The 72089-nt window shown below is 34.8% G+C and overlaps 1 protein-coding gene across 1 annotated transcript; it reads left to right on the plus strand.

Annotated features, from left to right (window-relative positions):
• Positions 1-22911: 22911 nt before the first annotated feature.
• LOC123653626 (protein tiptop-like) lies at positions 22912-34337 on the plus strand. The gene is made up of 3 exons (XM_045589621.1): positions 22912-22984; positions 25973-26162; positions 31313-34337. The coding sequence occupies exons 1-3, from the start codon at positions 22912-22914 to the stop codon at positions 34335-34337; spliced, it is 3288 nt and encodes a 1095-aa protein (XP_045445577.1).
• Positions 34338-72089: the final 37752 nt, after the last annotated feature.

Below are 72089 nucleotides of genomic sequence, written 5' to 3' on the forward strand. Positions count from 1 at the left end.
AAATTTTATAATATAATACCATGTTATTTTACTTTATCGCTATAAATAAACAGACGCCGGTACATTTTACACAACATTATCGAATCGGTATGAACATCCAAGAAGCGTACATAAAGATATCGGTTTGTACAAAAACATTATCGTTGAAATATCGATACAATTTCCTTGATTTGTAAAATAAAATCTCGCGGCTTGACGTTTCGTGTGATATTTACGGCACGCGATCGCATCGAGAGGCTGTCGTAAAGTTGAGGACGTTATGGTCGCTGATAACGATGTCGGTACCGGAATGTCCGCGTGACATGTTTATTGTGGACACCCTACCGGACTATTTAAACTTTGCAGTTTTTTATTAGGCTTCACGTGTAAAATGGGGCTTAGATTAAACTTTATAACAGGCTATGAATACATACATACAGATACAAACGTTCTGCGATTTAAAATACGAGTAATCATGAATTTCAAAATGTATGTAAATATTGTTTTAAAACACATTTTATTATTTAAAAAGAGTTACTGCGGAGTGTTTTGCCTATTCTTCTTTGCAGAACCCTTATTCCGATTCGGTGGTAGCTTCAATTTTAACGATAATTTTAATTTGTAAGGTGACGATTCGAAGGTGCTTATGGAGCCAATTTAAATAAAGCTATTTTGATTATGATTTTGATTTTTTTAAATATAAACAACAAACACACACACGTTCATACAAATTCAGTTAATTCTAATTTTATAAATTTAACATTTCAACCCTCAAAAAATATATTTTTACATATTTCTTTTTCGACATCGTGAACCAATTCATTAAAAAAAATAGTAATTATTACCCGACTGCCAAGGAAGGGTTATGTTTTTCGCGCGTATCTTGTATGTATGTATATTTGTATGTAATATTCTTTACTACCTCATATTTCCAGAACCACTGAACGGATTTACATAATTGAGGTATCGTTAGGTTCGTCTTAGCTGCCCGAGTGTTCTTAGATAGGTGACATTAAAAAAAATCAAACATGGCGGCTGCGCGAAGCCATTGTAGTTAATGAAAAAAAATTTTTTCTCGAATACTACAATATGGGTATCAAATTGAAGGGCACAATACAAGGATTTTAAAAAGGTATATCATGATTATTATTACCGTAATACTAATAAAGAAATACAATATTAAAGTTTAAAAAATGTGGACTTTGCTCTTTCCCACGCCTATGCCATGCCAAACTCGCCTCCTAGGCGACGATTAACTTCGGGGTGTAGCCTTTCTAATAAAATACAATGGTTAAAAAAAAAAACATACAATTAAAATTACAAATAAAAATTAATAAATTTCCTACCAATTTACAATTACATTAATAAAATCAATAACAAATACATAATACCAAATACAAACAAATAATTTTAATAATAATTTCATTATATTAAAACTAATAGTTCTTGACTTAAGCAGTCACCTATTTGCTAAAGGTCAGGCTTACGTTGCTTTGAGCAGAGTGAGATCTTTCTCCGGGCTTGCTATCAGTTCTCTTGACCCTAAAAAAATACTTAATCAACCACATGATGTAAACTGTTTTAACGAATTGAACCGAATACGTAATTTGTCTGACCAAAAAGACAAAAATAAAATAATAATTAAAAAAAAAAAAAAAAAACGCGCCTGCGTGAAGAACAACTAATAGAAAATCAACTGAAAAAGCTGGAACAAGATAAAAATTCAATATGCACACAAAGTCAGCGAAATAAATAGAAACAATATCAAACATTTTGTGCTGTACATTTAAAATATATTAATACGGTAGTCCTTCGAAACTTTATGCAACGTCGTAGATAATATGCAGTCGGAGGCATGAAATTGAAGGATAAGTCAAATCATTCTCTCTTTGTGCATGTCTCCGACTGCATGTGATGTACGACGTTGCATAAAGTTTCGAAAGACTACCGTATTAATATATTTTAAATGTACAGCACAAAATGTTTGATATTGTTTCTATTTATTTTATAATTCTTGGATCGACACACAATATTATTTTTATACACATAAAACTGCCGTTGATAGAGCATCAATCATAAACAACCTTACCCTTTACAGACACAGGAACTTCTACCGTATATAACTGACTATGAGAGCTAATTCCTTATCTAATAATAAATATTTACTTAAACGACACGTGTCGTTAAAAAATTGGACGTTAGGTATCAGTGGTTCTCAAATTTTTAAATTTAATACTCTAAACCAGCCTTGGGTAAAATGTAATCAGAGTAATGAAAAAGAATTACGATTACAATGTGTAACGTGTAATCATGAGTAGAGGGTACAAAAAGTAATCATATTGGTGCGTAATCATTAATACTCTGTAATCTTGATTACAATTAATCATGATTACTTGAGGATTGCGGAAGACCGGGATGTCTGGCGCGAACTTGGGGAGGCCTATGTCCAGCAGTGGACTGCGATAGGCTGAAGTGATGATGATGATGATGTGATGAAGTGATGATTACTTTGGTCTGAGTAAAAGTAATTATGACTACTGTTACTCAGATTATTACTCTGAGAACAACAGTAGTAGATTACGGCCATCTCTGCCCTAAACTGTCAAAATTGGTTATGGTTTCCGATCTTAATAAATATTTATGTAGGTCATACAGATGGTTTGGTTGATTGTATGTTACTGGATCATCAACACAAGTTTCTTAATGTAATTTAATTTTTTCTTATATAGTGATGAAAATGAGAAATTAGATTATGAAAGTGTACGTAAGTAACATTTTATATCATCTGTTATCACCACAAAAAAAACTGTAAATCTTTTTAAAACTCTACAAATTAAATTACAAAAAAAATATATAATTACATTATAGTAAAAAGAACTGTAATATATTAATGATGAAGTATCATTCACCTGTTTTCTTTGTAAACTTAAAAAGAGTGAAAAAATACCTTGGGGGTACTTCCCATAAAAGTTTGAGAGCCGCTGCCTCAAAGCCCGGTGTCATTGTTTACCTGGTTAATGTGCGAGACCGATCAATCACGAAGATATAAGGACTTGATAAAATAGTGATAATGATTTGAGTGAATACTTCGGCCGCTGTTGATTTCGATTCGTCACCGATTATAATTTATTATTCGCGATTATGAAACGTCAAATTGTCCGTTATAATGAGTTATTATTAAAGCGTAGTGGACGCATCCTTTTGATTATTTAAAATGTAATATTATTATATAAATAGGAAAAAATTGTATGTGTAATTCAAACTCGATAGAAGTGAAACTTCTGGAAAGTCGTTGCGATTTGTTCTATCAACGATGATCACGGTTCCGTAAATAAGGTCGTTAGCGCCATACAAAACGCGTCGCTTACGCGTTTTGAGTAGTAATGTATTGCCTCATTCTCTCCTATACGTTTATGTGTTTGTTTCTTTATAGTGATCTATTCTAAAACGTTTCACTTCAAAAAAAACTGTTAGCTCAGTTGTTAGTGACTCTATTTTTTGCACCAGACTTGTTAGTTCGATTACCGCTGCATGTACATGTATTAGATACAAAGATTTTCATATGACCTACCTATTTTTAGCAAAAAAACTTGCTTGCAATGCATAAGTAAGATAAAGTCTCGGGCAACATGTAATCAATAATTAATATAATTTTCAAGATTTTATCCATACATATAATAAAAATGTAACGGATCGTCTATACATGGAAGATATATGAGAAAATACCTTTGTTAACGAAAATAGCTCCGAAAACAATGATTGTTAGAATTTTTGACTGTTTGTCTGTGCGTTTGTGCACGTTAATCTCAGAAACGGATTATTCGATTTAGATATGGTTTTCACTAATATATTGGTAAGCTTCACTTAACATTTAGTCTTTGTTTCATGTTGATCGGTTCATAAATTAAAAAGTTATGTCAATTTAAAGAATCACGTTAAACATGTAATACGCAGGCCCAGATTATAAATATAAATAATAATACCTCTAACAACTACCTAAGCTTGCTGAACTAACAAAAATACATTTAGATATGTCGTAATTTAAATAATGATAATATTTACGTTTTACGATATCATAAAAAAATTCCACTGTCATATCATTCAAAAAAATACAATTCTTGATTTTATCTCGGAAAGTTCGTAGTGTCTCAAATATGTGTATGTATGTGTGTTTATATGTTTATGTATGTAAATATCGTCATTAGACGTTGTAAGGGCGTCTCGTTTTAATCGAGACAAAGGCATAAAATTCATTTATTTTCCCACTCGCCCAGACAAGTGTAGACTTCAATTGTTCCTACTCACGCGACTCGGCTAAGGGAGCTTTTTATTCGCTGATTGAAAACGAAATGGTTGGAATAGGCGTTAAGGTTTTAGTGATCACATAGTCATTTAGCGTCATAAAGTTTTTAGGGTTCATATTGGACATAGAACACGTTAACTTCCGCGGGCTCGAATACTTACCATTCATGGCAAAAATTACCCGATCTGTCTCTTTTCTTACCATCAACAAGTTATTATATTTTTTTTTTATTCGGATAGCTTACAGCTTAGTAGCACCTTATTACAAATGCACATTTTGTAAGTTATTTATGCTTTGGAAGCCGTTGATTGTGAAGCGTTTTTATGTTGTTAACTGCTTGCAAATTTTACTTATAAATGATACAAATTAGTACAGAGAGAATGCCTACCCTTCCCAATCTAAAACTAGTGAATCCATACATACCTACGAGTGGGTCTTTATAGTGCTTTTAACGATGCAAAAGTGACTTTGAAGCCAACTGAAGTAAAGTGAATTATGTATTTGATTTTGATTTTTAATATTACAATTTTAAAATAAATAAAAATACACAAAGATGAAAGTTGGAAAAAATTTGTGAATAGAAAGTGCTAGAAAAAAACTACGCCATCGTAGTTATAACGTTTATAAAATAACGATCACCCGAACGATTGATGGATTGATTGTCACGAAGCTGATCCATCATCAGAGGCGACGCACAGACGCCGTCCAGAAAAGGAACCCTTTTAGGCAGGAAATTGGAGTTCTGTTTGCTTTAACTTTAAAATTATTAAACGCCTGTCTTTGTCTTTTAGATTTTAATTTTAAAGTTTGGCTTTAAAAGTAAATAAAATAATGATACTTAAATACGGTAATAGCTTGATATTCAAACGATTATGTCAATATTTTTAAAGTCAAGAATATGAATATTGGTAATGTTGTAGATGTGGTTTTCTTTTAAAGTAATCCAAATAGAACAAAAAATGTCTTTTTTAACGACTTCCTCTGATATTGAATAAGGTAATTTAAAGAAAATCGCCAAATCTTTTTTCATACCTTTCCTAAAATAATTTACAACTCCCAACATCAATATTGATAATATCAAACAATCGCGTGTAACATTCCGAGTATAATTACGGAACACGCTGTAAAATTTGTCCGGGACTCGAACCACGTAACCTCGTGTTTCCGAGAAATTAGCTTATTAGCAAAAGAAACGTTTATAGGATCGTCGCATGCAACCAATTATTCTAGCTCGGTTCTGCGGGATTATACCTTGGGCCAACGTTAGGGCCAATGGTATGACTCACTTAGACCAAACGTTCATAAAATTAAAATCCTAAATGTTATATTGCACATCTTGTTTAAGTTAGACCCAATTACTGAATTGGTAATTTCTAATAGGGGGTGAATTTATCAGTCTTTGAAAAAAGTCCGTAAATTAATATAGAAAATTGAATCTTCTATAACTGAATATTATTATGAAAATGTGATTTCTGGGAACATTCTGCTCAAATTTTTTGCTTGATAAAGTTTAGGAAATGTCAACAATTGACTGTAGTTGATCATTAAATTGCTTTAAACGTTGGACCATATCAGTGGGTACAGCATAACGAGTCGATTTGTCAATTACTCGTCGCAATATCGCATCGGCCGGCCATCTTGGTCGCGTGTAAATGTCAACTGGCGCTCGACCAATTACAAGCCGGCGCGGGCGCAGTTGACGGCAACAACGCACCACTCGATACCATAAACCCTCTTGCCATTTATAGAAGGCGTAATCTTGGATCGCCAACCGTTCCAATTAATGCTAATCCCATATTGAAACAGCAACAGTATAAATCGTCGACGAAGATTCATTGCCTGTCGCCCAAGATATACCTTTCAAATCCTTCTTGAACTAAATGTCTTGAATATTTGAAATAAATTGTAACACTAGTGCTTAATTTTAGTAGAATACCATTAAACGTGGCTCTTCTAAATATTAGTACAGAAATAATGTCTAGCTAATACCGGTTAACGACGCGCAAACACCTATTACCAGGTAATGTTAAGAATCATTTTGTAACAAAGGATTTGATACTAGATGTTTGTATATTGAAACTAGTTTTAGTATAACATTGACGTTACAATGTAGCGATCAATGTTAGATCTTGGTATATCTATCTTACTAATACAATAAACAATAATTTTAAGTCGTGATATTGTTTATTACGGCAAAACTAAACATAATACTAGAGGTGGACGTTTGAGTGTTGGATAATTTAATGGCACAGCTTACCACCCGCGTTTTAATGTAACACCAGGCCCAAGGGCTTTAATAATTTCATTCTGGCGCGCCCATTGTGCTCTTACTACCGGAGGGACACTCACGATCGCGCGGACGTCATCGGTGCCTATCTCGTAATTCCTCTCCGGTATCCGATCTCATCCCATGTAGAGAAGGCCTAACTTAATATGTGCATCACGACAAGAGCGTATATGGTCTGCGCACCACGCCTCGTACCACCGGCCAATCCTATCGCGCATTTTAATGCTGGCGAGCATTGTATGTATATTGCGAAGATGCCACCGCGAATAAATTGAGTTTTCCACGACGCATTGACGCTTCGAGACGCCTTCGATCAGGATCCGGTAATCCACCCGGAGCGGATTTAAAAGCACTTATCCCGACTCCTTTACGGGCCCTCGCTGAACCTACAAATCAATCGTCCACCCGCACTCCATAAATTAAGTGGCGAAACAATGACCCTAAATTATTGGACCGTCTCCTTTATCGGTATTGTTCTTTTTTCCGATCGACTTCTTACACAAATGAGACCGGGCGACTTATTAGGTTTCGGAATTTCGCCTGCGGCAGATCGACAGCGTCGATAGCGCGAGTGGGAATGCGTCGGTCCCGCGACGAGACCTCGTTAATTACTCCACTTCCTCGTGTGACGTGTCCCAGAATACGACATGGCACCCGAGTTTCCTTTCGATTCGTTAATCCAACGAGCCACCCCTATAATTACTCGATATCTGGTATTTCATCAGGGCTGACGACGCTCGCGATATTTTTCGCTATTCGTTTAAGGTTGCATTAACATAAAACAAGAAGGCATGCGCACGGGCGCGTCCATATTTCTGCTACCGTCGTCGTGACGGCCGGCCGCGGTATTGTGCGCGCGATACAGATCTCCCGACGCATGCGCACGCCGCCATTGGATATTTAGAAGCTGTCTCTTAAATTCGCGTCCGAAGCGACTTAACGAGTCGCATTCTGCGTACGGCGACATGCGATCGGCTATTGTCCTTTTCCTTTATTTAGAACCTTTCCATAACTGGACACTCATTCTGTGGAGCACGATGAGCGGCCCACGGTAGCGCACCTGAGGGCCCTTCATCATAATGCGACAAAGAGCGATCGCAAAATAATAAAAATAAAGTACAGATAAATATGTTTTACGGTAATGAGTTTTAACATTAAATAGGACACCGCCGAAGGCGAAATGCATGCAGGTTAGTGTCTAAATATATTTGTAATCCACGCCGCAAACGCTTTCTCTAATTTCCTCGGACGAAAATACGGGGTGACCTTTCGACCGCCGAGTTGACACGTTCTATTACAGAAGGACGCTCTCATAAATACCTTATTGCTGGCGCGAGCTCCCCACCTTCCTCATTACGACCGCTGGAGATCATTAGTCGGAGATAAAATGCGGTCGCATCGCGCTCGCCCGGAATCGCTGCATCCGTAACACCTCACCCCTTCCTTTGAATCTTCACTTTTTACTTTTAACATTAATTACCTCACTAAATCATGATCGGTATGATTCATCGATACCTAAATATATCAATATAAGAACTTAGACATCGGTATTAATTTCGAAATTGGAAAAACCACTAGATGACAATGATAATGACACAGTTCCCGTGCAATTATCTCTTGATTGGTTTGTTAAGTCCGGTCCGCGTCAGGGCGAAAAGACCTAAACTATTTCAGACGTAGAACCTTGCAGCTATTGAATATGATAATATGTGCATTATCTATTCTAGTGTTAGGTCTAATCCAGCGACGTATCGCTCGTGTAAGGCTCGCAGGGTATCTGTAGTCGAGTGCCCTCGAAAAGTGGTATGGTAATGAAATTCGATCTGTACATTCCCGAGTTAAAGATGATTCTTAATGCGCATCTGAATAGTGTATTATAAAATAGTCGGGTGTTGAAGTCGACGCGCGGTTACGGGTGGATTTTTGAACGAGCATGTTTATTATACGATTTCCTTTAAGGTTAAACTAAATCTTATATATAAAATTGTCGTGTGACAGTGTTAGTTAATTGATCGATTTTTATAAAATTTTGTATTCATTTCGGGTAGGTCAAAGAATCGTCAAACATCTATTTTTCATACCTCAAAGTTAGATGGGGGGGGGATTAAGGTTAATAACATATATGGCAAAACAACGTTTGCGGGAGCAGCTAGTAATTTATATAATTGTAAGCAGTCATCTTATACGATATTTTCATATTCAAAATTGATTAAAACAATTTTTAAGGACGTCTTTATTATTAATACTATTTTAAAAATGATTTTCGTAGAGTCGGTAATTCGTTTGTGATATAGAAATAGATTATGGATTAAGTGGACTACTAGTATTATAATAAAAGATGTTGTATATGTCGGACCGTTGGACCGACGATCTACGTAAGATTGCCGGTGTAGGCTGGATGGGGATTGCGGAAGACCGGGATGTGTGGCGCGAACTTGGGGAGGCCTATGTCCAGCAGTGGACTGCGATAGGCTGAAGTGTGTCTGTGTGTGTTGTATATGAAGGAGATGTTTATGATGCTTCTGGCGTTGCAATGCAATATGCATATATGTTGCTGCAACATTGATGTTCTTCTTGACGTATCCGTCAGTGGTGAACCTATCATAGGTAATATAGCAAATATTTTAGAATGCAAGCGCTAGTGACTCGAGAACGATTTTGTTTTAAGATTTTATAACAGAGCTGGCAGTATGATACCCCGAAGCTGTTGTAGTTGTATTTATACGTGACATTGGGGCAATTCTTCTTCGATTCTTCTCTTTTGCTTCGAGAGCTGTTACGCGATCCGCTTCAAAGGTGTTGAAGTATAATTACATTAGATACATAAGGTAGACAGGTAGCAGTTAGTTCTCGTACTCTCTGTTAACGTTATACTTATGCTATACTAAAAAAAAATGTCCAGCTACTTAAATCGAAGTCTAAGTAAAAAGTATTTATTTATTTAATTTTTTTTGTTGGTAGTGTAATTAAACGTAATTTAGCCTTTATAAAATTTAAGAATAATAATTGTCAATGTTGAAACGTAACTTAAAAAAAAATGTTTATTAAATTAAAAGAATAATTTACTTTTATACAAATTTTTTTAAAAGAAAATCTTTAACTTTATATAATTAAAAACTTTAATAACGCACGGGATACTATACACCCGTGTGTCGCCAGATCGGACAGTGCAGCGTCGAGCGCACTCGCGTTATGGTAATGAGATCGAATCCGAAATTGGACGCAGTGTGACCGCCACTCGGATACTCCGCGGCATCGTGATTTATTTAACCGTTGAAGTACTCACGGGATTAGGATCTTTAGCTTTGTTATTGTTTAAAAAATACTTAAATAATGTAATATATTTTTGTATACATTACGCTTTATAGATTAAATAAATTTGTAGCAAAAACGTTTTACGATGCCGTTATTTCAAAGTATATTTTTATTGGTGATATAATCGGTCTGATGACAGAGAGATGCGCTTAGCCTATAGATAACCCATAGATTCCATACAGCAAATATACACATACTCGACTGTTATTAAGGTAGGTTTAATAAACTTATTATGGTATAAATATTTTTTTTCTAACAATATACATATAAAATTAAAATAATAATACAATTTGTATTTTGTACGTATAAAAAGTTAGTTAATTTAAGTAGTAATTAACGCATAGTTTATGTGAAAGCTAAATACGTATGGTGAAATAGATTTTGAAGGATATTACTGATAAAGAAATACAAGTAATATGTAACACGGTCACGGTAAGTCTGTTTACTCGATAAAGATGAAATCTCTCAGTTTTACCATAAACGTATATAAAGTTTTGTACTTGTGTTAAACCGTTAGACAAATATTATCACATACAATCATATGGCTTTACCATATTAACTAATGTGACAAAAATCAAATCGGCGTATAAAGTGAGATTACAATGGATACACATACAGCAAGATACTTATTCAGCTTAAAATTTGTTTACTGTAAGACTAAGACAAAGAAAGTCCTTATCTTAACTGCAATGTAAATATGAAATGTTATCTATACTAAGTCACGCCTCAGCAACTTAAAATGTATCTATTGTTTACACTCGCATTTATGGCCTTCTGATGATCGCCGTTTATTCACTTTCTTATCTTTATAGTCTATTCTTATATTGTTCTCATTATTTTATGAATTAATTGAATCACTTAATTACTTTTTAATTTATTCCCATTTGTCATGTGAACGTATTTGATTTGTGCTAAGGAAGCGATCCTTCAAATGTATTTCATTGAAATTAAAATAAAACGATTGAGATCGGGACGCAGTGATGTGATTCCTATTTCAGTATTGATTCGTAACACGATCGCAGGAAACAGTTGATCTTGACGGTGACAAACGTGCGATGGTCGGACCATTATAAATCTACACTTTCTATTAATAACGAAACCCTTTGTTGTTCTCTATTCATTTCGACTGTCTTTCAAAACGTTTTTATTTTTATCTAGATGAGTTTTTGATACAAACATTTTCGCTTTTTATTGTAGTTATTGTAGAAATCAAATATTATTGTAAATAAATTTTTGCTTTTAAATTACAATTGTAGCAGATTTTGTTAACTTGCCTTTGTATTTTCGTTATATAACATACGGTCACTTCGACCCACATTTCACATAAAACCATATTTCACAATTGTTAATAAACAATCAATCTTTCGTCGGAAACCACTCAACCTCGCCCCGATCTTCGGATTTACCTATTATTGCTGTTTACTCGACTCGAGCCGCTGCTAACCTATATCCATTATCGCCCGCGCAACACGCGATCGCATGGATATGAATGTATTCACGAAATTTCGAAACTGCAGATTTGACAGGCGATAGTATCTTTGACTAATTGGGTTTACGTTTCGTTACTTGCAGAGTCACTTACGATACTAATACAATTTTTATCTTTGAACATGACACAGTAAAAAAGTTAATGTAATCGAACGCGAAAGATAAGTTAAATTCGAGGCAAACCTTTATCTGGTAAACTACTCGGATTAAGAAACCTTCAAATAAATTCAATGCAAAAACGCTAAACTTGTCCCATAAATCTCAGAACGGCGACTGAGGAATAAATATCTCAACTCGAGTTACAGCCTTCGGATTCCAACTGCAGAAAATATCGCACCCGAATTCCCCTGTTCGATGACAGGCAAAGGGAAAAAAAGCGCGAAAGTCGAATTCACTGGCTCCGCCCACGTGCGAGCGACAGGTGAATGCGCGGGCGCAGGACGATTTGCTGCTCTGTTTTCAACGTGGAATACATTCAGCGATATATTGATTATACAATGCCGGTTGGCGTTATCTTGGACGGGTCTTTTTTCTTTTTATTCTAGATATATCACTAATATAATAAGCCTATATGCATTGTTAAATTATACTAGTCCATTCGCTTCCACGTCAGACTTTTGAGTAATTAGAATATAATTTTGAAGTTAAGTGTAAATATTTTATGGTATGGTTGACTTGGAACGCGGAATACGTTAGTTCGAGGACTATTATGTATAGGAATTATCGCCTCTCGCTCAGTACTTTGTGATGTCGGAAAAACAAAAGTTGATAGGCGATGCATCACAATGCATATGCATGAAAACGTATAACCAGAGAAAGACATACAACAATGAACAATGGGAGCATAAATCAGTATAATTAGTTTTGCCTGAACGGAGCGAAATCATTGGTCAAAACGCAACAAAGTCTCCGCCCTCTGCAGCGAGGATGGCGTTAGAACAGGTACTTGGCAACTTGGATTGGATCAAATGTAACGTCAGCAATGAGAGTGTCAGCTCCAGGGTATTAAGTGACTGATCGTAAATCTTACTTCACATATATTTGGCATATATCTTACACAAAAAAAAATTGTCATACTGTTAGATACGTGAACATTTTCATATAATTACGACAATCAAAGTAATTATGTGGTTACAAAAATAATACACAAATCTCGCGACTAACATAAGTCAAAATTATATTGGTTTAGAGGTAAAAGTTATATTTTTTATTCATCTGATAGTAATGACTTGGTTAAGTGGGTTTGCTGTCGGTACGAGGCCGGTGTAGGCCGCGTGAATAGCACATAGATCACTGCACCTCTTTACAACTGTACGTCACGTGTTCTGCATCGTTTACCGACTTGAAACATATAATATATGTAAGTAATGTTCCCTCGCTGTCACTATTCGCTGCATGTTCGCGCTATTTAACAGATAAATTAGTTTTTATTATTCATTTTAATAAACTCTGTTAGTTTATTTGATGGAAAGTGTTTTGTATGGAAAATCTTTTTCTTATGTTCTGTTCAATGGGATAATGTTGAATGGAATTAATTGTTCGTGTTCTTAGGAGATAATTATGAAACCATGTTACTTGTAACTTTTTTTTTTACTTTATTAACACCGAGTAATTCTTAGTTATAAATTAAAAATAAATAAATAAAAAAGCCTTTATTTGATAATGCTTCATTTCCTCTTAGTTACTAAATTGTATATATATATGTATTAATTGCTAGGTATATATATTCATGTTATTATTATTATTACTTTGTGATTTATTTCTAGTTATATTATAAATATGTCTTAAGCGAGCCCACTTCTCCCTATCCTGTGCTACATTCCACTAGCTTGTGCCAAGGACTTTTTTAATCTCATCATCCCAAAAAGTAGAGGGTCTTCCTCTCCTTCTTTTGCTGTGCGTATGATGATAGGATTCTAACATTGTATGTTGCCATATGTATTTTTTGTATACATATTATGTGAATAAAATAAATAACATTTTGAATTAAATCACCTGTTATAATAATCAACATTCACATTTCAAGAAAGTGTCAAATACAAGTGGTACCGTTACATATTTACTATGTACATAATTAAGGTCAAAGCTGTCGATCTTAGTTCAAAAAGGTTAATTATTTGAATACAAATCGAATATATTTGGAATGATTTATAAGAAATACAATAATGTGTATAATATTTTTTTATGAGGATTATAGACTTATTGTACGTTTTATAACTTATACGTAATTGGTTTTTAGGAGTTCTATTCCGATAGCATGTCGTGATGTTTAGCTGTCTGTTGTTTTCTAATAAACAGACTTCTTTACGCTTACGTATTGTTAAATGGTCTCATCGAATAAAAGATAAAGGTGTTTTAAACCATTTAAAATAAACAAATTAAATCGTAATTAGTTAACTATAAAAGTCAGTATATATTCGATACTTTTTAGACACATGTACTCGTCATAGTAAAAATATAATTAATCACTACCCTCATACACAACATAACGATGTCAAATTTTGAAACAAAATATATAATATACTTACAGTAAGATAAAAAAAAAGTTAAAGAAAATATATATAACCCTAAAAAGTCGATAACATGACATATCGTCCCCATCACATTCGTTTTAACAAGAGATACGTGAAATACGCAGGATTTAAGCGACCCTATCCAATCTCACCTCAGCATTAGTACAAATGGAGCCAAGAGGCGCTTTAATGAAAATGATGTCCAGGCGTCTCGCTGTCGACACGGACTGATGGAAATGTTACCGGATTTCTTCAGTTTATCCGGTCGATGGGACCCTTGATGTGTGGGCTATACCAGCGATGCTATTTTCGGGTTATCGTGAGATGTATTTGTGTTTATAGTCTTTTATATATTTAGTTGTAGTTACCTGGTTATTTTTCTGTTGAGATTTTTTTTAAATCATTTACAAATTTCATAAAATAACGTATTAAATTTTATTTTAATATAAGTCAGAATTTTTGATATCTTTTTTTTGTTATGGATATGTATGATTTAATTTCGATCTTTGCTTTATGTGATGACGTCCAATAGAACTGATTGATTTTGATAAACTTAACCATTGTTTTTCTAATAAATTTTATATAATTTGGAAAAACTGTAAAATGAGATATTTATTCCTTTCTTTTTGGCATACTAAGCTCTTCCGCTAATTTAGTAACGACAAAAACAAAGCTATAACTTACACAGTAGACTTTTGTAAAAAAAATAGCGAATAAAATGTAGGCACGTATAAAGAAAGACATACACCAAAGTATGCCAAACCTTCGAACTACAATCATGAAATTAATTATTAATCACTAACCACATCTCAAATGAATGTAAATCTCGCTTCAACTGTAAATAACTTGATAAAATATAATCTCATTAAAATCCAAAACTAATTACATCATACTTCACCGTAGATGATATTCATAGCGGATTTTGTTTCGCATTACTGTCACACATCAATCAAGCGTCTGATTGATGTGACGACACCCGCTTCATAAAGGTATTAATTTAACTTCGATGCCTGACATTGATTGATTTTATCGACATTATAACGTTGTACTTGAATAATTATGCGGTACGAATATCGATTCTCTCTGTTAAACACAACCTGGTATCACGTGATTTAAAACTGCATCCTCACTTGATAATGTAATATTTTGTAAATGAAAATGTATTAAAATATTTCTGTTGTACAATAATTAGAATTTTTAGCTTTTACGGTCACTATTTACACTTTTATTTAGATAGGATTTACGTCAATTGTCGCACGGGACCATAGCGTCTGCAATGTCGCCAAAGTGTTAGAAAACTCAAAATCATAATCGCGACAAGATCAAGTCAAGAAAAAGGTTTAAAAACATATATTTATATGTATTATTTTATTAAATATCCCGCGCAAAATCAGGAGAAGCCCGACTGGGGAAGTACCGACTGCCGTACTCGACCTTACAGAATTTCACAGCTAAATAATACTGCTTTCAAGCAGTTTTGTTATTCTGTGATAAGAAAGGTGACCAGCTTCTGGGGGGTTTGGGGTCAGCAAAGTGCTTGTGATGCTTCTAGTATTGCAGGAATCTATAAGTTATGGTAATCGATTATCATCACGTGAGCCGTAAGATTGTTTGACCCAATAAAAACGTTATACACAATTAAAAGACAATTAAGTAAAAAAAATAGCGGACAATATTTATCATCGTTTCAGAGTGGTGAAATAATATGAGGTAAATATACAGTCATCCGTGAGGTTTAGTCGAAATACACTCTAATTCGTATCTCGCGAGGGTCTGAGCTGACAGCTACAAATGGTTACTTGTTGCGCCTCCTGTACCCGCTAGTCATTCGCGTTAGACAGTAGCATTTGTTACCGTTTTGTTTAAGTGAATTTCACACTACGAAATCTGTACTGAGTTTCTTGTCGCTTGTTGTATGACGTAACTATATTGGGATAATACTTGATTAAAAAAGACAGGGGCGGATTTAGCTGAAGTTTTTTGTATTTATTATAGGATTAATATAATATTTCTAAGTGGACGGAATTAGATAAATATAAAAAAGCAATAAGAATGCTAAAATGTGTTTTAGGACAAAGTGAAAAAGAATAAAACAGATTTATTTGCACAATATGAGTAAATATTAGACATCTTCGAAATAAAAAAAAAATAGACAAGTGAAGGATACGTCGACAGCACCACTTTTTAGACGATTACATTTAAAATTCTTGTTAAACTCCTCAGTAAAGACAATGTGGTAAGGAATGATTTCTAAGGAGAAATTCTGAGACATCAGCTAATCCACTGTGACGTGATTGGTTGATGACGTTTGAAAGTTTTCGTCTTTATTGGAGTAAAGCTTCTTTACGCACGCTTGATTTGGAAATTAAGCTGGTGAATGCGTGACGAGAGCGTTACGAAAAGTGTGATTGGATGAGGCGAACGGAGAGAAAGAGAGAGATTTGCGAGCACACATTTTCATTCTCTCTTTCTCGCATAGCCAGTTACATTTCGTATATTTAAGACAGTGCAGGCTTATTGTGTAGGCCGAGGCTAAAGAAGTCTTACTTCAGTCGTGTAGTCTAAAGAACACTCGTTTTTTACTTTTCTGAATTTCTAAAATAATAATACTCTTCTGTTAATTGAATACTAAACATGTATGTTTATTAATCTTTAATCTAGTTCATTAGTGCTTCTACTTCGATGTTGGGGCGGTGCAAAGTATTCTATCGGACCCCTTATCAGAATCTGCTAGAATGATTTTTGATTTTTAGAAATTATCCCTTGTTGATTTATGTAACTAAATTTTAGAAATTGAGGTATTTTTGTTTAAATTTTTTGTGCGTGTTGCGATTATTTTGTAAAAATTGCAATGGGACTGGCGTGTCCTCGTAGGACAAAAGACCCTAAAGTTAATGAAAGAATTTTAAAAAAAGGTTTTACTTTCAAGAGATTTAGACGTCTACCAGTATGTGTATATTCAGAACAATAATAACCGAACTATAGTTCTTATAAAAATAATGTATCATCATTACAGCCTATACAGTCCACTGCTGGACATAGGCCTCCACAAGTTTACGCCAAAAATAACGTGAACTCATGTGTTTTGCCCATAGTCACCACGCTGGGCAGGCGGGTTGGTGACCGATATAAAAATAATGTATACTGTGTGGCAATCAAGATGTGTAACACGTTGCCTGATACCTTAAAAGATCTTGCAATGCTTAAGAGAAAATTGTTTGATCTGCTGTTGCAGAAATTGTAAGAATACTAATTTAATTACCTTAAAGATAATTAATTAAACGTGACATATAACAAACATTTCAATGATTGTAATATTGATAGATAATTACTGACTAATATAATTATATTATTTATCAATAATTTATAACTAATTCAATGATAATCTATCATTGATAATGTTAAAATTATTTTATATTACCTCATAGTATATTAGGATTTTTTTTATAAACATAATACATATTTATAATTCACAACTTAAGAACTAAATATTAACAGATAGTTTTGGTATAAATCATGTCCGCGTGGAATCGTGCCAATAATGCTGGCAGCATTTCCCCGTTGAATCGCTATGCCGATTCTCTGGGCAAAAAATGCACCAGCCCTCTTGTCACCAGTGGAGTCAATAAGGCAAGGAGTTATCTCATTTAAAAAAAAATGGATTATAATAATGTTAACCTTGTACGACTACAATACCATGCTCTTGCAAATAAAGATGAATAACAAAGCGGTAACTGATGTTGCTAAATCAATCCTAGTTAATAGGAGTATACTTGTTGCATTGTTGTCACGGCGTCTGTTCCGTTCGTCCCGATGCCTACGTCCTTGATCATTTATCTCTCAAACGAAATAATGTTGTGGACTATTGGTATTCTTATATTAATGTTTTAACTGTCAATTGTTAAGTTAAAATGAAACCCGCTTGTGTTAATTTTAAAAACTATTGTAATTACACTTTTGGCAGTTATATTGATAACCTTTATTCTTCATTATTTTACTATCCTAAAATAATTGCTATTATGTCGACAAGTTAAATTCAATGTTAACCGAAAATATTTTTCTTGCTTGTTTCTTTTTCTTTTATGTTACATGTATTGTTTCTCGTTGTACAATAAAGTATATTTGTATTGTATTGTATTTAAGTGAAACTGTCTTAGTATTGACTTTTTAATTAACATTTTAAAGTTATTTAAGCGTTAATTAAGTCTACTAAGGTAGGGCAGGTAATGTGTATTGCTTTTAAGTAGTGTTGTGTTCCTACGGTGTAAGGTGACCAGAGCTCCTGAGGGGATTCGGGGTAGGGTCGGCAACGCGCTTGCGATGCTTCTGGTGTTGCAGGCCTCTATAAGCTACGGTAATCGCTTAGCATCAGGTGAACCGTACGCTTGTTTGCCGATGTAGTTGTGCATAAAAAAAAGTAACTTTATTACAATTACGGAAAGTCGTATCTCTAAGAAGAATCATGCAAGCAGATCAATGGTCGTTTTTTTATATTAATTTCATACGTTACGTTTAGTTACATACATAATGCAAAATCCTACGAATACTTACAATATTTATCATTAAAATAATCTTTTAAAAGACTTAAAAAAAAGGAAAGGAAGACTTAAAAGGCTTTGTTTGATAAATTATTTTTGTAGGAAATATTTTTATCACTGCAATGTGTATGGCTAACGAAATCATAACTCGATTATCATTTAGCAACTTTTAGCTAATTAAATAAGTATTTTTATACGAAAACCTTAGTAAACATTTTATCAATAGCTACTTAAGTTATCTTTCATAGAAAATCAGTGTATGTGAGAAGTCTTTGTGATAGTATTTGATTAGATATTGCGAGGCCTCTTAATACAATCCATTAAAATAGTTTTGACAGCGGAATTTTACTAATTGAACCGTGTCGTATTGGCATCAATTGGGTTACATAACGATATAACGGCCCAGTGTAATAAAAAAATATTTTTTTTCAAATAGGCTTCAAAAGCACCTTCGAATCGTCATTGGACTTAAATTTTTAAAAGTGAAGCTACCACCGGTTAGGAATGCAGATTCTATAGAGAAAACCCGGCAAGAAACTCCGCAGTTACTCTTTAAACAAAAGTATATAATATGTTTTGATATATTATATAATATTAAAATTATATAATATTAATCATCACTTCAGCCTAATACAGGCCACTGCTGGACATAGGCCTTCACAAGTTCGCGCCAAAAATAGAGTGAACTCATGTGTTTTGCTCATAGTCACCACGCTGGGCAGGCGGGTTGGTGAAGACACTGCTACCTGTCTTCGGCCTGTGTATTTCAAAGCCAGCAGTTGGATGGTTATCCTACCATCGGTCGGCTTTTTAAGTGCCAAGGTGGTAATGGAACTGTGTTATCCCTTAGTCGTCTCTTACGACACCCACGGGAAGAGAGGGGTTCGCTATATTATTAATGCCGTAACCACGCAGCACATAATATTAATAGTAATATGGTAATATCTTTCATGAAGTACAGCGTCACTCATACAAATAATATAGAATTACACAAAAAATATTACTGATTCCTAAATAGAACACAATTGAATTAAAAATAGCATCACGCCTTGACCTATCCTATGTTTCGTGTTTTTGTCATATATAAACAATATATAGGTTTATTTTGAAATACCTAATCCCAATCGTGCAATAAATTCTGGTGCTAATGCTAACAAATAAGCTAGTCCGTTCAGCTGTATATTGTAATAAAAAATATTTTTAAATATATTATTGTTATTAGAAACTATTATTTTTTTTTGTATCTTCCTTAGATGTTTAAATGTTGCCTTATTGGATGTATCAATATTATCAAATGTATTAGTAATATCACAACTAACAGTTTCTGTAGATTTTGTTACATAACAAATAATTACATCTTCAACTAAAAAATTAAAATAATATTTAATAAATTACGTTACATGACCACATTTTACAAATCGAATGTCAAATCAAACTAATTTTAGATTGGTTAATTTTGATGTGAATGACGTTTCAGCGACTCAAATCGATTTGACAGCCGTGTTAAATCTAACAGCCGATTAGTAGACCTATACTTTGACAAATGTTGACGAAACCGGGCGTTAGTGTGTTAATGTGTTAAATACATGACAACTACATAATTATACGAGTATATTATTCTCTTATTTTTTAAAAAACGCTATAGCATACAGCTGTACGCAATACAATTAAAAAATCTTGAATCTCTCTAGTGTTTAAAACAAATTAAAATAAATTAGATAATCTAGATACAGTAGGCTTTCACGTTAAGCTATCTAGCCCTCGGCCCTATAACTCCCGACCCGTCCGCTCCCACTGTTTATTGCTTATCTGCGCAGGCGCCTCTGCAACGCTTTACGATCCCTCGCCCCGGTCAATTATTGTGATAGCGAATACGATAGCCGTTGAAAGGGTAACTCTCGGCATGTTTGTGTGTATGTTACGTTCACAGAGGAAATAGTAGTACGTGTGAACTAGTTATGGTAAAATAACTATTTTGAAGCAAATGTTCTTTAAGTTTGACTTGGGCAGTAAGCTGGTGAATGCATGACGAGAGCGATACGAAAGCGTGATCGAGCGAGGCGAACGGAAGTTGAGAGGGAAATATAAGTTAGTGGAGAATGGAGTTAAAACGAGAGAGAATTACGTTTTTGTAAGTTTTACTTCAGTCGTGTGGTCTAAAGTATATTTTTCTTTTTGTGAATGGATTACCTACGGATCTGTAATAAATTACATACAGTAATATAAGAATGCGATAATGTAGCAATTTTGAAAAGAAAGTTCAAAAATCGTATTTTACATGCTATGACATAAAATTGTATCTACATAATTATAATACTTAACCAACTTCAACATATATTTTGTACCCCATTTTAAGTGAACTTATATTAATTTACTAGCGACCCGCTCCGGCTTCGCACGGGTATAAAATATAATTATAGCCTATGTCATTCACTGAAAAAATGATTAAAATCGATCCAGTAGTTTTGATTTATTCATATTACTGCCCGTGGCCCGCATGCGTTAACTTAGAGTAAAAGCCGGCCGGAACCGTCGCAAACGCTACGTACCGCGATTTTTAAATCTGTAATATCTTCGAAAATATTTATTTAAATCATATGCTGTAAAGGGCCATATAGATCTATATTAAATAAAAAATATATTTAAGGTATTTAATTGGATACGGATTAATGCTGTATTGTTAAAATCCCCTCGAAAATTAGCCATTATTTGTCGTAAAAAGTAAATGACAAAAAAATGTTATTGTGGGATATCCATAAGAGATAGGTCTATACCATCGCGGAGTTTTCTGTAGACCTTTTCAATGTGTACAATACTTAGTACATTATTTTGATAAATCTCGTAGGGTTCAGCCTGCGTTTGCAATTTAAGCTAGAAATTTCTAGTATTATTAGGATATAGTTTTTAAGTTCATAATCAATACTAGCGTTTACGCCTTCACTGACCCTTGACCATGGTGTCTGAAAAGTCGCCGACATATCTTGAGATTCATTTATCCTCGCGCTAAATCTCGTACACGTAAAAATGTTGTTGTCAAGGTCTGTTTCACAATATATTCAAGTTTCTGATAAAGCTACCTGACGCCAAACCATATCCAACAGATAAGTAGATATAAGCTATAGACTTATTAGTCCACGGTTGAGAAAATAACTCATTCTACAGTGAACTGGTCTAATTTCTCTGCCAAGATTACCAATCGTAATTAGCAGGTCTAAATGATCTACAAAGATGCAAATTAGAAACAAATTCATTAAAAGAACTATCTGGTTTCAAACGATCGAAACAACAAACATATTTAATGAAAGTTATGCACCAAGTCATAAACAACACCTTCTTTTATTTCGTAATCGTGTAATCCATCGTGACTGATGTCGAGGATAGCACTATAAATAAATAAAATTGGAGTGTCTGGTTGTAATATTAAAATAACCGCTTTTTACTAAATGCATATGGATGTATACACAACATAATTATACCGAATTAACATTTTTAAAATTTTTGTCCGTTTGTCTGTTCCGGCTAATCTCTGAAACGGCTGGACTGATTTTGACGTGACTTTCACTGGCAGATAGCTGATGTAATAATGAATAACTTGGCTGCTTTTATGTTAGAAATTTATTTATTTTATAACTCTGCGAAGTGAACAATAACATTTTTTTTATATTCAACGCGGACGAAGTCGCGGGCACAGCTAGTTATAAATAAGTATTCAATTTTTTTCGTTATCTGATAACACTTCATAGCAACAATAGGTTAAAAAGTACGAAAATTTGTTATTGTCATTATTACATTTGATTAATTTCACGCGCTTATTTAATTTCCTTATTGATAGTTAGCTTTGACCTGCAACTATGCGTGCATTCAAATAATAATACGTACATTTACAAATTATTATTTTAAGAAAGCAATAACTTATATAATGTCAAATAATAAAACTTAATGATGATGAAAACGCTCCAATTGAAAGTTGATAAACTTAACAAACAGGAACAAGAACGGCTTTAAACTCTGCAGCATTTGCGTAATGATTTTCAGTAAATATTTCATTTTTGAAGTTAGAACTTATTTAGAATCATACGTCGCAATAAAGAAACGTATTAACGCATAAACGTATAGGAGAAAATGAGACAGAATACATTACTTCTCAAAACGCGTAAGCGACGCGTATTGTATGACGCTTACGACCTTTTTCACGAGATCGTGATCATCGTCGATAGAAAAATCGAAACGGCCTACATTCCTACGACTTTTCAGAAGTTTCACTTCTACATTGTGTGAATTGCACACACATACACACACGCACACACAATACACTTTTAATGATGATTGAACAGTCAAGTCGAAAAGAAATGTTTAAAAATAATGGTATAGTCTTCTGTCGCTCTAATGAAAAACAATGTCAGCAAAATCAGAAGCATTACCAGCACATTGCTGACGCTATTCAGCGCTGCTAGAAGCTCCTTACTCACCAAAGAAATAGTATATTTCATGACAAGTGTGGAAAGGCTGTCATTGCAAAGAGTTCCGACAAATGTCTACCTGAGTCGAGGCGCAGCCGAAGGTGAGGGTTGACAGTCGGAACAAGTTGCAATGACGATTCCGCACGTGTAATGAACGACTATTTTTAATACAGTTGCGAAAAAATGAAGCAATTTAATAAAATAATAAAAAGAAAATTTCTGAAAAATGGCGCCAACCTATTATTTGTTTCCTAAATATTTTTCATTTACATACATACAATTTCATTGTGTGGATATAACAAAGTTGTAAGGCTGTCTGGCTGTTGAATACTTTTTAAAACGACAATCTCAATCTCGAGAACCTCTGAAGTCTATTTCAATAAATTTTTCATTATCATAGAAATGTTAATGTGATCATGATAGAGGAAAAGTTAAACAGTGACCATGTGATTCATGGCACGTTAAAATCGGGAAGATGTATTACTTAAAAACAAATCATTTAAAACATATTAAAAGTTAATCATTATCAACCGTATCTATATTCGTATGACCTTCCAATGATAAAGGAAAAATTAAATTGATGACTTGCATTGCTTTATCAAAATTATAATTAAGTTTACTTGTGACTACGAATGCATTTCTTGTCTGTCACAGATTTTTAAATTAATTTTACTTACCATAGATTCATAATTCATTCATTAGATGCAATCAGACATTTGAATTAGGGAAGCTATAGTTTCCGGGGCAAGGTGGTGTATGCTAGCGCGACCCCATCTCGTCCCACTTAGGCGGAGGTCTGCTCACACGTGGATGGTTTTTATTCAGTAAGAGTCTGACTCCCTTCCGGTGCTTCCTCGTCTGAGGGTATCCATGAGGATTTTCCCCACGTTAAAAAAAAGGTATGTTATGGTTGACTTTCATGTTTTTCCATTGCAGTTCTATAGGCGAATAGGGTACATAAGTAGGTAATATGTTATATACCTATTGTGTATGAAATTACAAGATTATTATCCCGTATAAAGAAAGAGATTTACTGAGAACGACATAAAGCTAAACATTCCTTAAAACATCTGAGGTTCAATGTAAATAAAGTTGAAACTGTTGCGAAAGCGTCGCGTGTTATCAAGTCAGATAGTATTCAGTATTAGCTACCATCTGCCAATGATTGATCATTAGATAAACACGATACTAGCTGCGCTCGAGCGATATAACTGATAACTTACAGCGCCATCAGAGCTTAACCAAAAACCTATTTTCCAATAATACTCGACACCCGAATATCAATCAACGTTGACGAATAAAATCATCACGATAAGGTTCACACTTGAATGAGAAGCACCGTTTTGTCGATAGAATTTTTTAACGTTACTATGATACAATCAAGATTTATAACTTTTATTGAGACCCGTTGAGTTTCGTTAACTGTGTCATCCGTATCGCCAATCGCTAATTTATCGACGATCGAATATTATATCGATTTCACGACGTATTTTTGGTGAAATTAATCCATTGTTTCCCTCCAAAAACGTCCACTCACCGTCCTTTGAGCACGCTTCTATTGTGATGACTATTTCCCAATTGGGCGCAGACATTCATCTGATTAAGTACATCAGAATTACATGCGCCACTTTGGCCGATGCCTGCGAGCGATTTCGTCGGAGTCGGACAGATGACTGTTGCACGCCAGCGCTGGCTTAGTGCAGGCAATATTTCAAAAGCATCACGATAACACCACGCGTCATTTAAATTCGACTTCGGAAAGCGGTCACAGGCAGACATCAGCGGCGGATGCGCTCGCTTCCTTTGATCGGAATCGAACGGATTCGTTCGTTTGTGGTGCAGAACGCCCGGAGCGTCTCGTCCTCTACAACTTTAATGGATTGACACGATGCGTTTTAATCAATTAGCATGCAAAACGCGGTTCTCGAACCAGTGGGCAGTGAAATAAGCGGGCAAGCGGGCCACCGTGGCGCTGAGTTTACGAACGCTCTCCGGTTTCAAAAGCGATGTTTTTTCGGCCGTTTTCGGATGATAACTTCATAATCGGAGCGAAAGTCGTTTTCGATTCTTTTGTTTTGGTTTCACATCTTGCGGATTTTAGCCGGACCGACGGTTCACTTTGGGGATTAGAAATTCGATCCGAGATTGAAGGTTCCTCATAAAGTGTTCCATAAAATATACATCTAATCGCATGACTTTGTACGATAGTACCCTATCGTACTTTTTATTTGTTACAGAAACTTTATGAATTAACGTGTTTCAGCTTAAAGGCATTCCGTTTGCACTCACTAAGTTGTTCTTAATTTTGGTTATAATGTAAGTTAATAAAAACATCGTTGAACGATTTAAAGATTTCTTAATTACTGTCTGTTCGCGATAAGGGCCACAGCGTAGAAGTAGCGTTGTTATCGATTTATCGAAATTATGTCAGTTGATAACAAACTTTGAATAATTGATCCGCTCGGGTCGATGACTAACCCAACAATCAATCATTAATCACATGTTGTTTGCGCAATACCTTCCAGATAGCCCCATTTTAATGTGTTTTTTTTTTCTTTTATTCATCGAACTAATATCGTACTGTGGTCTGATATGACATTTGCTTTAAAATGTTTCAAGAATTAAGTCTATGTCTATGTTATTTATTGTACAAGATTATATAGGACCACAGTTTGGCGCAGATGTCACTTAGTGGCTGTTGCACTTGTGGTGGCGAACTCCATTCCATACCCTTGACTTACGGATAAGTTTCTTTAGACCATATTAGACGTTTATCGTGGTCTGAGCGTTTCCGTTTGTGGTCTGTGTTTCCGATTCCAGTCACAGGATTCTAACTCCTGGAGGCCTTTGAGTGTGTTGAGCTTACTCCTTTACATATCAGAAAACTCTTGAAAATTATGTTTTTTTCCGGCTTAAGTGACTTTTACTTACATTGTACACCTTTATCTTCGGATACCTGATTCCCTAGGATGGATTTTAAAAAACAAAGTGTCCTGCCTCAACAATCAAATAATCAGTAGTAAGGTCGTCGTGTCCATCAGTCAATGGTATATTCTAAATCATTGATATCAAACTATCTTTGTCCACAGAAGAATCAACAAGCCCAGAAAGCGGTGTGAAGGAACGCGGAGAGCGCGAGAGGGGGGTGCGGGACGGGGAGGGGGTCGAGGCCGAGTCGCGCTCCGCGTCCCCCGCGTCCCGCGCCTCCCCCGCGCCCGACGAGCGCGACATCGAGCACAGCATACCCGCCACCCTGATACAAGACCCTCATGCTGAAAGGTAAGATGCTTATCTTTGAACCTGTCTAGCACTAATAAACATAAGTCTATTTTGTCTCAATGAGAAAATAGAAATCGCTTCGGAGGGAGACGTCTATTAAAGATGACGAATCTGTCTAACTTTAGCTTTAATTGTTGTTACGAAAAGGTTGTTATGAAAATGGTAGTAAGAGATAGGTTAGATGTTTTTTAAAAAAACTCGTAAGTAACTGAGTTTTACTATTGGTAAAGTCATAGGGCAGGTCGTTGTAACCAACGCAAGATGTTACTATCTGAATAATACTCGTAGTTAAAAAAGTATTATTATAATAATATAATAATCGGATCAAAATGTATTGCCAGTTAGGTCAACGATTGTTTTAATAATTAATTTTAAATTATATAAAGCTTGTCGATTTTCTCAGTCACTTGCTAATATTTTACTTCTAAAAGCAGAGATCTAACATGGCATCCAGATCTAGTCGTGTAAATATTTTGCCGCGTCCCTGTTTTACGTCAACTTTCTTCGTGTTGTTCTACTTTTATATACTTAAATAAATATTGCTAGACTATTTATTCTCTAAACGCCTTTTTCTACGATCTAATTAAGTCTAAATTTTTCTCTGTAAATAATATTATTACTTTTAATTTTGCTTTCCAAAATTAAAAGTTGTGTGATAACACTGGAAATATCGTTGGACAGACTGAAAGCTATCTCGTACAATGCATTCATAACACTTCTGACACGAGCACATTGTCTACTTGACGGTGGTCTCGACTTCAATCCGCAGTGTTCACTTTAACGATCCCATTGTTTTCGATGATCAGTTGTCAACTGCTGTCCACGTTCTTGATTCGACCAATCAGATTTTCGTCCAGCACTACTCTTATTCCAAATCCATAAAGTCTATTTTCATCTGACTGATGTATCAGACAATATCGGTGAATGCAGAGAAATGAATGGATGCACGATAGTGACAGCTAGTAGGTAGTGACACTAAAAATGATCAAGAATTTTTCATTTGACACTCCATCAATATCTGTTTTATAGTCTCATGGTAACTGCAACGATGGATCGCACTATCTTGATAATTATCGTGGCGGATAATACGCCAAGTTTTTTTTACTTAAATGATTTATTATCTTGCATTAATGGTCGCTGTTTTTGCGGATTTATTTTACGAACCACTCAATATTATTTCATCATTAAATATAAAAAGAACAGTTTTTAGTTAGCTACTTATCTATATAATAACTTTAAAAGCATAGAGCAAGATTGATAATTGTTATAAAACATTATCTCTAACGGAAACGTTACGGAAACATTATTGAGGAATGCAAATAAATTTTGTAATCAATTCTTGTTTTAGATAATTAAAAGCATTGTCTTAATAATTCTTTGAATGTCCTGATTAAAAACAACATTAGTTACTTAGCAAATACATAGATTTTACAGTACATAATAAAATCGTTGAATTGTGAAGGACACCATAAATTTTTTTCATCCTTTTTTTATGACAATTAAAAGATTTATGAATAGCTTCAGCTTTAATATTTAACAACTTAATTAAGATTTTTTATATTTAATATAAACAACAAAAACTGGACTTTAGACGGCAGGTAGGCGAGTTAAGTGCAGTATGTTGAAAACTTTAAGTGAGTTCTGCTAAAGGAATTTCGTCCTTTACGTCAAGGAGATATGTCAAATTATGTTTAATGCAGAGTTTTCTTGGCGGCAAATTATATATTGGTTCTGTATCAGCGATGCCTGTTCCATCACTGTCAATTAGCTGCAGTGAAGAGACGTCATCAATCATAAACATTCTCAACGGAGCGCTGAAGCATCCATCCTGAGGGTCTATTGTTTAGATTTTCGAGTTTCATATTTCTAAATATCTATCTGGTCACGAACGATTAATATTAAAAGACGATTATAATTATCCAAAGGAAAAAAAATGCTTAATAGTAATGACTTGCAATTGTGACCAATATGATTTTTAATTTGTTGTAATGAATAATGGATATTGATAACGAAGAACAGTAATCTAGTTTGATTGTTATTGTCCAATGAGAAAACAGTAGTTGATTAAAAGAATTTACTTGAAATAGAGGATAGAGTTGAATTGAGGAGACACAAGAGTTGAAGGACTCTATTTGCTCGTTTTAATAAAACAGTTTAAAATAAATATTTATTAGCAGTAAATATACGTGAATCTACTTTTAAAGACATAACAATAGTGAAGATAGAAAAAGTTGCGTTTTTAAAAATTACAAATAATTTTTCAGTTATACCCACATTACACCTTGCTATAATTTAATTTATCTGCTAAATAAACATGAAAATTAAAAAAAAATCGAAATAAATTAAACTCAAAACAATGTCCGATATTAACATATTGCAATTTTATCACCCCAAAGACATCTGTGCCGTTTTTAAAATTCACGTAACTGCGAAATTATTCAGATAGTGTCAGGTGTCCCCTATACGCCCGTACGATGCGAAACTAAAAATTTCCTTATGTCAAATGGGTAACCGAAATGATGCCACAGACTGTTTTTATCCTTTAGTTGTTCTCTTGGATTTTGGTTTTCGATTGGATGAATTGTTTGTGGATTTTTTAATCTGCGGCGAAGGTGGCCAAGTCGCACCGATGGCGTGCGTGAGTGGGGAACACAATACGTGTCACATAAATATAAGTGATTGATTGACCCGCAGGCGAGTAATGCTTATAGGAAGTAATAAACAGCTGGCGATTCTGTTAGATTTCGTTACTTTTTTAAAGCGGCGATTTTTATTTTACGTTTTTTTTTTTTAATTTATTAAAATTATTATGTTGATATATTGCGGCGTTAACGTTTCGAAAGTTCTATGATTTTTGTATCTATTTTTTTTTAATTTCGTATCTGTGAGTAATTCAAGGTGAATTGTCATAGAATAAATCTTTTTTTTTGTCTTAAAAATCTATTTTGATAATTATTTATTCGTCGTATTTTAGACAAATTTCCAATTCGAATTCTGTTATAAGAATGTTACTTTTCCCCGTGAATGAAATAAAGTTTTACCGGAAAATGTGTAAGATTTCTTTGTTGAAACAGGAAATCTGTTCACGATACGTGTAAATCCTTCGTCCCCTGTCCATCCCGCTCTCGTTAAAAAGGCTCGTGCTGACATTTTGTTACGTGAGATTTTCTTGTCACCGACGTCATTCGTGGGTTAATCTTCGACCCGAAAACTTTTATATAGCCTAAAGTCTTAAAACGTTAAGGACATGTTTGTTACTATTTTCAAAATGTTGATGTTTTTTCATGAGACAGATAGTGTGGAGTCCGTCACGTATGTCTAGTTCTTATTGGTGTCACGAGTGAGTCAGCTATGTGAGTGAGTAGCTCGCTGTCGAGAGCTGTCATCGCCCGTCATTGCAAGTCCACCTCGCGCATAGCACGCACGCTTGCATTACGCAGCGCACCACCCCCTCAAAGCGTTGTCCATATACCTGTCTCGTTTCTTCACATCGATTCGTTCTCGCATCGAGCACCCGTCTTTGTCTAGCGAGGGGGGAGAGGGGAGGGAGCGCTGCAGGCGGGTCGTAAATCACGCGGCGTCTCATTCCACGCGGGACCACCGCCGCCGCCGCAGGCACCGCGCACTTCCCTCCCGACCGCCGGCTATGCGGCGCGTCTTTCGCGACGTGTTTACATTTACTCCATTGGGAAGTTAAATCTCTTGTATAGTGACTCTGATTAAAAAGTGTTGTTTGTTTGATGGATCCGAGGAAGTTTCTGCGTCGACTGTACGGAATAAACTGAAAAAATTTCGTCCAAAATGATAGTCGAACCCGACCACGTGAGGTAGGTTTTCTTTGTACAAGTGTTTTATTGTCTTTTGTTAAATTTTTCGTGTTTGATGAAACTGATTTTTGTTGTATTAAAATAAATATCGAAATTCTTTTGTTTCTAATGGTTTCTAAATCTTACTAAGTACAATTTATCGTTAAAATTTTCAGATTTAAAGTTATTTTATTTCAATAAAACCGCGTTATACTTAGTTATTATCAAGAACCCGCATATTTCTTTTAGTTTATTTTCAAAATGATATTGTTAAAACATCTCTATCGTGCTTAGAAAATTTCATATACATACATACATTACAGCCTATACAGTCCACTGCTGGACATAGGCCTCCACAAGTTTACGCCAAAAATAACGTGAACTCACGTGTTTGAAATTGAAATTTCATGTACGAGGAAAATTGAAACGTTAAATATTTTAAGTCAAAGTGAATTTCATTGTTAAATATAACTTAATAATAATACTGACAAAGTTAAATTCATACGCAGTATTTATGTATTTTCAAAGACATGATTTTCTTTGACACTACGATACCTTTGAAGATGTATTCTATAAGTTATTTTAAGTTATTTACGATTTTCATTTATTTGTAGCAACGAATTGTTTGAATTAAAATATCTTTATACTAACTTCTTGTAAAAATTTCTGAAATATCAATTCATTAAAATGAAATGTTTTTTTTTTATTATTACATTTAAAAAAAGAACTAAGTTTGAAATTGTTACTACTATCCCCTAGTTTTTGGAACGTATTTCATTTTTAAAATTAATACATTTATTATGTGTTAATAATGATTCATTTAAGAGTTCTAATTTATTTGTTATCGACTTTGATTCCATCGCTGCTTTATGTTAGGTCATTAAACCAGTTCTGTTTTTATACGAATGAATAAATGATTTACGCTAAAATCTCTCATAATCGTATCGGAATCATTCATTTTATTTTTTACTCGTCGTTGTAGTGTTAAATTTGTATTTTTATTATAAAAACAAGCGGGTGGCTTTTAAAAGCTACACACAACGGCTATTAGCATTTCTAAATACATTATCAGAAAATACATTCGTGCAATAAAAAATCGCTAATAGTAACATTAGTATTCAACGTAACAGGATTATATTAGTACGTACGTCTTTATAAATATTTATGGGTAGCAAAATAGTCTGCGCGAATCTCTGGAAAAATATGTATTTCTCTTCGGGCTATCGCAGTCCACTGCTGGACGTCGGCCCTCCCAAGCTCGGGACAACCTAATTAGCATGTATTGTAAAAAAAAACATGTATTTAGTCGTAATAATTTTAACGTTTCGATGTAATTGTCCGCAGGGAGAGTCCGAGATGTTTGTCGCGGGAGTCGTCAGGCGCGCCGCGATGTCCCTCGAACGACTCGGTGTACTCGGGTCGGAGCGCGCCCAGCCTACCTCTGCCGGCCGCGCTATCGGCTGCCCTACCGGCCGCGTTACCAGCCGCCCTACTGCCGCCACATTCAGCCGCGGTCGCCGCCTACCTAGGCGCCGCCGCAGCTGCCGCCCAGCAACGGCTACTCATGTCCTGCCAGGAAGACATGACGGACTCCGAGAGATCCGACGCCGTTCTCGACTTCAGTACGAAGCGAAGCGAATCTCCTAACGACGATGAGGACGTCGACGACGTCGTCAATCTTAGTAAGAATGAAAACGGTCCACTAGATCTGTCGGTAGGCACAAGGAAAAGAGGTCCGGAAGATTCACCGTCACCCGTCCCTACCAGAAAGAGCTCAAGGTCGTCAGACTTTAAACCGATCACGACTCCCTGGACTACTCCGGTAGCGCCACATCTACCTTACTTTGCGGCTGCCGTTGCAGCTGCTAGCTTGTCGCCTAAAGGCGGCGTGCCAGCCGACTGGAACGGTAAAATGAAACATGGCACACCAACGCCAAGCGATGCGTCTAAAGCTCTTGAAAAGATGAGCGAACTGAGTAGGTTAGGTGGCGAGGAGCTGTTCCGATCAGTTCAGAGTGCAGCTTTAAGCGCAGGACTCACACCTAACGCTGCTGCTCGTCACTCTGCTTGGCAGTCGCACTGGCTGAACAAAGGAGCAGACCAGACTAAAGACGTCTTAAAATGCGTTTGGTGCAAAAAGAGCTTTAGCTCATTAGCCGATTTGACTGTTCACATGAAAGAAGCGAAGCATTGCGGCGTCAGCGTTTCTGTCCCACCATCAACTGGCGCGCCCTTACCTGCGTCACTTCAGCCACCTTCGAGCTCACCTTCGACGCCATCTCATAATTCGTCCTCGTCGAGTGGATCGTCTAAGCCGAATCACAATGACTTAAACATGTTAATTAAAGAAAATATGCCTATACCTAGAAAACTAGTTCGTGGTCAAGATGTCTGGTTGGGAAAAGGAGCCGAGCAAACTAGGCAAATATTGAAGTGCATGTGGTGCGCTGAGAGTTTCCGCTCGCTGGCCGAGATGACTAGTCACATGCAACGTACTCAACATTATACCAATATTATATCTCAAGAGCAAATAATTTCATGGAAGTCTTCAGATGAAGCTAAGGGTTCCAATGCAAGCGCACCCGGCGCCAATAATGCTGCTCCCCCTACCACTGGTACAAGCAGTCACGTTAGCGCTGTATTAACCTGTAAAGTTTGCGACCAAGCATTTAGTTCTTTAAAAGAACTGAGCAATCACATGGTCAAAAATGCTCATTATAAAGAGCACATTATGCGTTCTATAACTGAAAGCGGTGGTAGGAGACGTCAAACGCGCGAAAAGCGAAAGAAATCTTTACCGGTTAGAAAATTACTTGAACTAGAAAGGGCGCAACATGAATTTAAAAACGGGGAAGGTAATGGTGTTCCTATGGGAAAACCAATTAGGGACTTCGGTGCTGGTAGCAGAATAACTTGTGAAAAATGCGGTGATAAAATAGAGACTGCCGTTTTCGTAGAGCATATTCGTCAATGCATAGGGGCGCCCATGTCTAATAGCCAAAGGAACTTTTTAAAAAGTGCACTCCTTTCTAATAATATCATCCCGCCTGATGTCCCCGGCCATATCACTCCCACTAGCCGTGATGGGCGTAAGAGTATCAATGAGGAAATTCCCTCTCCTGGTTCTGCACATCATCGTTCTCCCTCTTCGATTAATGATTCCTCACCCAGTTCCAAAGATAACAATACGAGCAACGATAAAAGTTCTTCGCCGTCTGTTCTCAATGCAATCGAACAATTGATAGAAAAAAGTTTCGATACTCGCTCGCGGCATTCGGTGCCTGGTATGCCAGGCGGAGCGTCACACGCCCCAATCGGCTCGAGTATTTTGAAAAGATTAGGTATAGATGAGAGCGTAGATTACACTAAGCCACTCGTAGATGCGCAAACAATGAGTATGTTAAGGAATTACCATCACCAGCAGGGATACGGTCGTCGAGAACGCAGCGGTAGCGAATCTAGCTCCATGTCAGAAAGGGGAGGTAGTAGGGTCGAATCTTTGACCCCCGATAGGAAGTTAGATTCTTATCACATGACCCCACGTACTACTCCCGATACACGCGGTTCTCAGACTCCTGCTTCTGAGGACCGTCCCACAGATGTTAGGATAAAGAAAGAAATTACCGATGATGAAGAGCGTGAAAATGGCGTAGATTTAAGCAGCCAGCCGGTCAGGGTTAAGACTGAGATAGATGATGAGGAGGAGCAAGCGAGACCGTGCAGCGCGACCGAAGAAGACATTAAACCACCCGTCCCTAAGCGTGAGAGCGAGGGCCTGAGTCCTTCAGCGAGTCCTCGCAGCCCAGGTAGTGATCGTTCCGCGCCGACACCGGGCGCTGATAGGAAACCGGCTTCAAGTTTAGGTGCACTCTCCTCTATGTTCGATAGCCTCGCTGGTGGTGGTTCGTCTAACGAGCCGAGCTCCTCTCGTCGCAGCGGCAGCCACCCTCTAGCGGCCCTGCAGAAATTATGCGATAAAACTGAAACCAATTCTTCTCGCGCTCCCGCCCCGGCTCCATCGCCAGCCGGTCCGCCCAGCATCTTAACTTTCAGCTGGGCTTGCAATGACGCGGTAGTGACCGACTCCATTATGAAGTGCGCTCTTTGCGACACGCCTTTTATTTCAAAGGGTGCCTACCGGCATCATCTTTCTAAGATGCACTTCGTCAAAGATGGTGCTTTGCCCGATCCGGTTCCGGTGAAGGCTCCGCCAGCGGCTGCCTCGCCTGGGGCACACAAAAGTAGTGGCTCGAACGCTGCTTCCCCGCAGGACCCGCGCAGCCCCTCGCAATCCTTCGAAGAAAGTCCCCACTCTAAATTTCTCAAATATACGGAACTGGCAAAGCAGCTATCAAGCAAGTACGTGTAGAGCATAAGGGTCGGCCGGCCATCAGTTGTGATGATACCATATCCTGATACGTTGAACCTTTCTAGGGTTAGGTCGCAACGCGACGTTAAGTAATTCGAAACTCTTTGCCAATTTAATTATTTAGGTAATCGTTAGAGTTCACCGCATAGTTCGGTTAGTGTAATTTACGACTAGCGACATAAGTATACGCCAAACGTCTTACGTTCGTATAGATGTAAGAGAATATTTTCAAAATATTGCCTTTAGGAGAGGAACGGTGTCGCGCGGTTCGCGGCCGCGGCTTTTCTTCCACACTACGTTGTAATTCCATTTCGATAATTGTAAATATAAGTCACATTAAGTCTTAAAGGTTCGATTCGATCTCTTAAATGTATATTTTTTGCTAATAATCCAAAACGATGAAATTCGTTCGTAATCTTGTCGCTGCGCGCGGTTGCTGTCACGGGACGACGACGTTGCCGAGACGGCCCTGTCAGTATTTTATGAAAATTCGTTGCAATATAGTTTATTTTTTTTTTTGAGTTACTTAATTTTTATGTAAATCAGAGTTAGGGTTAACAATTTTAGTTTATTTTATGTATATTTTGAAGCTTATTTACGTCAGGTTGAGATCCGATGCCCGTAATCTCGGAGACCAAATCTCAATAAAATCGGTTCGTGTAAATACGACGCAGTCGGTCATGGCATTCAATATTACAATCTCCTTAGTGTAAATTTCGCTCTAGATACACTCTCCACGCGAGAATGCTATTTATTATTTAGTGTTAAGTACGTAATTTAAGGCGACTCTTCTGTGAACTCGTGTATACCATTGTATCAGCGCATAAATCTGGTTGTCCTGTCAACCAATTGTATTTTAAATAAATAATTAAAAAAAAAGTGATAATTATACATTTTTTTCTTTAAAAAGGACGACTACACACGTATACGTTTAGGACGCTGTAATGAGATTTCTTCCATTGGAAACAGATATACGACGATGTATATACGATACTTGTGAGTGAAATAACTCTTTTATATATTATAAAAAAAATATTGTAAACCGTTTAATGTATGTTTCGAGATATCAATGTGATTCGAGCCGTCGAGCTAGACTGTAGATGCGAATGGAGTTAGTAGATTTTGAATTGCTTTCGATTATTTCAGTAGATTTCATTACATCTACAGTCCAGCGAGGCGGTTCGAAGGGATGAAACAGCAAACAATTTTAAATCGTAATTATAATTTAAACGATAATAATTGAAAAAATTGCGACAAATATTATGTATACGCTAGCTCTGATGAGAGATTTTTGCTCATTCTTTAATGAAAAAAAAAAATGGTGTTGAATATTGATTTTACCAAATTTAATAATCTTATTTAATATTTTATGTTGTATTTCAAAATGCAATTAAAAGCTCAAAGAAATATATATGTTAAATACTATAAAAGTTATTTTATTTTATACATCCCATACTACGAGTATATATTGTTTCCTATTTATTTTTTTAAACTCAGTAAAACAAATAATAATATACTTCATTGTCGATACCTGCCTACATATATTTAATAATTGATAATTTATTAAACAAATTATTATAATTAATTACCACAAAAGAGTAAAGTTACAATTTATCATTTTAAACAAAAAAACAAAAACAAATTAATACTTACCTTAGGTTTGTGCTTTACAGCAGAAACCTATTAAAATAATGCTTACACTATATTCAGTACAAAATCAAAATCGCAGTCTAACATTTATAACACATTATATATACTTTGTAATAACGGATAAGTTGTAACCCATGTAAAAAAACAATTTCAATGAAGCTGGAGATCATTTAACACGTGAACTTATTTTAATCCTAAGGTCCCTTTTGAACACAACATCAAGCGGGCAAACTCGCAAACCCTAAAATTAAACAGTGATAAAAATAAGAATTTGCTAACGAGTGTTGTAAAGCTGTCATATAAGTTAGATTTGTCGAATAGTCATCAATAAAAATTTACATTTTGACAGCTGACTAGAGGCGACCTCTAACCGTTGAAAATAATATAAGTTTTCCGCAGCGTATGCGCTTAGCATGGTAGATCTATTACGATGGTTTAACATTGCAGCGATCGGATCTTTTATCGTCTAATCACTAAGCTTAAGCCTGCAACATCCCACTGTTGGGTATAGACCTCTGCCACCTTGTAGGAGAAGCTTAACCAAAATCTCAAAAGTATTCTATTGGAATTTCTTTAACCCAACACTGAGAGAGGGCTCTAGTACTGGTTTATAGGCTATTTTGAGCCGACTTCAAAAAGGAGGAGGTTACTCAATTCGATCGTTTAAATTTTTTTTTATGTTCGGAGATAACTTCGTCGTTTATGAACCGATTTTGATAATTCTTTTTTGTTGGAAAGGACATATTCAAAGGGTGGTACCGTGATTAGGAAAACAGGATCTGATGATGGACTCCCAGAGAATTCTAGGGAAACCCTTGAAAATCGTAGTGACGACTAGTGCGTTTGTTAATTTTTTTTGTCCACACGTATTACTTGTCGATGTAATTGAACTAGGTTTTTATCGTTTGCGATCAAACACAATTATAAAATAATATATAAAATAGTCCAGGTCTTAAATGAAGTTTGTAAAAGACCTAACCTTAAGATTTATCAAACCTATTTAAATAGTTTAGACTTTTCAGTCTTCGATGTAGAGAACAGGACCTATTATTACTTTTACTATAACGAAATAAATACCTATCAGATCCAAAAACGTAATAAACTGTGTCGCACTTTCCCTCTTTAAAAATCAAAATCAAAAACAGCCTTTATTCAAATAGGATCCAAGAGCACTTTCGAATCGTCATTTTACAAATTAAAACTATAAAAATCAATTATTATATTTTTAGAAGTAAAGCTACCACCGATTCGGAATGTAGATTCTGCAGAGAAGAATCGGCAAGAAACTCCGCAGTTACCCTTTTGAAAAATAATCTAATTTCGTAATCTAGTTTCGTAATATTACTTTGAAATGCATCAGATTTCTTCGTTAGATTCATTTGTTTTGATGGACAGAAAAATATTTTAAAAATGCTGGAAGCGTCTTTACTTTTTACCTTTCTATATATATTGATATTAAAACCGGCTAAATAAATACAAACACTACAACCAAGAAGGTTTTTCTGTAATATTGTACAAACCAAATATGAAGACTTTTACACGATATCAATAGTTGAAGTGCCCATCCCTTATCAATTATACATTATATTCCTTCCTTTACCTGTTACAATTTAGAGGTAGTAGGTTTACAATTATTTATACGTAAATTATACCGGTTTCAACGTGACGCGCCATCTTCATTTCGAAGGTACGAATTAATCAATTTTATGAGATCGTTCGTCCTCGGGATAAACACACGATGTTTAATATAATGGGACGAAACAAAAAAAAAATCAAGAAAACTCATATTTACACTAATAACTATTAATAAAAAAAGTGAAATTTTCTGAAAAGCCACCACACCTAGTGTTTCCAAATCCGATTCAAAATATTTTTGCGTTAGTTACCTTGAAGAAGTTGTAGGCTATAAACCAACTTGTAGCAGCAACATGCAGCAAGAATAAATGTTAATAGATGACAATACAGTTCATGTATATAATAACAAAATATAATATTATATATAAAATTCTCGTGTCACAATGTTAGTTACAATACTCCTCGGAAACGGCTCGACCGATTTTTATGAAATTTTGTGTGCATATTGGGGTAGGTCTGAGAATCGGCCAACATCTATTTTCACACCCCTAAGTTATAAGGGGGTTAATGTGGCAAAACAGCATTTGCGGGTTCAGCTAGTATATACATAAATTAAAAATATTATATGATGTTATCCTAGGAACCGATGCCTACTAATTTAACAATTTCTTAGAAGTTTTTTTTAAAATAATAAAGTTGATTAGTAAATTAGATAATATTGCATTCGAAAAAAAAGCCACCAATCAACAACGTATTAATTTGGCTTCGTATTATTTTGATGATTTTGGTATTCTCCTAATTCAATCACTTAACGCAGACATATATAAAATAGTATTCTGTTTAATATATTAGTCTTATTCATATAGTTGTATAATACGGTTACAGTTACAGTTCAGCCTATTGCAGTCCACTGCTGGACATAGGCCTCCCCAAGTTCGCGCCAGACATCCCGGTTTTCCGCAATCCTCATCAAGCCGACACCGGCAATCTTACTCGTAGGTCCAGCGGGCCGGAGGACGTCCCACACTGCGTTTGCCAAATTATTAGAATTATTATCATTTGATATTGTATAATACAACAAAATAAATAAACTTATTTATTTTTAATCAATTTAATAAACGTTTAAATTAAAAAAAAAATGAAATCTAAACTGAATATTTTATGTTTAATAATTTATTTAAATACATTGCATTTTTGTTGTTTTTGACGCTACTTATTTGTAAACTAGCTGTGCCCGCGACTTCGCGTTCGTCTCGCACAGTCGGTGACTTTGGACAGCATCTGTGTAATAGCAGCAGTGGTGTAACAGCATATAATATATCGACACCAACAATTTATACTACGCCAACTCGAATTTTCGATAAGTTGGTTTTCTTAATGCAACTTGAATAAATGTGTTTTTTTTTGTAATAATAAAAATTATGAAATTGCAATGAATAAATTAACTATTAAAGATACCAAAGTTCAAACAAGTTTCTTAATTAATATAAAAGATATCATGTTTTTCCCTTTTATAAGCTTCTATTGTAAAGTTCATTTTTATGAGTTAGCTTAGTATAAATTGCTGGTGTCGATATTATCTAATACAATAAACGCAGTCTAATATCGAACGTCATTCATTTCACTTGCCCCTCGTACCCCCGACACTACAGGCTGAAGTGTTAATATCCATGAATATAAGTAGTATTATTAAGGACAAGAGACGATTTTTTTTTCTCTTAGAATCAGTCAGTCTATGAAATTAACAGGACAATACATCAATTCAAGCTGCATTTTTACGAAAAAAGCATAGAGCGACTTATTTTTTTGCATATTTTTAAAATATTAAATTAGTATGCTATAGTTGTTTTTATTTATTTTTTCTACACGTTTTTAATTCCATTGATTATAAACTTTTTGAAGTTATTCAATAAATAGATCACGATGAAATCCTCAATCAAAACGGAGAACTTTTTATAACAATATCCTCCAACGTTAAGTTTTATACTTATATTTAATGAATAGGTGACACATAATTATTACGTTATAAAGTTTTTCAACATCTAAATATAACAACATAATAAATACGTTAAAACAATGAAATCGCTTAGAATTTGTTACACAACTAAGTATACTGAAGAACAGCCCGTCAATCACTGCCTTGGACGAAACAAGAAATGTACGTACGGGACGTTTTACCACCAAAAATAAGATTAAAAAAATAATAATAAAAAATAATAATAAAAAATAATAATATAGAAATTGTCATTGCTATTATTAGCAAGTAAAGTATTGTACATACGATCAAGAATGTAATGTACTGCCTTTAGTAATTGGCTGTATTTATTTTGACTGTATATGTGTAGCCTAGGCTTGTGGAGGCTTATGTCTTGCAGGGGACTACGATAGGCAGTGTGTGTAATTAAAAAACTAATGTCTATCACAATATGATATACTGGTTCTTGGTTAGACGATGCCGATTTTATCACAGTATATGTATTACATTGTAATGTATGATGTCCCAAAATTATATAATTTTACTTAGTTGTCATGTTGGTTGTTATCTTAAGTTCCCGGATTTTAGACACTATTACTAATACTCTGCAAATAAACGTGTACACTTTACGAGTTAAGCATAAAAATGTGTACAACATTTCAATAAATAAATGTTAAAATAAATACAAATTAATATTGAAATTTTATTTTATTATCTGATTTTAAAATTAAAGTATAATTCGCAGATTATGAAATAATTATCAAAATCAACAAACAGCGATTATAACCCCGTGTTTCACGCAAGAACCCTTGACATTTCAACCCTTCTGCTGTCTGTCAGTGTACATCAATTAATGGCCGCTAATTAATGTGACGTTTTGTTTTATATCATCAAATTAATGAGAACCGCAAGCACCCCCCACCACGAAGGGGGGAGTCGTCATTTTATGCGAAGGACGCAACGTATAGTTTGATTTATTCCAACATTTATCATCTTTTATGACGATTTATAGCTACGGGGGAAATGATTTCGTATTTTTTATTTAATTAATAATTATTTATATTGTTTTTGAGCGTACTTAGTTGTTAATTTATGGTTGGGCATTTTAATCACGGGTAACATAATATTTGTGTTTTACTTATTTTTTAATCATAAGTTTATATCGTGATGTTTAGCTATAAGAAAAGTTGTAATATAATTTGCATCTTTATCGGTCATCGAAATATCGAGGAATATGAGTTGCATATTATTTAAAAATATCAAAAACACACATAGCATCTATCAAAAACGTCTTGAAAAACGGCACAAGTTATATAGAAAAATCAGTAAAGTGAAAATGTAACCCATCAACCTCCGTGGCACAAAAGACTCCACCTGACTGATGGGTCACTTTGACCCGTCGTTGAGTAAATAGCCAGATTTGGATCGCACAATAAATGATTTACTTTGAGGTCGCGTAATAAGCGAATTGATGTTCATCGGTGGCCCGTCATTTATCTTAGGGTTAACTTGAGGGTTTTAAGGGAAGCTTCGGTGTTTTGTCTAGCACTTATATTAGTTTATCCGATCAATCATTCTGTAATTGAAAGAATGATTTTGTATAGTTGATCAAATCGTTTTGTTATATTGTTTAATTTTAACTTCGTGCTTTTTAAATAAGGTTATCTTTGGAATTTTAAGAATAACCTTTATCTGCCAACGTTTTTTAATGAAAAAAAGTATTTATCAATGCGTCTATTAATTTATTTTATGTGTGAGCTGTTTTAATAAACAGTTTGATATCATTTTGGTTAAGCAAATCAATCTCAAGACGTAGTCAAAAAAAACGCGAATAAAAATATTCGTTGTTGTAATGCAATACAAAGTAAAATAGTAATTAACCTAAGTTAAAAAAGTAATTAAGTGAATAATCGGATAGTAATTAACGTTAACAAAATAAAAACTATATTCTATGCGCATTACGCTTTACTAAAACTAAAAAAAAAAGTAATGAATTTTGGGTGACGTACTCGAACCTTAAGACATACTCTCCATGTAACACGTGGTCGTAACCAAATTAAGTGTAAACAGGTGCAAATATCCCGATATGCAGCGATTGACGGTTAACTTAAAGATCACTAAAAGACGTTTGTATCTAAGATTCTGTAAATGATTACTTTTTGTTTTGTAATTTAAAATCATAATCGCCCCGGTTTGACTCAATAGTAAGCGTGTGTCAAATAAAAACCTAAGATTAGTTTTTAATAAAGAAATGTATTGATAATATTGTCGAAATAGCCACTTTAGTATCACTTTTGAATAATTATTACGCATATTATAATAACCTTACTTATGCATTACGTTGGTAAGGCATTTTAATTTAAATTTGTTATCTCTTGAAAACTAAACGTTTAAAAGGCTTTAAATTTATGCTATATCAAGAGCCTAACACATTTATGTACAATATTGACATTCTTAACCGTATTTTCAGTTGGTACTATTGGTTATATTTTTTAAAGTTAACTATTAAATATCTAAAAATGTCATTCAGTTAAAAGCAGCTATATGTTTTGTGAAATATTAACTTTTCCGAATAACATTTTGACAACTACATCGTCTCCTAGAATTAATTAGACAGATTTTGACAAAAGTAGGTCAATGACTTTATCCAAATACATTTACCATACATAAATCCTGTCACATTCAGTCGTATATTATAGTCATATAGATATATCAATGTGACGTCATCGTCATGTCGTCATATTTTATGTCACAATGACACGTTGGATGTCCGCTTGTTTCTTTTTATAAATCTTTGACATTCTTTTCCGTGGTATGCGTAGGTGAATTAAATTAATATATATTGTTTTTGATGTTGGATATGATATGTGACGTTTCCGTGTTGTTACGGCGTGGCATATTAAAAATGGTCGTGATTTACTGTTAACTATTGTTGGTTTTTAATGTAAATAGCATTGTTTTCTGTATATCTTCTATGTGGTAAACTTGTGTTGTTTTGGAACGAAGTTCCTTATGGGGCATTACGGAGGGGTACCCTAGCCGACAAAAAACGTCCTTGACGTTAAAAAAAAGCAAAGTAAGTAAAATAAAGGTGTTAATATAATTTTGTAAAGTACCTAGTTATTTTAATCGATAAAAAAATCACAATTAAAAATGTATACCAGAATAATTATATTCTCTCTACCTCTTCGTTCCTATCTGGTGTCCCACGACACCAAACAGTTTTTTTTTTTGTAATAGCGATTGATAAAAGTATTTAACATCAACAGTAAGTAGGTAACATCTTTATGTTTGAGATAAGTAACGCTTACTTTCATTCAGTGTTTATTGAATTAATAATGAATAAAAAAAAATCAAAATTTTTAAAAAAATAAATGATTGAAAACAGAGTATAGCTATTAAAGTTCGTAGTTGGTGGTAGCTTTAAATTAAGTACATAATTTAATTAATCGAATAATTAAAGATTAATACATACGTTATGATGCCACGATTCAAGCAAAGTCTTAATAGGCAAATTGCTATGTATTATTATTATATACTACTATTATAGGGTTTTTAATTATATAAAACTAGAAGAGTTATTGAATATAAATTAAGTCAAATTCACTGCTGAGTTTCCTTGAGTAATTCTATCTCATAAGAAATGTCCTTTTTAACCATAATGGTAATAGCAGATATCTTCAACAGATTATGTAACTCTTCTTATGCTGCTTCCGATAACTTAAAAAATAAAAATTATAAATATCAAATCTCAAGCAAGTTTAATATCAATCAAATTTATTTTTCATACAAACTGTCTCATTACTCACCTCTATATTTCTTAAAGGGATAAAACTAAAAAAAAGTTTAAAAATATGATCCATTATTTTATTACGACTTTAAAACTAAAATATACATAAAACGCAGACTGTAAAAAGGCACTCTAAGTGCCTGTTTCATATTACGTTATCCAACAGATAAAAGCTAATAATATATTATTCTTTTTCACTGTCGAATTCCACTATATGGCATATTTCTATTCCCTGTTAATTATAAGTTATAGTTAAATATAGCCTATTCTACTTTCGTCTTAAGTCTATTCGTAAGTTATGTGCTGGATTAAATTTATACACATGCGGTGAAACCGGCCCTAAGCAGAAAATTGTACATTCGCTCTTAACGTACGCCTCAAGCTAACGCCACCGGTCTAAACACACGCGTCACAGCGCCATCTGTCGCAATCAATGAGACATGTGTCCGTAATGTGCGGACAAAGTAACAAGTATTTGCTTGTGTTGTTAAAACTGTCATAAATCAAAATGCGTTTTTGCGTTATGATGTCCTCGTCCTTTATATTTTAATGACGAGCCACCCTGATATAGTGGTGATTGGTGATGAAAGTTAGCACAGATAGTCGTGGATTTGATTTCAAATTTGAGCATATTTATACATATTTGTATTCGTATAAATGTTTTTTTATTTGTCGGAGTGTGAGAGTGAGTTTAATCTCTAATTCTTCTCCAAGTTGGGACACTGGGCTTTCAATAATTAAATAATTGAAGCCCTATATTGTGTTTGAATTTATTTTTTATTTTAAGACATGCTTCTTAATATATGAATGACGTGTATTACATTAGAACAAAACTACATACAAAATATTTGGTTTTGATAATTCCGAGTGATGTTAAAGTATGGTTCAGTGCTTCAATAACAAGCGACGTAAAGGTTACATGAAAATGTTCACAATCGATAAGAGAACAACCCTACGTCAATAAATCGATACAAAAGCAAGCTCATAATAGCTGGAATAATGACGCGCCATCGTGATCACTTTGTCCAACCCTTACGTGCAGTCGACTATGACGGATGACGGACGGGGCCGGCGAGACCCGCTTCAGATATATGCCCGTCGATCAATCCGAGTGACGTTGACGGGTTGAAAGCGCCCGTGCACTCTGCGACATATAATTATATAAAAGAAAAAATATTAATCTTTACAAAAAAATTTGCTCTTAAATATACGCTATGATTCAACATCATATTTGACACTTAGCAATTTTTTTGTTAATCGCTGGTTGTCGAAATGCAAATTGTGTTGCTTTTTTTTATTAAATATGCCTTGCAATTTTAACGGCGTATCTTCCGATTCAAAGATAATGTCGGGATAAAATAGCCTATGTGTTGTTCAGGATCACAAACTACATATATATGCACAAACTTTCGTAAAAATCATTTTTATAAAGTACCTAATTTTGTAGGAGATATTGATTTAATTTCAAACCTTTAGACGTTTATTAGCAGAAAGATATCAGATAATTGGTAAAAGACGTGTTAAAAAAATATCAAAATAAATAGTTTTTAATAACTAAATCTTCCTATTTACTTACTGTTAACATTAGGCGATTGAAAGTAATCAAAGCAAGGATGCAGACAGTCGCAAAACATCTGATTCAAGGTCAAGGACACTACCAGTCCCTTGCCTAAGCTCACAGACGTATATATATATAATACAGGTAACATACCTGGAATACAAATTTGTTTTGTTTGAGAGATAGTTTACAATATTCTTACACATTAGTTCTTTTGTATTTTTTAAGCTAATACCTTTAGTTGGCATAGAAAATGAGAGTTTAAGTCGTCATAGATGTTGAAGAATAGAGTTGTCCTAGAGACCATACGATCCACGCTCGTGACAAGCTTTTGTTTGTTAGTCTGGCGTTTTTTTTTTTTTTTTTTTTGTTATGTTCGTGTTTTCGGATTCCCGGTGCAGGATTTATTCGTTCTGAGGCCGTTGCGTGAATAAAAATTATTAATTTATTTTTTTTAACTGACCACATTCCGTTTGTATATAAATTGATAACAGTCTTATAACGCATACACACACACGGTTTATAAATAAAAATTCAAAACATCATTATTGAGTAATATTCAAACAAAAATCCTAATAAGAAATAAAATAACAACAAAAATGTAACAAAACAATTCCGAGATACAATAATCAATACAAACCGACAACACTCGTCCGAACTTCTCAACCCGTCAATGCTCGCGACATTTCGTCGACACCTGATTGAAGTGAGTCGGGTCCCTCCATTTAGTTATTGTGACGGAATCAGGTGCACGCCTTGAACAGTGAAAGGGTTAGGGATATTAACTACTTAATTTATAGCGCTTTTGAAAGATATTTCTATTTATAATATTTATATATAATATATGTGTACTATGTCAATGTCGAGGATGCGTGCGTTTAGTAAAGCTGGCCATAATGTAAGAACTCTAAGTAAAACAGTAATTTAAAAATGTGTTAATTTAAAAAAAAAAAGATTGTTGAGTTATTTGTCAGTGTCTTCGTAAATCTCTACATTTTGGGCGTAAATCCAAAAAACGTATTATTAATTTGTTTATTTTTTGTTCGTTTTGTGTCATTATTTTGATAATTATATATAAAAAATTATTGATCCCTCGTAGTTTAAGTCTGTACTAATATTACTGTATACTTCTGTGATTTAGCTGCTGTGATAAGCTTTAGCGATTCACAAATTTACAATTTAATTTCGTGTCATAACGTTTATAATAGTATAGCATATAAATAGAATCGTTTTATTTTATTATATTTTATAAAATATTAAATCCTTATTTTTATATGGTACATTAAAGACTTTTTACATTAACATTCAAGCTTCTATAAAGCTATAGTTTAGTGGATGACAATCTCTTTTCGACATTCAATATTTGAGTTGTTAATTTGATCAGATGTCAGCTGAAATGAAATGAAATCCACTTTTAGGTCCTGTCTTGACAGAGGCCCGTGGGATAAGACTGTCCTTTAAAAACTTCTTTTTTTTTAATTAATAAAATCTTGATCGTCATTTTAAAGAGTGATTGACATCTAAACGTGGTAGTTTCTAGAGATAGCTTTACTGTGTCAAATCTAAAAATATAAAAATGAATGTTTGTCTACATGTCCTTTACAGAACCGCAAACTATGCATTCGATCATGTCATGATCTTCAGCAAAGTATTGTGCACGAACCCACAAAGGTTCCTGAGTTGGTGCGACCAAAAAAAAAATAATAAAATGCGTAGCAACGCGCAGGATACAGCTATTTAATTTATAAATAAATGCTTTACACTCGACTGCCTCCAGTAGGATTTTCTCCTGTATCGGGGATCCGGAAACATACGCAATATACAAACACAAACGACCAGACCACAACAAACATCTATATGGCCAATACAAAGGTCTGTCATGAGCGTGAATCGAACTCGCGATCGCCAGCGCAACAGCTAGCGCTGTGACATAGTGTACACAAATAACGATATCAAGTATTAAAAGAAATGTAAGAAAATAATTTAGTATTAATTAGATATAAACAGAAAATTTAAGTGAGAATGGTTAAGGACGATTTGAAGAAGAACTGATGAATTATTTAATATATAATTTAAAAAAAATAATTCAACTAATTCACGACCGGATAAAAAAATACCTAAATACACTGACAAAATAACAAACGAATAAAAATACTTCTAAAATTTGAAATTAAAGAATTGATGTAACCATCCTTTCTTTGTGTAGATATAGAAATACAAGACAAACTAAGAATTATTAGACCATAGTCTTTTATCAGCTACGCTAGAAATCCAAATCATTTTTGATGAAGCATTGTTAGGTTAACTGAGGTAGGGCACAGCAGGAATTTCCTGCTCAAAATATGGAGCAGCCCGACTGGGGTAGTACCTCGACCTTACAGAAGATCACAGCAAAATAATACTATTTTCAAGCAGTATTGTGTTCCTGTTGTTGAGTAAGGTGACCAGAGCTCCTGGGGGGATTGGGGATTGGGTCGGCAACGCGCTTGCGATGATTCTGGTGTTGCAGGCGTCTATAAGCTACGGTAATCGCTTACCATCAGGTGAGCCGTACGCTTGTTTGCCGACCTATTGACATAAAAAAAAGGTTGAATGAGGTGAGCTGTGTGATGGTCTGTTACGTCGGGAGTTCGTATGGCGGTCATAGGACTGGTCCTATCATGTATAACCTGCACTAGTTCACTAAAATACTATAAATAATGAAAAAAAAACGCGGAATAAAAAGTACCAAGTAGGTTGACTAATAGCTACGAGTATTTGTCTAGGACTTTAGGTAATAAAGATCGTAATGCTGGGAAATGGTACTGGTGTAGTGATGCAGTAATACCATTTACGCCTTCGGTCTCGAGTTCCATTCCCATGACACTGATGACACAGTTGTTTACACATGTAATTGTTTGGGACACCACTATTTGAAGAGACATATTCAAAATAAGGGAGAGGCCCAAAATAAGCAAACGATGAAGATTAGATGGGTATGCTGGTAAGGAAATTGTTCTTCAAGTCGAGTAGTTCTTCTACCCTACTCCTTATTACTCTTGGGAGGAATGGGCGATGGAATCGGTAACGCGCTTGCGATGCTTCTGGTGTTGCAGACGTCTTTTAGCTACGGTAATTGCTTACCATCAGAGTCGGACGCTTGTTTGACGACTGTTGACGCTGTGGACGCTTGTTGGACGCTTTATATATATATCCTACAACGGCATCTTAACGGGACAGACTGTTTTAGTTTAAACACATTGTTCAGTTTGTAACATGCTATTGCTGGGCATAGGCATATATTCTCTCCGTGTAGGAGAATGGATGGAGCTTAATCCACCACGCTGCTCCACTTCTTGTCGGCGGGTATGGCTTAAATATAGTTCATCATTGTTGAATAGTTTTAAAAATGGAAGTCGGCTTACTATCAGAATTATAAACTTTTATTTTAAACATAAGTAAAATTATAACTTATCAATCGTAGTGTCACAGAGAGCCGAGAGAAGGACATACATAAAATAAAGTATAGAGTAATCAAAGACGGACTAACAAACTAAGAAATTACACAAGAGGGCGCACAATTTAAACTAATATTTCAACAATCATAAATGACACTTCCATTGGTCAGTATCTTGACAGACTTATTTCGTCACGTCATTTGAAATTCAAAGAAATCTAGTACTTCACACAGATGCCATATACTTTTAAACAAACACCAAAACAAAAATGCCAAGATCGATGCTTATAACCTGCATACGCGTTTTTAGCATTGATAGTTAGTTATCTAAGTCTAGATTATTTGCAAACAAACTTCCAAAAAAATACTATATTACATTATAAAGAACAAACAATTACTCGACGGTAAAAAAAAATATTATAAAAAAAATTGTAACTCGAACCGACTGCGCCCCATTTAAAACAATATTCATAACCATTTAATTTACTGGGCATTTAATCGATTGAAAATTCACATTCCCTTGACCAGACGTAGGTATAATGTGCTCTATTTGCATAGTAATAAGGTACCGAAATGGTTTAAAATTGAAATATGAGTGGTACAGTCGCCGGCAACAGTGATTGATGTGCGCTGACTGACGTGTGCACGGAACGTGGGGTGGGCGGCGTGTGGTGTAAGGTATGAGATGTGGCGGTTGTAGAGGAACATTGTATCGTTTTTAATTGTTATTAATTTCAATTTTCTAACAGATTAAAATAAGTACGTAAATAGCAAAAACGTAAATAGATGTTTACTTAACATCTGTATGTGAAATTTATTTGTGTTTATTTTTTACGTATAATATTTTGAAAAGATAGTTTGCAAATTAAAATCAGAATATTTTTAACTAAAATTAACTATTGTAAATGTGTTGTTTTCCTTAACAGTACTACCTTTTTAGAAACGACAATAAAACACAAAACAAATATAAGAAAATAAAAAATTTAATATAAGTCCCAAATTTTGTACTTTGAAAGCTCAAGATCTGTTTGTCTGATCCTAAATGGTCGTAATGTGGACTTTATAAAGTACCTGTTTATCTATAACACACAACAAAATTTGCTTTCCATATTTACTAAATTGCAAAGTTAAGCACGAATCGCTTCCCACTCATCACTTGACCCACATGAAATAGTTGGGGTATACGTAAACATCGCTTTAGTAAACACAAGGTGACCTGGTCGTTTTTAACACGCGCCAGCGGGTTTAGCTTAGTAAAAACTAACGGTTGTATATTTTTAATGTTTGTTTTTCAAGTTATGCGAATAGAAAATGTCAATGTTAAGACTTTTTTGTATGGATTTTACCTAATTCAGTTCCGTTCACTTGAACCTGTAATGGCTAAATACATATAGTCTAAGGCTAAACTAAAATTTGTAAGAGATTATTTGTAATATTAAGATTTTTTTGCTATTTTTGTACATAGTTCGTTGACTATGTCGTTGTGTTTTTTGTCTATCGAAAGGTGAAATAATAAATAAAAGAAGTAAGAGAATGGTCCACGATGAACAAATTATGTTTATTGAAATTAAAAAAAAATTAGGGAATGGAGCCATGATAAACGAATAAGACGGTATACGTGTATAGTTAGTTTGAGAGACAAAATCATTAATCGTTTCAAATTTTAAAAAGATATTTTTTTATTAGAACTGTATGTGGACTCAGGAACGTGGTATAGTTTATTGTGATGTAAATAAATAAATAAATATCTACACAATACACACACGGTCGTCTGTGCTTAAAGTAAGCAACTTAATGCTTGTGTTATAGGTAACAGCCGACTGGTATCTAGCTACATTTTTTTTTGATAAACATACTTATAAATAACATGTATATAAATATATAAAATAAATATATATATTACACCCAGATTCGAGGTGGGAATCGAACCCACAACAATCGGAGCAGAAAGCAGGGTCACTACAAACTGCGCCAACGGGCTAGTCAAAATATATATTTGTTTAGTTTTAGTGAATGTAATATCTCATATATATAAGCAAATTGTGTTATTTTGAGAAATAAAATGAGAATTAACCTGAAAATGAAATTATGTTTTTATTGTATTAGTTTGTGGGTCCCCACCGTGCCTTGGAGAGCACGATAAGCTGTCGGTCCCGGGTACTATCACGTACACCTGATAGCGATGGTTACTTATAGTAGGGAATATATACGCCAACCCGCATTGGAACAGCGTGGTGGATTAAGCTCTGATCCTTCTCCTACATGGGGAAGGCCCATGCCTAGCATGGGATGTTACAGGCTGAAGCGTATTATGTTTGCGTCGGCTCGAATATCTCTAGAGAGCACTATTATAGTCTGTAATATACCCGTTGCTGTGCATAAGTCATTTTTATAAGCAACTCGAAAGACATATTATATTATAAAATATTGTCAATCCCTTTATTGACATTTACTAAATCGACAATGATGGCTGTCAAGATGATCTTTATTTATTCCGATCATCTTTAGGAATCAATTTAGAGAGCTCTGACATTTCATCTTCGATCTCTGATTTTCTGTTACGTGAATGTTAATTGAAGTGTACAGTTTATATTTTATACTAAATAATTGACATTTAGCAGATATAAAATAATTTAGACAAACCAAAAAAATATTTAAGAATACTTTCTTGTGAGCTGTTTTTTGTGATTTCTTAAAACAGTTCAAGACAGGCTATTTTGACAAAGTATATATAACTAGGTCGTCAAACAAGCGTACGGCTCACCTGATGGTAAGCGATTACCGTGGCTTATAGACGTCTGCAACACCAGAAGCATTGCAAGCGCGTTACCGACACTGTCCCTAATACCCCCCAGAAGCTCTGGTCACCTTACTTGATAACAGGAACACAACATTGCTTGAAACAGTATTATTTAGCTGTGGTCTGTAAGGTCGAGGCACTACTTCAGTCGGGCTGCTCCATATTTTGAGCAGGAAATTTTCAGTTAAAGAATCTCATAGAAAAAAGTACATCTATCTATTTTTCTCAATCATAGTTGAACACCATACTATGCCATATTAATGCCATGCCATAAACATTATAAATTTAGGCCGAATTTACATCAAATTACTAGAAGTTACCCACGGTCGAAAATACCTTCAAATAATTCCTTGGGAGTACTTTAAGTTGTAAGTTTTATGACTTCGATATTTAGATTCAAATATTCCTCGGAATCTGTTACACTAGTTGCAAATAAAATTTATCTTTCACATATATTACTGATAACAGGGCTTGTTTCACCTAAACTATTAAACTAGACATTTTGGATTTACAGACTGAAAAAAAAAAAAATTGACAAATGAAGCGGAATTTTATGGTGAAGTAACATCTTTTCAAATTTTATTTGTTGGATAGTGTTCTGCCAGATGATTTTATCAACTACCGCTAAAACATTAACCTACAATTATTTATTGTTCATGTATATACATTCTTTATATATTTTTGAATCGTTTTCTTCTTCTATTCTTTATATATTTTTAGTGATTATGTATTTCCAAGGGTGAAATAGAAATAGTCAAAATGGTGTAGTTCACACGGACGAAGACGCGGCGGAAAGTTGATTGATAGAAAAAAAAAACAACAACGTTAATAGAGACCAGTGGACCACTGAAACGACACATGAAATTGATGTTATTACAGACAACGATTAGTAATTGCTAATGCGTCAACAATTGACCTCAGATCTTTCCCGGCTAGCTGTAACATTGTAACTCTTATGATGAGTTAATAGCTATAACATTTAAGGCACTAAATATAAGATTAAATTGATATGGCTAGGAGTAAATTTATCTATTCGAGAAATTTTTGAAGTAGAACTTGATTAGAATAGTTGTGATTTGAAACTTGATCAAATGAAAATCATCACATCATCACAGCAGCCTTTCGCAGTCGTGTGTTTTGCCCATAGTCACCACGCTGGGCAGGCGGGTTGGTGACCGCAGGGCTGGCTTTGTCGCACCGAAGACGTTGCTGCCCGTTTCGGCCTGTGTATTTCAAAGCCAGTAGTTGGATGGTTATCCCGCCATCGGTCGGCTTTTTAAATTCCAAGGTAGTAGTGGAACTGTGTTATCCCTTGGTCCCAAATGAAAATGCGTTACGATAAAGTAAGAAACCCATCATATGAGAAATGAATGACATTACTACTCAAATCGCGTGACTGTTTTGCATGGCGCTTACGACCTTTTTCACGAAACTGTTATCATCGTCGATAAAACAAATCGCAACAACCTACCTTCCTACGATTTTTCAGAAGTCTCACTTCTGCTGTCTGTTTATTGAACACACACAAAGTTTTTAACTGCATTTTTGAACTGATAATTCGATATTTAAAATTCATTAAAATTATTTCGATAATAAAAAAATTTTGAGTACAATTTTGAAAATTGTGCTTTCTAACTTTGATTTCCAAAAAAGCACTTTATAAATTTATAAGAAAATACTTGTGGACAAGAGAAACTCATCATTCATAGACAGACCGTGTATCATTGACCGTTCTCAGAGGTACTGTTCTAATAGTCCATGTATTTGTTTTAAAATGTTTTTAAAGATTAATTTCTTATGACGAAATATACTCGTGTCGATAATTTTTTTTAATATCACTAGGTCGGAAAACAAGCCTACGGCTCACCTGATGGTAAGAGATTACCGTAGCTTATAGACACCTGCAACACCAGAAGCATCGCAAGCGCGTTGCTGACCCAATCCCCAATCCCCCCCTGGAGCTCTGGTCACCTTACTCGCCAACAGGAACACAATACTGCTTGAAAACAGTATTATTTAGCTGTGATCTTCTGCAAGGTCGAGGCTACTACCCCAGTCGGGCTGCTCCAGATTTTGAGCAGGAAATTCCTGCTGTGCCCTACTTCAGTTAAATAATCAGTTAAATAATGAAATAGTTCCTCGAATTTCTGGTGCTTTTAACTTTTTTTTATTATTCAAGCATTCTTAATTTTAATCCTAATAAAAATACATAAGGAGCCAGTAATATAATATACGTTAGTGATACATAAAAGTGACGTCCTCGTCATGTCGTATCCAGCGAACACGTGAGATCACTTGTAGCATTAATTGCATATGAGTTAATCGATTGGCTCCCACGACCGCAAAGACATGTAACAACACGAGTACTTAGATCTATACATACGACTATAGACAAATATAGCCTTAGGTCCGTTAAAATAGAGTCGATATTCGTATGATGATTGCGTAGGTGGTAGCTCGGCTGTGTGGTCGGGTGTACATTTTAACGACAGTTTTTGTAATGCCGGAGCGCCACTTGGACTTATTAAGCGAGTGTACTCGCTATGTTTGGTTCGAGTTGTGTTTATATGGACACGACATCTAAAATATTAAATAATATTTTTAACGCTTACATTGTAGTAGCTAATATTTCATCTTTGTCAATGATCAGAATTATTTTTAACTAAGGTAGGGCATAGCAGAAAATTTACTGTTCAAATATGGAGCAGCCTAACTGGGGTAGTACCTCGACCTTACAGAAAATCACAGCTATATAATACTGCTTTCAAGCAGTGTCTTGTTTCTTGTTTCTATGGTGAGTAAGGTGACCAGAGCTTCTGGGAGGATTGGTGGTAGAGTTGGAAACGCGCTTGCGATGCTTCTGGTGATGCAGGCGTTTATAAGCTAAGGTAATCGTTTGCCATCAGGTGAGCCGTACGCTTGTTTGCCGACCTCGTTATATACATATACATTTTAAAAAATCCTGGTTGACACTTGTTCTTCCTTTTAGCAAATCTACCTTCTGCTTTGTTCCATTCCATTGGATACAATCAATAGCTCTCATTTAACTGACTTATTGTTTAGTGTCCTAAACCCTATTGCAACAATACCAGAAATATTATTTATCAGTATTAACTGTTGGCACAAAGGAGACAACAATATCTTTTATATTGTTCACGCAGACAATGTCTACATGTTTTATTGTTTTAGCGCATTAACTTTTTTTATGTATTTGCCAAATTGTTAAATAAATATTACAGAACGGTTTTTTTTTTCAACGTCGATTCCACACGTCTCTCGTCGCTGGCTATTAGTCTCTCGAGATTAATGCCGTCGGTTTTGACAATTGATTTATGTCCGTCAAGGCTCGTCACGGCGGCGCGCGCGCATCTGCCCTCCACTTCTCAGAACAAATATCGACCAAAGATTATGTTATGCAGAAACTTCAACCGCCTTATTTAATTATTCGTGTTTCGAGGACGCGTTAGCTAAACGATCACAGCACTTGATTAGGGATATTGCGCTGGCTTGTTGCAGGCTATGTAGATTTACAGATATTTACCGTGATCTGGGCGTTAGTGCTTGTGTATTGCGCGTATTTTGTACACAGGAGTCCTAGGAAGTCCTAGTGCCATTGAGTGTGTTATGGTTTGAGATTCGCATTCTTAGCGGCGCCATTTGCGCAATCGTCAAGTACCCTGAAATAGTGTTAATTGACGTGGCGTCCATCTTATCGGTTTGTAGGGGGTGTAAAGTAACATAAATTGTTAGACGTGTGGCATTTTAATATCAAACGAACTCAGTGTCAACCAAATCTCATATCATTTTTAATCTTCTACCCTCTGTATCGGACAGTCGGAGACGCCGCTTACGTCAGATTACTTTGTAGGATTTAGTTTTAAGTTTTAATACAATCTTTAAAATTATTTTAGTTTCATTTTAATTTTAAGCCCTCCGACGACGACTACCGTAATTAATGTGAGGTCTTTATTTATTTATGCAAAGGTGAAAAACAAGCTGAGCGCCTGGTGGTAAGCGAATACCGTAGCTTTGGTACGTCAGCAACACCAGGGGCAATTCTAGTTGTTGACTCTATACCCGAAGAGGATCTAGGAGCTCTAGCTTTACTCATCACAGGAACACAACCCCACCTGAAAGCAATATTAATTACCTTTGATCTTCTTGTCAGTAGAACTGATTCCCGAGTCGAGCTACTCCGGTATTTTAAGCAGGATACTTCTTTCTGTGCCCTAACTCAAGACAAACTATTTGTATTCCTTTGTTTTACTTTCTATACTGTACGGTGCGTTCTTGTTTTCTGTGGTCTGTTGACGGTTTTACGACTAATTCTTGATCAATTTGAAAAGAATATTGATTTATTATTGGAGGTTACATGTCGGTTCTTTTTCTTTGATGTTGGGAACTTTTAATGAAAAGATATTTAGAAGTCTTTTGTAAGTTATAGTTTGTTATCACTTTTAAACAATAACGTTTGTATAAGACGGTAACTTTCCTTTGCTGATTTTTTTAAAATATCAAGTTGTTGCAAAAAAACCGGTACAGTGACATATTATTGATTTTTAAGGTAATCAGCTAGTAATGGATATTAATATATATTAATTATATTATATATATTAACTATTTTCGTGCAAATTTTTTGTATTAAAAGTATTATATATATTTTTTAATCCACACTAAATTGGCTTGAAGAAAAAACACTATTTAAACCGACTTCAAAAAAGGAGGAGGTTACTCAATTCGACCGTATATATGTATGTTCGGGGATAACTTCGTCGTTTATGTACCCATTTTGAATTATTTTTTTTTTGTTGGAGAGGAGATATCCTAAGGGCAGTACTATGATAAAGAAACCAGGATCTGATGACGGAATCCCAGAGAAATCGAGGAAACCCTCGAAAATCGTAGTGATGACTAGTGCGCTTGTTAATTTTTTCGTCTACTTACGTTGTATTCTGTGTGGCTAGGGCATTAAAGAATAATAGCCACCCCCTCTCTTCTCGTGGGTGTCGTAAGAGGCGACTAAGGGTTAACACAGTTCTACTACCACCTTGTAACTTATAAAGCTGACTGATGGCGGAATAACCATCCAACTGCTGGCTTTGAAATACACAGGCCAAAGACGGGTAACAGCGTCTTCGGTACGACAAAGCCAGCCCTGCGGTCACCAACCCGCCTGCCCAGCGTGCTGACTATGGGCAACACACATGAGTTCACGTCATTTTTGGCGCAAACTAGTGTAGGCCTGTGTCCAGCAGTGGACTGCAATAGGCTGATGATGACTTACGTTGTATTACTCGTCGATGTAATTGAAGTCGGTTTTTTTCGTTTGCGAGCAAACACAATTATTCAAATTACTTAACATGATTACCACTCCGCTCTGGTAAGCGTTGTTGTGATCTCAATTATCAGATCTTAGCACAAAAATATTCTAAAAATTGGACTTCTAATTTCTACACGTTGAAAGTGACCTTTCTGTCCGCTCAATGGGTTTGATTGTAGCCCCGATTCGGAATGTAATCTCAATATATTTATTTAATCACCATTTGTTGTATATCGCTTCAGCCTGTAATATCCCACTACTGGGCACTGGCCTCTTTCCCCATGTAGGAGAAGGATCAGAGCTTAATCCACCACGCTGCTCCAGTGCGGGTTGGCGGATATATAATTTAAATATATGTGGAAATTAGGAGAGCCGCATAACGATGCGTTATGGACTCTCCAAGATTTTTTATATCAATTTGTATATCAATCAGCTGTTACCTAAAATATAGGTATTAAATTAATCGTAAGCAAAAAGCGTGTGTATGCAATTCACACACGGCGGAAGCGAAACATCTGAAAAATAGTAGGAGGGTAGGCTGATGCGATTTGTTCCATCGAAGAAGGTCTCGAGAAAAAGGTCTTAAGCGCCATGCAAAATGCATCGCTTACGCGTTTTGAGCAGTATCGTATTCCATCTCATTACATTTATTTCTTCTAAAGAAATCACTTTAAAAAAAAAAACGAATGTGTTTTAGACCACAAGACTGAAGTAAAACTTAACTAACGTAACTCTCTCTCTTTCTATCTTCACTAACTTATATCTCCCTCTCATCTTCCATTCACCTCGCCCAATCACACTTTACGTAACGCTCTTATAACGCATTCACCAGCTTACTCCCCAAGGAAAGCGTGCGTAAAAAGTTTTACATCAAAAACATAATACCCAAAAAAGTTTCAGCTGTATCATTTTACTCGTAACTGGGTGTATGAAATGAATATGAACGGAGTGACAATTCTGTTGAAGACCGACAAGTGCCTGACAGAAATCTCGGTGATATATCATTACTAAAATAGTTGGGACGTGTTTGCGGGAGCGAGTTTTAGCAAGAAAAGAAACAATTTATTTTGATCTATTTCGAATATAATCGTTAGCAGCTGGTGACGACGAGCTCGAGGCGTCGGCTTGTTAGATAATGTTGATGCTGTGAATAGACATTCAACTTGTTAACATTATACACGTCATTTAATCGTGGAGTCTTGATACACATGTGAGTATATTTGGGTATGTGTCGGCGTAGCATAACACTGTCATAATTATTTGTTTGGCTTATACTAGTCAAAATAATATCATATAATTTTCTATGTGATTTATAAACACCAAAATCAAAAATAGCTTCATTCAAATAGGTTTCAAAAGCACCTTAGAGTTGTTATTTTTTTAAGCTATCACCGATTCGGAATGTATGTAGATTCTATAGAGAATAATCGGCAAGGAACTCCGAAGTTACCTTGTAAAAAATGTATGTGTAACTAGTGGTTTGGTTATTTGCTTTTGTGCTGTATGTTTCTAGACCTCCAGACACGGATCATTTGAACAGGATACCGTTGAGTGACAGACTCGCCATAATATCTACTCACTTGGACAAAAAACCCTAGATACAATCTTGTACGATGCGATTTTGTCTATTTGTACAGTTAATATAATTGCAGATGATCTTTAAAGATAAAAAAAAAATAACAAATCAATAACAAACATGTCAGTACACTCAGTCAATCAAAGGGCCTCAGTAGTCTGAAATATCTCGAAGGTAACACGCACAAACACAAAAGCTCGAACCACTAACATCAGTAGGGTCAATAAAAAGTGTCATGAATAGGGCCTAATTTGTTAACTCTAGGACAATAGTTAGCTAATAATTGGTCACTTCTATTATATTTAAGTATTAATCAATAATTCAAAATAGTACTCAAAATGTTTTTATATTCATTATTGTCAGGATTCCAGACAAGTCACTATATAATATAAAACAAAGTCGCTTTCTCTGTCCTTATATCCCTATGTCCCTATGTATGCTTAAATTTTTAAAACTACGCAACGGATTTTGATGCGGTATTTTAAGACATAGAGTGATTGAAGAGGAAGGTTTATATGTATAATAACATCCATTAAATAGTGGAGAAATACTGTTATTTTTGAGGTTTCTAATGTGATGTCGTAAATAATTACATTTTTTCCGCTTACAGTGCAAACGCAGCCTGAACCCTACGAGATTTATCAAAATAATGTACTAAGTATTGTACACATTGAAAAGGTCTATAGAAAACTCCGCTATAGTATGTGTCTATCTCTTATGGATATCTCACAATAACATTTTTTTTTGCCATTTACTTTTTACGACAAATAATGGCTAATTTCCAAAGCGATTTTAACCAATACAGGATTGATTCTTATCTAATTAAATACCTTAAATACATTGTTGATTTAATATAGATCTATATGGCCCTTCACAGCATATAATTTAAATGAATATTTTCGAAGATATTACAGATTTAAAAATTGCGGGACGTAGCGTTTGCGGCGGTTCCGGCCGGCTTTTACTCTAAAGTTAATGCGTGCGGGCAGTAATGAATAAATCAAAACTACTGGATCGATTTTAATATTTTTTTCAGTGAGTGACATAGGCTATAATTATATTTTATACCCGTGCGAAGCCGGAACGGGTCGCAAGTATTGTATAAAATACACATAATTATGAATATGTGTATTTTATATAATGTGCTGTGTGGCTACGGCACTAAAGAATTTGGCCACCCCCTCTCTTCCCGTGGGTGTCGTAAGAGGCGACTAAGGGATAACAAGGTTCCACAACCATCTTGGAACTTAAGAAGCCGACCGATGGCGGGATAGCCATCCAACTGCTGGCTTTGAAATACACAGGCCGAAGACGGGCAGCAGCGTCTTTGGTGCGACAAAGCCAGTACTGCGGTCACCAACCCGCCTGCCCAGCGTGGTGACTATGGGCAAAACACATGAGTTCACGTTATTTTTGACGTAAACTTGTGGAGGCCTATGTCCAGCAGTGGACTGTATAGGCTGTAATGATGATGATAATGATGAATTATGAATAACTTAAAAAAGTCAGTTATATGTCGATTAAATTTAAATGGGATCACATGTTAGTACCAGCTTTCGATTAAAGAAATTGTTTTATAATGTTTACACAAATTTTACAGATTAATTAAACAACTTTTTCGAATTTTATCGCAGCTTCTTAGGTTTTTTACATCCCCGACGTCCTCCCGTGACCATAGTTGCTGTAAAGTATCCGAAACGTTAAACGTAATGAAAATCGATACAGCGTGTTAAAAATTATGAGTAACACAGATAAAAAAAATATAGTCGAATTGAGATCATCCTCCTATTTTTTAAGTTAAAAATATAATTTACGAAAGAAAATTTGGCGGTACGAAGTTCTCCGGATCAGTTAATTCATAATAAAAATAATACTTACGTAAAAGGTAAGATTATCTATGAAGACAAAAATAAAAATACCGAAGCAAGCGAAGCTGCGAACAACAGCCATAATACGACTTGTCATATAAATACGAATATATGTATATCTACTCTAATTAACGATCTGTCGTTGTAGCAGTTGGCAGGTGAGTGACGCCGGCGTGACGGTGACGTGACAGTGACGGGACAGTGACGTGACGTAATGAAATTTAACTTCGCGCGTATTGATTTTCTTGTTCGAATTTAGACTTTATGTTGAACGTATTTTCAGATTCTTGTGTGTTTTCTTTGTATAAGTTTCTTTCATTTCTTGATAATATGAGTATTAAGTTTTGTACATTATTTCAATTTGTTTTTGTATTTTACTTTTTAAGAACTGTTTAGTATTCAGACTTAATAAAACAAATTTTAACTTAAATAACAAAGGGAAGAGTCCTTTTTCATGGAGCTATTTTCCAATAGCTATCACAAATTTGAAAACTAATGAAAATAATATATAAAGGTATCGAATTCAAACATAACAGAGAAAATTACACATTTAAGTTCGAACGTTTTATATAAACATTATATTATTTCTGAAATATATAAAAATTTGCGTGTACCAACACCAACACACGATCTTTTAAAGAAAAAAATTAAACAAAAGACCGTAATATGACAAGCGGTGTGGCTACGGCACCAAAGAATATAGCCACCCCCTCTCTTCCCGTGGGTGTCGTAAGAGGCGACTAAGGGATAACAAGGTTCCACTACCACCTTGGAACTTAATAATCCGACCGATGGCGGAATAACCATCTATCCGCTGGCTTTGAAACACACAGGCCGAAGACGGGCAGCAGCGTCTTATGTGCGACAAAGCCAGTCCTGCGGTCACCAACCCGCCTGCCCAGCGTGGTGACTATGGGCAACACACATAAGTTCGCGCATTTTTGGCGCGAACTTGTGGAAGCCTATGTCCAGCAGTGGACTGAAATAGGCTGAAATGATGATGCGTAGACATCGATATATTTTGTTTGTGATATAGGTGGAAGTATAGGTGTAGTAAATAGGACTCGTCTGTGACCTGTACCCCATTATAATGTACCAATTTCCATTAAGGTTCCTTAACGATTAATTGCATAATACTGATTGTTTTATTTTAGTAAATCGTTATAAGTAAAATGTATAGTTTCGCAGTTTGAATCAATGTCTGAATGTATGTGTGATAGTTGACTAATTTTATACAAAATGGTCGCTTTCACTGTGGTCGGACGCGTAGGTGCGTCCGATCCTTCAATGTGTATAGAACCTTTTAAATGTAATATACGCTTCAGCCTGTAATATCCCACTACTGGTTATAGGCCTATTTCCCCATGTAGGAAAAGGATCAGAGCTTAATCCACCACGCTGCTCCAATGCGTACATGATAACAACCGGGACCGACGGCTTAAAGTGCTCTCCGAGGCACGGTGGGGAGGCTCACAAAGACTGCACAAGCACCCAGATCACGGCAAACACCTGTATGGCGTATACAAATGTTTGTCATGTCGGGGATCGAACCCGCAACCGCCAGCGCAACCGGCACAATCCATGGCTGTGACCGTTGCGCCAACGTGGCGACATTTAAATGTAATATACTATAACATTAATATGTCACATTTGACTTTATATACACTATATACGTATTACTGTACTGTGTGGCTACGGTACTGAAGAATATAGCCACCCACTCTCTTCCCGTGGGTGTCGTAAGAGGCGACTAAGGGATATCACAGCTCCGCTACCACCTTGGAACTTAAAAAGCCGACCGGTGGTGGGATAGCCATCCAACTGCTGACTTTGAAATACACAGGCCGAAGACGGGCAGCAGCGTCTTCGGTGCGACAAAGTCAGTAAGTACTGCGGTCACCAACCCGCCTGCCCAGCGTGGTGACTATGGGCAAAACACACGAGTTCACGTTATTTTTGGCGTTAACTTGTGGAGGCATTTGTCCAGCAGTGGACTGTATAGGCTGTAATGATGACGTATTACTGTACCATATAACTTTTTACTGAAGTAGGGCACAGCAGCAAATATCCTGCTCAAAATCTGGAGAAGCCTGACTGGGAGAGTACCTCAACTTTATAGAAGATCACAGTTAGATAATATTTACTCCAAGCAGTGTTGTGTGCATGTGGTGTGTAAGGTGGCCAGAGCTCCTAGAAGGATTGGGGTCGGCAACGTGCTTGCGATACTTCTAATGTTGCAGACGTATATAAGCTACGGTGATCGCTTACCATCAGGTGACACTCGTTTGCCGACACAGTTTTATATATATTAAAAAAAAACTAAAAACTTCCAATTTGTCTCTATGTGACTAATTTATAATTACACTTACACCAATTGTAAATAAAACAAGACTTTATACAAAAAATTATGCAAGAAAGCTAATTAAAAAAAATTTACAGGCTTAAATTCTTTTAAAAATAAAGTACCTATCTTTTACTATATTGTTACACTGATGTAAGTCGAAACGTGTCTTTTTCAAATAGGAACATTTACAAAACGAAACAGAATAGTTCATTGTTATTCTTACTTGAAATATATTAATTCAAACGATACAAATTAATCTTATACCGAAAATTTTGTATCCTTACAAATTTTTAGAAAACTGCATCATTTATCTAGTTCCCGTCGACGTTGAATTCGCACTCTCAAACGTCGAACAATCTCACATATTTCGTCATACTATGAATTAACGCCCACGGCAACCGCTACTATCTCGATAAATCAATTTTATACAATTCTACAAAAATATAATAATAGAATCCGTGCTCAGGCAGTCGGGATTTGCATTAGTGATTACATTAATCATTCCGGCATACAATTGGGGCAATAAAATCCATAAAACTCTGTATAGGACACCATTAATTGTCATTGACAGCTGACAGTTGACAGCGGGGGAATGATTGACAAATGTCAGACGCGCGCGAATCCGTGAAAGGTCTTTTATTTTGATGCTTTTTTGTTTTTTTTTTGTTACTTTTAATGATTTATCTATGACTTGCTTTATTTTTACTTTTTGTTTGGTGATTATATATTATTGTGCGGGATGTTTTGAAATTTTTGTGAGCTTTTTAAATTTCAAATTAAAATAATTTGTATTTTTTTTAATACCATATTGTTGTTGAATAACAGAATATGCAACGATGATGTTACAAAAACTATTATATTATACTGTAATAGCCTGTGTAGTTTTCCCTACTAAGCTTAGATCAGTACGCCTATGAAACAGAAGGCTAGGGCTTTTTCCACAATATTTTTCTACCACGGAAAGGCGAAATCTAAGACATGACTATATAATTACATAATTGTCTTAGATTTTTTTCTAAAATTTACTACCCACTAAATGTAGCGTTACAAAGCTTTTCTGATTTTAAGTTTTAAAGCTTTTAAGCTTTTCCGTGTGGTTTCAGGCAACAGTAAAGATAAATTAAGTCCCACTGCTGGGCACAGGCTTTTTTCTCCATGTAGGAGAAGGATATGAGCTTAACCCAAACAAAATTTTATACATATATATATAATTCAAAATTCTATAGAACCACATTCAAAGCATAACATCTTTATAGCGACGACAATTGAGCGGCAGAAAGCGGTATATAAACTCGATCGATTCGTCGTCAGCTGTCAGTTTTGAAGTTATCTCGCTAAAACGACGCGCGTCACTCAAAGTATATCGAGTGATGTCATCGTTGGTGCTGTACACTTATTTTATCTTCAAATGTGTTTTATACTTTTTATACGATGATTTATAAGTTTATTTGTTAGCGTTTCTATTTGTTCGCTTTTTTACTTGAACTTTAAAAGTATTTTTGTAAGTCTGTGTTTGAATTTTTACGAATGTAGTATCATTTGTTTTGGGTGCGAACAAAGGATTTTTTCTATTGTAATAATTATATATGCTTAATATATACAATAGTAAGTAATAATAGATTGTGTATCGTATGTGTAAGCAGTTACTTGAATTTTATACAAGAAAGCTAATTAAAAAAATTATACGCTTAAATTCTTTTAAAAATAAAGTACCTAAATAAGTAAATAGTCTTCTAAATAAATGAATGTCGCACAATCAACGAACCCCACTAGGATGTGAATCCAGTGTTAGGATCCAGAAACAGGCATAGCAAACGAGTGTAAACCCCTTGACCATGATAAACATCTGTACGACCTTTTGTAAATACTCTGTCATGTGCTCCAGTTGGTATGACTACATCAAATCATCGTCAACCAAAGGAGGTTTTAGCTTTTATCGCTCGATAAAAACATACAAACTTAATAACATGTAGTTTTATTTTATCACTAAAAATAATAACTTCTCCTGTTTTACAACAAAATTCTAGCTGCAAGCATAACTCAACCTTCATATTTCGATCACATGCCGGCAAAAATAGTAGATTCATTATCAAGGCGATACATCAGGCGTAATGGTAAGGGGGACTCGTAACCTATAAATCAATGGTCTGGCGAAGTAATAGGCCAAATATTGTATATTAGGGTAGGAAACTTCTAGATGCTTTATGATCATATACCTTAGGCTGAGCGTTTCAAGATCTTTATCTCTAACATTTTTTTTAAATAAAATTTTAAAAGCGAAGTGTTAACCATAAAAGAGGTTTAATATCGGTATTATTTAATCTGTACGAACTAATTATTATTTTACAAAATTTTAATAATTAAGTCTATAGCGTTAAGTGAATCTCTTAACGTGCATGATTTTTTAAGAACTATATTTAAAATCGATTTGTCGTCTACGATATCTTATACCGATAGTCATACATTATCGAATTTATGTCATTACATTAAAATAAATAAAATCACGTAACTTTTAGCAGTAAGAAATCAATAACATTTTGGATTATAAATAGTGAAATTATGACAATTAAAAAAAAATAGTAGTTAGTAAACTATAAAGAGATTCATAGAAAATTCTATCAACGTCAAAAATGGCGGTAAAACATAAAGAAGCTTACAAAAAAGTCTTAATTGTTTATTGTCAAAATATATAACATTAAATAAAGTAAAAAAGGAGCCGTTCGTCTATATAAAAAGTGGCTTAATCTCGCTGAAGTTATTAAAACTATAAAATAAAATTTTTTATAGTCAGTGTTTTATACAAAAGTATACTTGACTGGCACACGGCATAATAAAATGAAATGAAACAATCCCGTGATTTATTTTATAACCTCGGACGGTTTTATACGGTGAGTTCTTGTTTACATATTTTAAATTACAATGGCGTAAAATTTAAGTCACAAGAAATTACGTTATATCAGCTTCGATACACTGGACAATATATTTAGACTATCATTAGAAGAAACTTCAAAACTCTTATTTTTTACAATTTTAATTATAATGGTAAGATAACAAACGCTTTCGTGAATCCCAGAATTGTAGAAAGTATTTAGTATTGCCCGTATACCATATCAAAACTCAGAGAAAAAAATGATTAATATTATGTATGATTTTTTTAAAATTCTAACTCCAAATTTAAAAACATATAAAAAACATATTTGACGATAACTTTAAAAAAATTTCGCTGTGATTAGATAAAAAAGTTCAAACTGCTAGTGATATCTCGCATGACACTGTCCCAGGGATCGATAGAATAACATTATTTATTTGTTCCTGAATGACATCGTGTCATAGCTGATCTACGACCTGGCGGACATCAGTCCGACTGCATCAGAGGCACCGCGATTGATGACGGAATAAAAACTGTGTGCGACAATAATGTTCGCTTTTTTGCTTTCAGGGTCAGTTGATGATGCCAGTTTGTGTACGTTGGGATATTTTATGTAATCTGTTGCCTTTTAACTGGCAACCCGACAGGGGTAGTTATGTTTATAGTATGTATTTATTGTATAGTGGACTTTAAAATATGTTACGTCAATACCATCATATATATTACGCTAAGGTTTAAGATGTTTGTCTCCCTTTTTAGAAAAAAAACTTCAGAATTACTAAAATTTATTGTTACTTTTGTTTTTGTACATTAATTATTTATAAATATTATATATATGACGGCTTTAATTTTGAAACAACGTCAACATGATTGACGGTCGGTAAATTTTTCTTTCAATTTCAAATCTACTCACGTATAAATATTTAAAAAAAAATACTTTTTGTGAGTGTACTGTGTGTGTGTAAGTACTGTGTGGCTACGGTACTAAAGAATATAGCCACCCCCTCTCTTCCTGTGGGTGTCGTAAGAGGCGACTAGGGGATAACACAGTTCCACTACCACCTCGGAACTTAAAAAGCCAACCGGTGGCGGGATAACCATCCAACTGCTGGCTTTGAAATACACAGGCCGAAGACGGGCAGCAGCGTTTTCGGTGCGACAAAGCCAGCCAGCCAGGTCACCAACCCGCCTGCCCAGCGTGGTGACTATGGGTAAAACACATGAGTTCACGCTATTTTTGGCGTAAGCGTGTGGAGGCCTATGTCCAGCAGTGGACTGTATAAGCTGTAATGATGATGAATTTTGTAAGGTGATGATTATTATACTTACTTGATTGGTGCGAGTTATTCGGTATAGTAGAGAAATAGATGGATAGAAATGGACTTTTAACTTTCTAATATTTCCTTAACTATCATTAACAGTTCTTTGTTTGTTTTTGTTTTATAATTATCTGTATTGTAATATAATGTATTTTTTAATTAGGTTCTTTACATTTTGTATTAAGAATATTTGTTCTCAGGAGTTAGCCGGTTCAATGGCTTGGTCTTACATAAAATTCCTTGAAAACTTAATGAACTTGTGTATTCTTATTTAAAGGTCGTATTGTACTTTGCAGTTAAGTTAAAATGTTCTATACGTCTTGAAACACTATAAATTATTATATATGTATATATATATAAATTTATGTATATTTGATCAACCGAAGTGGAGAGAGCATGGAGAATAAAAATATTCAGTCGAGTCCAGTTTACCCTATTGCAATCCACTGCTGGACATAGGCTTCCCCAAGTTCTCTCAAGTTCCAAATCTTACGTAGATCTTACCTAGAGAACACGCGGTCTCGACTCCAGGACACGTCTGCTCCAACGGCCATCGGTTCTGCGACGCAAGTGACCAGCCTACTTCCACTGCAACTTGCTAATTTAGTACTTTCGTTTTTTTTTATATAGAAGAGGGGGCAAACAGACAGTTGGCTCACATGGTGGTAAGTGAAAACAACATCTATAGACACAGATAAAAATTAATACAATAAATTAAATACAGCCTGGCCAGTAATTTTTATTCAACCCTTTCGAGATTATTATTGTAATATACAAAACTAAATATAAAATAATTTACATCCACATAGCGGATGGGTGAAGTGCGTCTTTAGTTCGCTACTCCTAGTAATATTATTTTATGTACGTCACCTCACTACTATCGAATATTGTATACTTATACTACTTATTAAAGTTTATTAACAGTTAATTACTTGAAATTTTAAAGTCGATTTTGTCATATAACAGTAACAGTTACTCAATACTTTATTTCCCGACATCAATACAAAAAGGTACGTCATTTTGACCGACATGTTATTTAATAATGTGATTTCTGTTTAAATCTACAGTGTAACGCGATTAATCATAACGATGTTGGTAATTAATGAAATTTATGTGTCCCGTATATTTTACAACGTATTATGTGATGCGATGAGGTCATTGTTTCCGAACTGCGGACTATTTTGGACGATATTCATTTGAATTATTATTTTCGAATAGACGCTTTTGTGCTTTTTAGTTTATTTTTTTTAATCAATATTTGATTATATTATTGAGTAGGGCAACTGAAATTGGAGCTAGACCTTTTTTTTTAAATTAAGAATTATCTTGTGACAGATAAGAAAAAAATTTGAATAAGGAATTATGAAATTTGAATATGGAATTATGGAACAACTTTATCGGATTTTATCGCGGTTTATTAAGTTTTTTAGATGCTTGACGTTTCGGATACTTTATAGCAACCGATGATCCGAAATATTTGTTTCATTATAATGAGTGAAATTCGCGTAAACATTAGAAAACAATATTTGAATAAAGATTGCTTTTGCACCAATTTTTTTTATCATTCCGTATTCTAGAAGCAATTACGCATAATTATATTTAACTTATGTTTCAAATGAATGTCACATTTGTTATAATGTTACGTTACATATATGTTTTTGTGTGTGTCATTATTATTTATTTCAAATTTCACTTCATATCAGACAATGTATGACGATATTTCGACGTTAGACATTCGCATCTGTTAGTGTCAACTTGTCAATTGTATTTTGACATGCACCTGTCGAGTGCGATCTCAACTTATGTCGAGAAGTCACGTCTGTAAAGTTTATCTTGCGCATAAGTTGCTGATAGATTTTATCAGTACTTGGTGAAATAAGCCTTTATAGAATGTTTTGCCTTAATGAACTAAAGCTTTTGCATTGCAAATAAAAAAAATTGACAGATAAAAGTTTAGTATGATGGTGAAAAATAAATTAATCATATGCTTTTATCTGTGGGATACCGTTATGTCAGATAGTCTTATCAGGTACAGAAAAATAAGCTCCAAATGTGTGTGTTTAACAGAGTTAAGAATATTAGTCAGAATAATATATATTTTTTTTTATGCCACTAGGTCGGCAAACAAGCGTACAGCTCACCTGATGGTAAGCGATTACCGTAGCTTATAGACGCCTGCAACACCAGAAGCATCGCAAGCGCGTTGCCGACCCTATCCCCAATCCCCCCAGGAGCTCTGGTCACCTTACTCACCAACAGGAACACAATACTGCTTGAAAACAGTATTATTCAGCTGTGATCTTCTGTAAGGTCGAGGTACTACCCCAGTCGGGCTGCTCCATATTTTGAGCAGGAAATTCCTGCTGTGCCCTACCTCAGTCTCACTCATAATTATGTAATTAATATTATAGATATAAGTAAATGATATACATCTCAACTGAGGTAGGGAACTGCAGGAAATATCCAGCTCAAAATCTGGAGAATCCAGATAGGGGAAGTACCTCGACCTCACCATATCTAAATAATACTGTTTTTAAACGTGTTGTGTTCCTGTGGTGTGTAAGGTGACCAGAGCTCCTGGGGAGGGTAGGGGATAGCGATTTTGATGCTTCTGATGTTACTTCGGTATTTCAAGTGAACCGTATGCTTCCCTGCCGACCTAGTTGTATGAAAAAAAAATATGTAAAGAGTTGACAGTATATTGAAAACATAAAGAAAACTCACATGTAAGACTTAATAAATATCACTTTATTTTTGTAATAATATTAATGAACATCATTCCTCTTATTTTTTTAAAAAAGCATGTTTTCATAATCTCTCGTAAGAGATTTCATAATACATCGTAAAATCTATTTAATTAATGACCGCAACGCAACAGAGTCATCAAACAACGCTCCGATGTTTACCAGATCTTCGGAACACCAGATAATCCCATCTCAGTCAACTCTAAATCACTCAAGCCTGACACTATCAAAAACAATATAGGACGGAGTAAAAAAAAGTGAAGCTTACACTTCGTAAATCCAAAAATTATCTCCTGACGCTCAAAGATATCGCATGACATATTTACTGCGGCGGTTTAGGGCATAAAACTAATCCAGGGAGGTAGGGAGGGAATGAGGGACCTTTATTTCTACATTCGTCACATAGTCGCCGTAAATTATCATACTCAGCTATGATATGACGGGGGACGCCCATTAAAACGCGTTTGATTTAGATGGGGCTATAAAATTGATTTATGCTTTCACGCCAACAAAACCCGTGGTATGGAAGCAACTATAATATTAACATTTTCGTGAATAACCTTTTCGGGTGCAACACCATATATAAATCGGTTATCAATGGAATTTCGACTTATTGTTTTATGGGACAGAGTTAAAATTCGTTTGGCTTCTCGTCGAGGGATAATATCTTTTGTAATTGAAAAAAACAAAGTTCGCTCGTAAAAGTTACATACGTTTTGTTCGTTACAAATGTTACTTTATGTGTAACAGGCATTTGTGTCAATTTCGTTCGATAGTTCCAGTTATTGGTAACATTGTTTCGATCGGATATTTTTTGATTTGGATTACTTTACGATCTAATATCGAATAGAACGATGTAATTAAGAAAGACGTATAATTATATATACTTATAAATGTGCATAAAATAATTTATGGTCGGTTAAGCGATGCATCATTGAATATTGCTTATAGAGTAGAACTTTTTTGTATTGATTTTAAAAGGTAGATAAACACATGGTGTTATGGGTCACTTCGCTTACATAATGGCATACCATGTCTAATATCAATAAAATAATATTAGTTTTATAGTTTGAGTTTAATTTTTTTATACAAATGATTCCTTTATTAGATTACTTTTGTTTTCATATTTATAGTAATGATTCTTCTTTATGTCAATCACAGTTTCAATGTCTTGCACCTCATTTGTATAATACATGTAATAATATCCTATAAATGTACCTTTTCACTATCCGCGAATATCAGCCAGAAGTAACTGAAATTATGAAGACAGAAAGTAAAAAACTTAAGCATCTTTTGTAAATTGTATTTGATATCTATATACTTAGTATTTTGACATGAAAATCACACACACACACACACACACACACACACACAACTGCCTCTTGTTATCATTAATTTTCTTATTTGTATTTTTTGTAAAGCTTATCTTATTTCGTCCTTTAACTTAGTAGTGTCTTATGGAAGAGTGATTTTCTGACATGGGAGCTTATTGCACTCAGAAGAAGTCAACCTTTGTATTATTATTGTAATGTATTGATTTATTGATAAAATAAACTTTTTTTTATGTATTATCTGTTTCTGATTTTAAATTTTTGTTACGAGTAGATGGTAATAAATAAATAAATAAATAAATAAATATCTTATCTTATAAATATCTTACATTCACGCGCACACACACACACACACACGGTCGTCTGTTCCTATGGTAAGCAACTTAATGCTTGTGTTACAGGTAACAGCCGACTGTTATAACTATATTTTTTTGATAAATATACATAGAAATTTATACATAACACACATATATAAATACAAATATTACACTCAGACTCGCGATCGCGAGACGCGATCCGCGGAACAGAAAGCAGGGCCACTACAAACTGCGCCAACGGGCTAGTCGAAATTTAAGATAAGCTACTTTTGATAATTCATACATAAAGCTTAATCACGTTATACGTGAGATAGTTTGAAACTTAATCAGGTTAGCTAAAATTTTAATTACAAATGCAGTTGGTCCTTAGCTGATAAAGTCTAGGTTATGAGAAAATACGCGTCCCATTTAGGGATTACAAACATCTCAACCCTGTCGGACAATCATTCATTTTATCAATAAACATTTTTACAACGTATACAATCGTATTTACCTGTGACCTGAGTTACTCATAGGATGATTATCAACTCCTGGCGACGTACATTTTTAGAACAAAGTTCCTTACGGCAGGCTTGATATTTGGCTGGGCGACCGAACTGAAAAAAATGTGATACTAAAACCGTAAGTAAAATATATAACGGAAGTGACGTAATATCAGTCACACGACTGTATAGTGTGACGTTTGTAAAACTAAAATATTACTAGTAAAGTTTTTTAAAAATATTTATGTAATATTATACTGTCGACGAAAATAAATAAAGACATTTTTTTTAATTTCACTTAATAGTTTGAATAATAATAATTATTATTATTTTGTTTGATTTATTTTATTTTACGGTATTTGTTATTTTATAAAATACTAAATTTCCTAAATACTTTTATGTACTTAATTAAAAACCAATCAAGAAAATAAAAAAAAAAATCAAGAACTAGAAAATACATATAAAATTCAACATTTTTTTTCCAAGTTGGGTTGCTTTTTTTAAATAATTATATAGACTAGCGCTTGACTGCGACCTCACCTGATGGGAAGTGAAGATGCAGCCTAAAACGGTGCACGCTTGCCTAAAAGATGCCTACACACTTTTGATTTACATGTAGTACATGATTCAAATAAGTTACATGTTACATGACGCTTGTCGCATGTCGGATTCCAAACTAATAATGTACACAACCTGTATCGATTCTAATACACATTTTTTTTAAAACTCTAAAACGTCTCCAGGGAACATTATTTATCTTTTTTACGACCATATCACACTCATGATTGGTGATGCGCC

This window comes from Melitaea cinxia, chromosome 5, assembly GCF_905220565.1.
Source record: "Melitaea cinxia chromosome 5, ilMelCinx1.1, whole genome shotgun sequence".
NCBI classification, from domain to species: Eukaryota; Metazoa; Arthropoda; class Insecta; order Lepidoptera; family Nymphalidae; genus Melitaea; species Melitaea cinxia.

Excerpts from the sequence above, each read along its gene's own strand:
- LOC123653626 (XM_045589621.1), top strand. The coding sequence starts at position 22,912 with ATGACAAGTGTGGAAAGGCTGTCATTGCAAAGAGTTCCGACAAATGTC. Across the intron at positions 22,985-25,972 it reads GAGTCGAGGCGCAGCCGAAG|AAGAATCAACAAGCCCAGAA; the intron begins GTGAGGGTTGAC and ends CTTTGTCCACAG. Across the intron at positions 26,163-31,312 it reads CAAGACCCTCATGCTGAAAG|GGAGAGTCCGAGATGTTTGT; the intron begins GTAAGATGCTTA and ends AATTGTCCGCAG.